The sequence below is a fragment of the Phyllobates terribilis genome, unplaced genomic scaffold (genome assembly GCF_046119375.1).
Source record: "Phyllobates terribilis strain yellow unplaced genomic scaffold, ASM4611937v1 Scaffold_10__3_contigs__length_209671492, whole genome shotgun sequence".
Taxonomy (NCBI): Eukaryota; Metazoa; Chordata; class Amphibia; order Anura; family Dendrobatidae; genus Phyllobates; species Phyllobates terribilis.
The window spans coordinates 160,671,148-160,743,236 of record NW_027362770.1 but is presented as its reverse complement, the minus strand read 5'-3'; the positions used below and the strand labels follow the sequence as shown (position 1 = coordinate 160,743,236).

At 44.7% G+C, this 72,089-nt stretch overlaps 2 protein-coding genes across 3 annotated transcripts in view; one reads left to right on the top strand and one right to left on the bottom strand.

The window, feature by feature from the left end:
• SULT4A1 (sulfotransferase family 4A member 1) overlaps positions 1 to 9,658 on the bottom strand; it is a 17,445-nt gene extending 7,787 nt beyond the window's left edge. For both annotated transcript variants that reach the window (XR_012250870.1, XM_073649330.1), the window contains exons 1-3: positions 9,352 to 9,658; positions 2,556 to 2,686; positions 1 to 18 (exon numbers count right to left, since the gene is read on the bottom strand). The exon at positions 1 to 18 is cut by the window's left edge and continues 63 nt beyond it. Coding sequence is in view for 1 of the 2 variants with exons in the window: in XM_073649330.1 (XP_073505431.1) it covers positions 1 to 18; positions 2,556 to 2,686; positions 9,352 to 9,520 (318 nt within the window). In the remaining variant the exon portion in view is untranslated. The remainder of the gene's footprint in view (positions 19 to 2,555; positions 2,687 to 9,351) is intronic.
• Positions 9,659 to 40,184: 30,526 nt separating this feature from the next.
• On the top strand, positions 40,185 to 60,413 carry LOC141164593 (patatin-like phospholipase domain-containing protein 2). The gene is made up of 9 exons (XM_073650007.1): positions 40,185 to 40,469; positions 49,296 to 49,528; positions 49,763 to 49,828; positions 52,940 to 53,149; positions 55,931 to 55,991; positions 57,193 to 57,402; positions 57,544 to 57,676; positions 57,770 to 57,883; positions 58,912 to 60,413. Exons 1-9 carry the CDS (start codon positions 40,283 to 40,285, stop codon positions 59,171 to 59,173), a joined length of 1,476 nt encoding a protein of 491 aa, XP_073506108.1. The 5' UTR covers positions 40,185 to 40,282; the 3' UTR covers positions 59,174 to 60,413.
• The last annotated feature ends 11,676 nt before the right edge of the window (positions 60,414 to 72,089 follow it).

Genomic DNA, 72,089 nt, shown 5'->3' with positions numbered 1-72,089 from the left:
TCTAGGAGATGTTAATTCCTGGACCAAAGGAAATATACATCAAATATTATGAACATAGAGAACAGCGTTACAAAGATTTAAAGAGATATTATGGGATTAGAAAAACATATGTTAGAAACAGCGCCACTCTTGGCCACAGGCTGATTTTGGTATTGCAATATTTTACAAAGCTAAAGGGTGGAACAGCTTAGGAAAATGTTTTACTAATGTCAGACTCGGCAATAGGGACCAACCATTAAGCCAAGGTGGGAATATCATGATCATTGCTGCTAAAGTTTAGAAATTATTCAATCCAGGTGATATAATCTTAAAGAGTTTGTTCATTTTCACTGTATTAAAAAATAAAATAAATAATCTTGCAATTTTCACACTGTCCACTAGGCTTAATATTAGACTTCTAATAACTCTTGGGCACAAAGAACTGATTAGTTTCTATAGAAGCGTTCTCTGAGCATGCTCTAATCTACTATACATAGAGGTGTCATCAGTCATACAGGAGGAGGAGGTGAGCTGTGACATCACTTATTGTAAATGGTGGATCCTGTGTTATCTACTGTATATAGAGGTGTTATTAGTCATTGTACAGGAGGAGGAGGAGGTGAGCTGTGATATCACCTATTTAGATTGGTGGATCCTGTGTTATCTACTGTATATAGAGGTGTTATCAGTCATTGTACAGAAAAAGGAGGAGGTGAGATGTGACATTACATATTGTGAATGGTGGATCCTATGTTATCTACTGTATATAGAAGTGATATCAGTCATTATACAGGAGGGGGGGTGAGCTGTGATATCACCTATTGTGAATGGTGGATCATGTGTTATCTACTGTATATAGAGGTGATATCAGTCATTATACAGGAGGGGGGGTGAGCTGTGCTATCACCTATTGTAAATGGTGGATCCTGTGTTATCTACTATATATAGAGGTGTTATCAGTCATTGTACAGGAGGAGGAGGTGAGCTGTGATATCACCTATTGAGATTGGTGGATCCTGTGTTATCTACTGTATATAGAGGTGTTATCAGTCATTGTACAGGAGGAGGTGAGCTGGGATATCACCTATTGTGAATGGTGGACCCTGTGTTATCTATTGTATATAGAGGTGTTATCAGTCATTGTACAGGAGGAGGAGGTGAGCTGTGATATCACCTATTGTGAATGGTGGATCCTGTGTTATCTACCGTATACAGAGGTGTTATCAGTCATTGTACAGGAGGAGGTGAGCTGTGACATCACCTGTTATGAATGGTGGAGCCTGTGTTATCTAATGTATATAGAGGTGTTATCAGTCATTGTACAGGAGGAGGTGAGCTGTGACATCACCTATTGTGAATGGCGGATCCTGTGTTATCTACCGTATATAGAGGTGTTATCAGTCATTGTACAGGAGGGGGAGGAGGTGAGCTGTGACATCACCTATTGTGAATGGTGGATCCTGTGTTATCTACCGTATATAGAGGTGTTATCAATCATTATACAGGAGGAGGAGGTGAGCTGTGACATCATCTATTGTGAATGGTGGACCCTGTGTTATCTACTGTATATAGAGGTGTTATCAGTCATTGTACAGGAGGAGGTGAGCTGTAACATCACCTATTGTGAATGGCGGATCCTGTGTTATCTACTGTATATAGAGGTGTTATCAGTCATTGTACAGGAGGAGGAGGTGAGCTGTGACATCACCTATTGTGAATGGTGGATCCTGTGTTATCTACTGTATATAGAGGTGTTATCAATCATTGTACAGGAGGTGGAGGTGAGCTGTGACATCAGCTATTGTGAATGGTGGATCCTGTGTTATCTACTGTATATAGAGGTGTAATCAATCATTGTACAGGAGGAGGAGGTGAGCTGTGACATCACCTATTGTGAATGGTGGATCCTGTGTTATCTACTGTATATAGAGGTGTTATCAGTCATTGTACAGGAGGAGGAGGTGAGCTGTGACATCACCTATTGTGAATGGTGGATCCTGTGTTATCTACTGTATATAGAGGTGTTATCAATCATTGTACAGGAGGTGGAGGTGAGCTGTGACATCAGCTATTGTGAATGGTGGATCCTGTGTTATCTACTGTATATAGAGGTGTAATCAATCATTGTACAGGAGGAGGAGGTGAGCTGTGACATCACCTATTGTGAATGGTGGATCCTGTGTTATCTACTGTATATAGAGGTGTTATCAGTCATTGTACAGGAGGAGGAGGTGAGCTGTGATATCAACTATTGTGAATGGCGGATTCTGTGTTATCTACCGTATATAGAGGTGTTATCAGTCTAGTGAAAGTATTGTAATGGCAGGTTATCTGTGATGATTATGAAACAACTGAAGAGTATTCTTTTCAAAACAGGATGTATGAGTCTAGTAAAATTGCAAGATTTCTGATCACAATCTGGAAGATTTTATTTATTTTTTTTTACTAAAAGTTAAAAAATATATATATTTAACATAAAACTCTAATTTTGTGATGACACGTTCCCTTTCTTGTCTGAATGGTCAGGGGACATAAATTCCTCTGTATATTCTCTTAGACCCCTGAGAAGACCTTACCTTGATTATATCCAGTCCGGGCTGCGGATACTCGAGGACGGGCAGCTGCTCATCAATGTTCATCAGTCCGATCTCATCGGGGTCGGCTCCCTGACTCACTAAGTAGACGATTTCCTGCAGCAAGCTCGTCCCTGCAGGAGGACAGACAAAACATAGAAAAGTGATTGACTCATTACCACCTTTGTTTTGGGGTCTGTTCTCAGATGTTGACTCTGAATACTGATGAAATCCCCTACAATCAGTTGATTTTACTCAAGGAATAATGCACTGCCCCCACAGGTGGAATGTAGTATTACACTTCACTGAAACTAATGTTGGTGGCGCTACAATCTATGATGTTGGTGGCGAGGCTCATTGCGTGGAGGACATCTTCTAGATTGGGTCCTAAAGTCATGGGTTGTCCTGATGGCACAATCCCTTTAATTTTTAAGGGCCATCAAATAGATGGCACTTTAAAGAGGATCCGTCACTTCCCCTAACACGGCTGTTTTAGTATTTTGTTGTATTCCGCATAATGTAATTATTCTTAGAGATTTGCATTGTTTCTTCCTCCCTCTGTTACACCTCCTGGAAATGTAGAAATAAGCAGCAGGGTAGGTGTTACCCCCTAGGGGGCGTGTCCCTACACGCTCAAACACTTGTCCAATCAGTGCAGACTTTGTAAGGACACACCCCTTAGAGAAGCCCTTTGGGAGGCTCATCGACTCCCTTTTGCGATTTGGGGCCAATAGGTTACCATAAAAGCTGGGGGTCTGCCGAATGCCTCTATCCCCATGACTGTCGTCTTAGTCCTCCTGTGGTCCAAGATGACCTCCCTTTGTCTTCATCAGTTCTTGGGTTCTTGAAGGAACTGAGCAGGAGGTTGTTCCAAACATCTTGGAGAACTGACCACAGATCTTCTGTGGATGACGCTTGTGCAAATCCTTCTGTCTCTTCATGTGATTCCACATCGATTGAAAAGAGACAGAAGGATTTGCACAAGCGACATCCATAGAAGATCTGTGGTCAGTTCTCCAAGATGTCTGGAACAACCTCCTGCTGAGTTCCTTCAAGAACTGAAGAACTAATGACAGCAAAGGGCGTTTTTGCTATGTAATCTGAGATCAGCATGATGTAGGGGCTGAGTCCCCAATTCCAGCGATGCGTCACTTACTGGTCTGTATGCTGTTGTTTCAATAACATCAGTGTTTAATCAGCAGGAGATTATCACTACAGGACTAGTTGTCTCATGCCTCCTAGTCCAACCACACCCCCACCACTGATTGGCTGCTTTCTGTCAATATACAGTGTTTGGGTGTGCTAATACATACACCGCTCAGCATTCGAGCTCAACATTCCGAGCTCAACATTCCAAGGTTCTTCAAAGTAGCCACCTTTTGCTTTGATGACTGCTTTGCACACGCTTGGCATTCTCTTGATGAGCTTCAAGAGGTAGTCACCGGAAATGGTCTTCCAACAATCTTGAAGGAGTTCCCAGAGATACTTAGCACTTGTTGGCCCTTTTGCCTTCACTCTGCGGTCCAGCTCACCCCAAACCATCTCGATTGGGTTCAGGTCTGGTGACTGTGGAGGCCAGGTCATCTGGCGTAGCCCCCCATCACTCTACTTCTTGGTCAAATAGCCCTTACACAGCCTGGAGATGTGTTTGGGGTCATTGTCCTGTTGAAAAATAAATGATGGTCCAACTAAACGCAAACCGGATGGAATAGCATGCCGCTGCAAGATGCTGTGGTAGCCATGCTGGTTCAGTATGCCTTCAATTTTGAATAAATCTCCAACAGTGTCACCAGCAAAGCACCCCCACACCATCACACCTCCTCCTCCATGCTTCACGGTGGAAACCACGCATGTAGAGTCCATCCGTTCACCTTTTCTGCGTCACACAAAGACACGGTGGTTGGAACCAAAGATCTCAAATTTGGACTCATCAGACCAAAGCACAGATTTCCACTGGTCTAATGTCCATTCCTTGTGTTCTTTAGCCCAAACAAGTCTCTTCTGCTTGTTGCCTGTCCTTAGCAGTGGTTTCCTAGCAGCTATTTTACCATGAAGGCCTGCTGCACAAAGTCTCCTCTTAACAGTTGTTGTAGAGATGTGCCTGCTGCTAGAACTCTGTGTGGCATTGACCTGGTCTCTAATCTGAGCTGCTGTTAACCTGCGATTTCTGAGGCTGGTGACTCGGATAAACTTATCCTCAGAAGCAGAGGTGACTCTTGGTCTTCCTTTCCTGGGGCGGTCCTCATGTGAGCCAGTTTCTTTGTAGCGCTTGATGGTTTTTGCAACTCCACTTGGGGACACTTTCAAAGTTTTCCCAATTTTTCGCACTGACTGACCTTCATTTCTTAAAGTAATGATGGCCACTTGTTTTTCTTTACTTAGTTGCTTTTTTCTTGCCATAATACAAATTCTAACAGTCTATTCAGTAGGACTATCAGCTGTGTATCCACCAGACTTCTGCACAACACAACTGATGGTCCCAACCCCATTTATAAGGCAAGAAATCCCACTTATTAAACCTGACAGGGCACACCTGTGAGGTGAAGACCATTTCCGGTGACTACCTCTTGAAGCTCATCAAGAGAATGCCAAGAGTGTGCAAAGCAGTCATCAAAGCAAAAGGTGGCTACTTTGAAGAACCTAGAATATAAGACATATTTTCAGTTGTTTCACACTTTTTTGTTAAGTATATAATTCCACATGTGTTAATTCATAGTTTTGATGCCTTCAGTGTGAATGTACAATTTTCATAGTCATGAAAATACAGAAAAATCTTTACATGAGAAGGTGTGTCCAAACTTTTGGTCTGTACTGTATATATATATATATATATATATATATATATATATATATATATATATATATATATATATATGCAAAAATATGGAGGCAGCACACAGAATAGAATAAAGGGATAAGGTTTAATAGCCCATACGGCAACGTTTCGGTCCAAAATTGTGGACCGCTTTAGAAAGCTCCACAATTTTGGACCGAAACGTTGCCGTATGGGCTATTAAACCTTATCCCTTTATTCTATTCTGTGTGCTGCCTCCATATTATTGCATGGATACTTAAAGGACCGGTATGTACCTGGGGGGATTATTTTGCACCGAAATACTTTTTGCGCTGTTTCCTATTTTTTGTTTTATATATATATTTGGAACATCCGCACCCAAAAAAAAGTCCGATGCATCAAAATGTAAAATTATTTTACCTGCACAATGAATGCAAAAAACATAGAAAAACAGATTTGTCAATTTTTCATTCGCTGTAACCCCCCTCCAAAAAAATATGCATTAAAAGGCGATCAATAAAATATCAAATGTGTCTCCAAATGGAACCAATAATAACATTAGTTTGTCTCTCACTCAACTCCAAAAAGTTCTTGGTCTCAAAAAATGGCGTCAAAATAGATTTTTTACACTTAAATTAAAAAAAACAAACAAAAAAAACGCTACAAGTTTGGTTCTGTTTTTCTCTTTTCTTCCCCATTTTACTGCCCTTTATTATTTGGTGAAGTGAACGGTGTGATTCAAAACTATTTTTTTTTATTTAGTACTAATATTTATGGCCTTTAACCAAAAGGTTGTTGCGCCCAGGATCCTCGGGGGCGTGTCTATAGGCTATTCTGCCTACCCTGGGAGCCACGCCCACTTAGTAAAGACCATAATAATTATGAATAAATAAAAAATGCCCATATCTCAGGAACCGTATGGCGGATTTAATAAGAACAAAACAAAACTGGAATACTCGTGGGACAGTGGGAACAAAATAGCAACAAAAACTGGACATTTTTCACAGGTCCTTTTTAAAGGGGTTGTCCAGGACTTTGACATTGATGGCTAATATTCTGGATAGCTCCATTTTAGTGGAGGTCGACACCCGACAACCCCACTAATCAGCTGTTAACAGCTCCCACGACAGCCAGATGTACACAACGTACAGACCCGGAACGGCACAGCGCCATACACTGTGTAGTGGCCGTTCTTGGGTACTGCAGCTTAGTTCTTATTGCAGTGATCTGGGCTGCAGTACCTAGAAATGGCCACTACACAGTGGACCTGTAAACAGCTGATTAGTGGGGATACTGGGCGTCGAACCGCCACAAAATTTCTATTTATGACCTATACTAAGCAAAATGTTGGAAAATCCCTTTAATTTCTGATGAAAATACTTCTCTGTGTGCAATTATTTTTCATGTTGAGCAGAGCGTCCGCTCCATGGCGTTCGGCAGCTTCATCTCTCATCATTTATTCATATCCACTTACATAAGTGCCTCCGGGGTGCATACTAATTACACAGATTAAAGGGGTAGTCCAGGATTAAAAAAGAAAAACACGACTGCCATCTTCCAGAACCAGCACTTATGGGGTGTATTCTAGTAAAGCAGCTCAGCTCCTTTGAAGCAAATTGGGATGCAATACCGTACATGACCTGTTGGCAGGTGGGGGCGTTGTTTTTAGAGGAGTTTTTCTAATCATGTCCCAAACCTTTCTGCAGGAGAGGGGATAGATGTGTGATCACTCAGACCCCCACTAATTATGAGAATATCTTACTGATATGGCTACGAGAAGCTACAGCTGGCGAGACATTTACCCTGCAGTGGCCACTAGTGGTGAAATATAGTATTAAAAACTGGCTTTTCAGTTGAATGGGATGAACGAGAGCAGCTTTAATTATTATTTTGGGGATGCCAGCAAAAATGAGAATAAATAAAAGGAAAATCATTCCTACCGCTGGCTTAATGCTGAGGGCCACGGGAGGTACCGCAGGGATGTGCCCCCAGACTGGCATCTTTGGTTGCACACTGTTAACCCATGCCCTGCTGGCTGGAATCCTCATTTTCCCCTTTATTCCTAGCTTCTTAGGTCAATATTTGGGTCCTGAGCGAATATTTAAAACATTTTTTTAAAAAATGGGGCGTGGCTTGCAGGATCCTCTGGGGCGTGTCTTTAGATGCTCTGCATAATTAACCTGTGAGCCACGCCCACGAGGTAAAGACCATGAAAAAATAGCGTTTTTTTGAAAAAAAAACTGAATACTCAGGGAAGAAGCGGGAATAAAACAAGAGCAAGAATTTGACACATTTGACCTGGTGACAGATTCTCTTTAAAGGCTGCAATGATGGAAATTTAAAGTGGTTTCTTAGGATCCTATCCGTTTCTTATGCTTTGGGGCCTTGGTACATTAATAAACGTCTTTAACGCAGCGATCGGTGCCACTTTCAATTTTATGTTGGCCAATTCAAACAAATCTATCCCAAAAAATTTTTTGGAAGATTCGCTCAGGGCTCAAATCTGGGAAGATTCACTCAGGACCCAATCTTGGGAAGATTCGCTCTGGGCCCAATAATTTTGGGAAGATTCACTCAGGGTCCAATCTTGGGAATATTCGTTCAGGGCTCAAATCTGGGAAGATTCGTTCATGGCCCAATTTTAGGAAGATTCACTCAGGGCTCAAATTTGGGAAGATTCGCTCTAGGCCCAATCTTGGAAAGATTCACTCAGGACCCAATCTTGGGAAGATTCACTCAGGACCCAATCTTGGGAAGATTTGCTCTGGGCCCAATAATTTTGGGAAGATTCACTCAGGGTCCAATCTTGGGAATATTCGTTCAGGGCTCAAATCTGGGAAGATTCGTTCATGGCCCAATTTTGGGAAGATTCACTCAGGGCTCAAATTTGGGAAGATTCGCTCTGGGCCCAATCTTGGGAAGATTCGCTCTGGGCCCAATCTTGGGAAGATTCACTCAGGACCCAATCTTGGGAAGATTCACTCAGGACCCAATCTTGGGAAGATTCACTCAGGACCCAATCTTGGGAAGATTCGCTCTGGGCCCAATAATTTTGGGAACATTCACTCAGGGTCCAATCTTGGGAATATTCGTTTAAGGCCCAATTTTGGGAAGATTCACTCAAGGCTCAAATTTGGGAAGATTCTCTCAGGTCCCCATCTTGGGAAGATTCACTCAGGGCCCAATCTTGGAAAGATTCGCTCAGGGCTCAAATTTGGGAAGATTCATTCAGGGCCCAAATTTGGGAAGATTCGCTCAGGGCCCAATCTTGGGAAGATTCGCTCAGGGCCCAATCTTGGGAAGATTCACTCAGGACCCAATCTTGGGAAGATTCGTTCAGGGCCCAAATTTGGGAAGATACACTCAGGGCCCATTCTTGGGAAGATTCGCTCAGGGCTCAAATTTGGGAAGATTCTCTCAGGGCTCAAATTTGGGAAGATTCGCTCAGGGCCCAATTTTGGGAAGATTCTCTCAGGGCCCAAATTTGGGAGGATTCGCTCAGGGCCCAAATTTGGGAAGATTCGTTCAGGGCTCAAATTTGGGAAGATTCGCTCAGGGCCTAAATTTGGGAAGATTCGCTCATTGCCCAATCCTGGGAAGATTCGCTCCGGGCCCAATTTTGGGAAGATTAGCTCAGAGCCCAAATTTGGGAAGATTCTCTCAGGGCCCAATCTTGGGAAGATTCGCTCAGGGTCCAATCTTAGGAAGATTCGCTCAGGACCCAATTATTGACCCTAAGAAACCGGGGAGTAAACAGGAAGAAGAGGAATACCAGTGGGCAGCCCAGGATGTCAGTCGTGGGGGGCACATTCCTGCGACGACCCTTATGGATGGACCCAGGTGTCATCACATCACATACAATGAAAGTTACCTGTCTCCCTCTGCAGACAGACGCCCTCCTCACCAGCTGACTCATGCCAGCCTCACCCCCTCCTGTGCCCACCCATTGCAGACCATGCACATGAATATTAACCCCTCAGAGGCTTTTCTTGTTCTTGCATTTACCTGATTTGGGATAGGTAACAATCCAGATGTCATTCTCTCTTACAGGGAAGTCTGCAATCTCCTCCATCTTCCCTCTGCAGAATGGGGGTAACCTGATGCCATTGTATTCAAAGTACTTGCTCTCAAACTCCACCGGAGTGCTGGGGGTGTCTGCCTCACTCTCGGCCATGCTCGGGGCTGCAGCAGGTGATGGGGGGCCAGTGTGGATGCGGGGGATGCAGGATGCTCGGAGGAGCGATGATGTAATGCTGAGGCTGCAGCAATCCACCTCTCCGGCTCCATCTGGTGGCCACTAGGCGCCAGTGCAGGAAATGAGAACTCAGGCGCATGCGCAGCACTCCCTGCTCAATTATAAGGATCTTTAGGGAATTGTCAGAGGCTGATGCTGAATGGAGGAAACACAACAAGCTCTAGAAGTGTGAGATTACAGCAGTGTGTGAGCTCAGGGCAATATATATACTGTATATACCTGCCCATAACAGGATGCAATACCACTGGGGGGCGCCATTCCTTATAAGATGAGGTTCTGCAAGATCTATCCATCTGTAATGAGGAAGAAATGATCAAAAATGGTCAATGTCTGCAGTCATCACATTCACCAATGATGTTCTGCAGCAGCTGAGGTGTATTATGAGGTTCTGCAGCAGCTGAAGTGTATAATGATGTTCTGCAGCAGCTGAGGTGTATTATGAGGTTCTGCAGCAGCTGAGGTGTATTATGAGGTTCTGCAGCAGCTGAGGCGTAGTATGATGTTCTGCAGCAGCTGAGGTGTATTTTGCTGTTCTGCAGCAGCTGAGGTGTATTATGAGGTTCTGCAGCTGAGGTGTATAATGATGTTCTGCAGCAGCTGAGGTGTATTATGAGGTTCTGCAGCAGCTGTGGTGTATTATGAGGTTCTGCAGCAGCTGAGGTGTATTGTGAGGTTCTGCAGCAGCTGAGGTGTGTTATGAGGTTCTGCAGCAGCTGAGGTTTATTTTGCTGTTCTGCAGCAGCTGAGGTGTATTATGAGGTTCTGCAGCAGCTGAGGTGTATTATGAGGTTCTGCAGCAGCTGAAGTGTATAATGATGTTCTGCAGCAGCTGAGGTGTATTATGAGGTTCTGCAGCAGCTGAGGCGCAGTATGATGTTCTGCAGCAGCTGAGGTGTATTTTGCTGTTCTGCAGCAGCTGAGGTGTATTATGAGGTTCTGCAGCAGCTGAAGTGTATAATGATGTTCTGCAGCAGCTGAGGTGTATTATGAGGTTCTGCAGCAGCTGAGGTGTATTATGAGGTTCTGCAGCAGCTGAAGTGTATAATGATGTTCTGCAGCAGCTGAGGTGTATTATGAGGTTCTGCAGCAGCTGAGGCGTAGTATGATGTTCTGCAGCAGCTGAGGTGTATTTTGCTGTTCTGCAGCAGCTGAGGTGTATTATGAGGTTCTGCAGCAGCTGAGGTGCATTGTGAGGTTCTGCAGCAGCTGAGGTGTGTTATGAGGTTCTGCAGCAGCTGAGGTGTATTATGATGTTCTGCAGCAGCTGAGGTGTATTATGAGGTTCTGCAGCAGCTGAGGTGTATTATGAGGTTCTGCAGCAGCTGAGGTGCATTGTGAGGTTCTGCAGCAGCTGAGGTGTGTTATGAGGTTCTGCAGCAGCTGAGGTGTATTTTGCTGTTCTGCAGCAGCTGAGGTGTATTATGAGGTTCTGCAGCAGCTGAGGTGTATTATGAGGTTCTGCAGCAGCTGAAGTGTATAATGATGTTCTGCAGCAGCTGAGGTGTATTATGAGGTTCTGCAGCAGCTGAGGTGTATTTTGCTGTTCTGCAGCAGCTGAGATGTATTATGAGGTTCTGCAGCAGCTGAGGTGTATTATGAGGTTCTGCAGCAGCTGAAGTGTATAATGATGTTCTGCAGCAGCTGAGGTGTATTATGAGGTTCTGCAGCAGCTGAGGCGTAGTATGATGTTCTGCAGCAGCTGAGGTGTATTTTGCTGTTCTGCAGCAGCTGAGGTGTATTATGAGGTTCTGCAGCAGCTGAGGTGTGTTATGAGGTTCTGCAGCAGCTGAGGTGTATTATGAGGTTCTGCAGCCGCTGAGGTGTATTATGAGGTTCTGCAGCCGCTGAGGTGTATAATGATGTTCTGCAGCAGCTGAGGTGTATTATGAGGTTCTGCAGCAGCTGAGGCGTATTATGAGGTTCTGCAGCAGCTGAGGTGTATTATGAGGTTCTGCAGCAGCTGAGGTGTATTATGAGGTTCTGCAGCAGCTGAGGTGTATTATGAGGTTCTGCAGCCGCTGAGGTGTATAATGATGTTCTGCAGCAGCTGAGGTGTATTATGAGGTTCTGCATCAGCTGAGGTGTGTTATGATGTTCTGCAGCAGCTGAGGTGTATTATGAGATTCTGCAGCAACTGAGGTGTGTTATGATGTTCTGCAGCAGCTGAGGTGTATTATGAGGTTCTGCAGCAGCTGAGGCGTATTATGAGGTTCTGCAGCAGCTGAGGCGTATTATGATGTTCTGCAGCAGCTGAGGTGTATTTTGCTGTTCTGCAGCAGCTGAGGTGTATTATGAGGTTCTGCAGCAGCTGAAGTGTATAATGATGTTCTGCAGCAGCTGAGGTGTATTATGAGGTTCTGCAGCAGCTGAGGTGTATAATGATGTTCTGCAGCAGCTGAGGTGTATTATGAGGTTCTGCAGCAGCTGAGGCGTAGTATGATGTTCTGCAGCAGCTGAGGTGTATTTTGCTGTTCTGCAGCAGCTGAGGTGTATTATGAGGTTCTGCAGCAGCTGAGGTGCATTGTGAGGTTCTGCAGCAGCTGAGGTGTGTTATGAGGTTCTGCAGCAGCTGAGGTGTATTATGATGTTCTGCAGCAGCTGAGGTGTATTATGAGGTTCTGCAGCAGCTGAGGTGTATTATGAGGTTCTGCAGCAGCTGAGGTGCATTGTGAGGTTCTGCAGCAGCTGAGGTGTGTTATGATGTTTTGCAGCAGCTGAGGTGTATTATGAGGTTCTGCAGCAGCTGAGGTGTATTATGAGGTTCTGCAGCAGCTGAGGTGTATTATGAGGTTCTGCAGCTGCTGAGGTGTATTATGAGGTTCTGCAGCCGCTGAGGTGTATTATGAGGTTCTGCAGCAGCTGAGGCGTATTATGAGGTTCTGTAGCAGCTGAGGTGTGTTATGATGTTCTGCAGCAGCTGAGGTGTATTATGAGATTCTGCAGCAACTGAGGTGTGTTATGATGTTCTGCAGCAGCTGAGGTGTATTATGAGGTTCTGCAGCAGCTGAGGCGTATTATGAGGTTCTGCAGCAGCTGAGGCGTATTATGATGTTCTGCAGCAGCTGAGGTGTATTTTGCTGTTCTGCAGCAGCTGAGGTGTATTATGAGGTTCTGCAGCAGCTGAGGTGTATTATGAGGTTCTGCAGCAGCTGAAGTGTATAATGATGTTCTGCAGCAGCTGAGGTGTATTATGAGGTTCTGCAGCAGCTGAGGTGTAGTATGATGTTCTGCAGCAGCTGAGGTGTATTTTGCTGTTCTGCAGCAGCTGAGGTGTATTATGAGGTTCTGCAGCAGCTGAGGTGCATTGTGAGGTTCTGCAGCAGCTGAGGTGTGTTATGAGGTTCTGCAGCAGCTGAGGTGTATTATGAGGTTCTGCAGCTGCTGAGGTGTATTATGAGGTTCTGCAGCCGCTGAGGTGTATAATGATGTTCTGCAGCAGCTGAGGTGTATTATGAGGTTCTGCAGCAGCTGAGGCGTATTATGAGGTTCTGCAGCAGCTGAGGTGTGTTATGATGTTCTGCAGCAGCTGAGGTGTATTATGAGATTCTGCAGCAACTGAGGTGTGTTATGATGTTCTGCAGCAGCTGAGGTGTATTATGAGGTTCTGCAGCAGCTGAGGCGTATTATGAGGTTCTGCAGCAGCTGAGGCGTATTATGATGTTCTGCAGCAGCTGAGGTGTATTTTGCTGTTCTGCAGCAGCTGAGGTGTATTATGAGGTTCTGCAGCAGCTGAAGTGTATAATGAGGTTCTGCAGCAGCTGAGGTGTATTATGAGGTTCTGCCGCAGCTGAGGTGTATAATGATGTTCTGCAGCAGCTGAGGTGTATTATGAGGTTCTGCAGCAGCTGAGGCGTAGTATGATGTTCTGCAGCAGCTGAGGTGTATTTTGCTGTTCTGCAGCAGCTGAGGTGTATTATGAGGTTCTGCAGCAGCTGAGGTGCATTGTGAGGTTCTGCAGCAGCTGAGGTGTGTTATGAGGTTCTGCAGCAGCTGAGGTGTATTATGATGTTCTGCAGCAGCTGAGGTGTATTATGAGGTTCTGCAGCAGCTGAGGTGTATTATGAGGTTCTGCAGCAGCTGAGGTGCATTGTGAGGTTCTGCAGCAGCTGAGGTGTGTTATGAGGTTCTGCAGCAGCTGAGGTGTATTATGAGGTTCTGCAGCAGCTGAGGCGTATTATGAGGTTCTGCAGCAGCTGAAGTGTGTTATGATGTTCTGCAGCAACTGAGGTGTGTTATGATGTTCTGCAGCAGCTGAGGTGTATTATGAGGTTCTGCAGCAGCTGAGGCGTATTATGAGGTTCTGCAGCAGCTGAGGCGTATTATGATGTTCTGCAGCAGCTGAGGTGTATTTTGCTGTTCTGCAGCAGCTGAGGTGTATTATGAGGTTCTGCAGCAGCTGAGGTGTATTATGAGGTTCTGCAGCAGCTGAGGTGTATTTTGCTGTTCTGCAGCAGCTGAGGTGTATTATGAGGTTCTGCAGCAGCTGAGGTGTATTACAATGTTCTGCAGCAGCTGAGGTGTATTATGAGGTTCTGCAGCTGCTGAGGTGTATTATGAGGTTCTGCAGCAGCTGAGGCGTATTATGATGTTCTGCAGCCGCTGAGGTGTATTATGAGGTTCTGCAGCAGCTGAGGTGTATTATGAGGTTCTGCAGCAGCTGAGATGTATTATGAGGTTCTGCAGCAGCTGAGGCGTAGTATGATGTTCTGCAGCAGCTGAGGTGTATTTTGCTGTTCTGCAGCAGCCGAGGTGTATTATGAGGTTCTGCAGCAGCTGAGGTGCATTGTGAGGTTCTGCAGCAGCTGAGGTGTGTTATGATGTTTTGCAGCAGCTGAGGTGTATTATGAGGTTCTGCAGCAGCTGAGGTGTATTATGATGTTCTGCAGCAGCTGAGGTGTATTATGAGGTTCTGCAGCTGCTGAGGTGTATTATGATGTTCTGCAGCAGCTGAGGTGTATTATGAGGTTCTGCAGCAGCTGAGGTGTATTATGATGTTCTGCAGCAGCTGAGGTGTATTATGAGGTTCTGCAGCAGCTGAGGTGTTATTATGAGGTTCTGCAGCCGCTGAGGTGTATTATGAGGTTCTGCAGCAGCTGAGGTGTATTATGAGGTTCTGCAGCAGCTGAGGCGTATTATGAGGTTCTGCAGCAGCTGAGGTGTGTTATGATGTTCTACAGCAACTGAGGTGTGTTATGATGTTCTGCAGCAGCTGAGGTGTATTATGAGGTTCTGCAGCAGCTGAGGCGTATTATGAGGTTCTGCAGCAGCTGAGGCGTATTATGATGTTCTGCAGCAGCTGAGGTGTATTTTGCTGTTCTGCAGCAGCTGAGGTGTATTATGAGGTTCTGCAGCAGCTGAGGTGTATTATGATGTTCTGCAGCAGCTGAGGTGTATTATGAGGTTCTGCAGCTGCTGAGGTGTATTATGAGGTTCTGCAGCAGCTGAGGCGTATTATGATGTTCTGCAGCAGCTGAGGTGTATTATGATGTTCTGCAGCAGCAGCTCAGGAGTATTATGAGGTTCTGCAGCAGCTCAGGTGTATTATGAGGTTCTGCAGCAGCTGAGGCGTATTATGAGGTTCTGCAGCAGCTCAGGTGTATTATGAGGTTCTGCAGCAGCTGAGGTGTATTATGATGTTCTGCAGCAGCTGAGGTGTATTAGGAGGTTCTGCAGCAGCTGAGGTGTATTATGATGTTCTGCAGCAGCTGAGGTGTATTATGAGGTTCTGCAGCAGCTGAGGTGTATTATGAGGTTCTGCAGCAGCTGAGGTGTATTAGGCGGTTCTGCAGCAGCTGAGGTGTATTATGAGGTTCTGCAGCAGCTGTGGTGTATTATGAAGTTCTGGAGCAGCTGAGGTGTATCGTGAGGTTCTGCAGCAGCTGAGGTGTATTAGGCGGTTCCGCAGCAGATGAGGTGTATTATGAAGTTCTGCAGCAGCTGAGGTGTATTAGGCGGTTCTGCAGCAGCTGAGGTGTATTATGAGGTTCTGCAGCAGCTGAGGTGTATTATGAAGTTCTGCAGCAGCTGAGGTGTATCGTGAGGTTCTGCAGCAGCTGAGGTGTATTAGGCGGTTCTGCAGCAGCTGAGGTGTATTATGAGGTTCTGCAGCAGCTGAGGTGTATTATGAAGTTCTGCAGCAGCTGAGGTGTATCGTGAGGTTCTGCAGCAGCTGAGGTGTATCGTGAGGTTCTGCGGCAGCTGAGGTGTATACTGAGGTTCTGAAGCAGCTGAGGTGTATTATGATGTTCTGCAGCAGCTGAGGTGTATACTGAGGTTCTGCAGTAGCTGAGGTGTATTATGATGTTCTGCGGCAGCTGAGGTGTATTATGATGTTCTGCGGCAGCTGAGGTGTATTATGATGTTCTGCAGCAGCTGAGGTGTATGATGAGGTGCTGCAGCAGCTGAGGTGTATACTGAGGTTCTGAAGCAGCTGAGGTGTATACTGAGGTTCTGAAGCAGCTGAGGTGTATCGTGAAGTTCTGCAGCAGCTGAGGTGTATACTGAGGTTCTGCAGCAGCTGAGGTGTATTATGAGGTTCTGCAGCAGCTGAGGTGTATTATGAGGTTCTGCAGCAGCTGAGGTGTATTGTGATGTTTTGCAAGAGAATTTGACATTACGCAGTCCTGAAAGACGCGCAGCATGTCAGTTTCCGTGGGTGATCTGCTGGTGCCCAGAGACGCATAGTGGACATGGGATTTCTAGAGATCCCATCCACTATGCTGTAACATCTGTCCGCTGCGGGTTTGACGCTGCACAAACACACAGCTTCAAACCCGCAGCGGCTCCTGACCGTGTGCACATACCCTTATGAGGTTCTGCAGCAGCTGAACTGCAGAACTGTATAATATACACTGAAGCTGCTAAAGAACATCTTCTCAAAGAAAACGATAGATGCATAGATGATAGATATAGAAATGACATCACTCTGGATAATCCTCCCTTACGATCTTCTCTGACTTCCTCTTGTATAATCTCGCAGACTCTCGCTCTCCTGACCTGACTGTGGATGACTGTGCCAGGATATGGCGGATTATGGGATTTTCTAGGATCTAGGATCAGGCCGGGATTACACCGTCCTTAGTTGTTGGCTTTTTATTTCATCTTTTGGTTATAACCACAGACGTGACGTCACAAAATTGAAAATTGTGAATTTCTGAGCCAAAGTCCTAAATGTGCGTCAATTTATGTTCCCATATATAAATATCCATTACTTTTCCAACGAATTCTTCGCTGTTCCACTGTTTCAACTCTGATTTTAGACCTCCATCATTCACATGACCCCTGCAGCCAATCACTTCTTTAGTTATGACATTATCATGAACAGCTTGAGGCCATTGATTGGTTGCAGTGGTCACATGAAGGATGGACTGCAGGGATTGGTGGGGACCACTGTAGTGCTGGCACTGTAGTCCCAAGGGGTTCCATTGGCAAGTAATTGATATTTCCTTATTCTATAACATTCCCTACTCTTTGGTAAGCGTTTCTGGGATCTAAGGGGTAACGTTTCTCCTTGTGGAGAGTGACAAGCCAGACCTGGCATGTCAGAGTGAGGAGACTTATAAGCCATGCATGCTCTTTTTGAAATTTAAATATGCAAAATGTCTTTTCAGAGAGGAAGAGGACTAGAACTCTAGCACCACCTGTTAGTATAGGTGGTGCTAGAGTTCTAGTCCTCTTCCTCTCTGAAGAGACAATTTGCATAGTAAGTTTTTCTAAAATTCCAAAAAATCTCTAAATTATTATTTTTTGTGTGGATAACTCTTGGATGCCATAAAGGAGGGGGGGTGTTCTCATTTTAGGGCATGTACCAAGATTAGAAGTTACCCCCTATCCATAGACTAGGGGATAACTTCCCGATTGCTGGTGGTCCAACTGCTGGTGGTTGGTCACACTCACCTCCAATCCATTCATTGTCAGTAGCTGGTCTTAGACACTCCGATGAGGAATGAATTGAGGGGAGACGCGCATGCTTAACCTCCGCATCCTTGGGATCGGTGGAGGTCCCAGCAGTCGGACCTCAATTGATTAGGAAGTTATGGATAGAGAATAACTTCCAAACTTGGTGCAACCCTTTGAAGGACCACTTTTATTAACTAGTACATGCAGCATCTTCTTCCTTTGGCATCAGCTGTGCATTGGGAATGGTATAACGGACGTTGGGAGGATCAGACTACAAAGATTTTGCATGTGGTCTGTAACCATGGAGACGCATTGGTCTGCATTAGAGATGCGGACTAAAAATGGAATTCACAAAGAAAATAGTGCCAAAGTGGAGAAATCCTTTAAATAAAGGACAGCTAAAGTGCTGAAGATGCCTGCACCAGTCTTTAAAGCTATACCTGGCCATCTGGTGACATCTGTCTGCCCTGACTGCAGCGTCTGCCGATCCACTTAGGCAGCTTAATGCTGTCCCTCTACCTTATCCATCCGGGGTATGTATTGATGATGCTGCGCTTTTTGCCTTCGTTATCTTTCAATATACATTTCCCTTTTACCAGGACGCGCCATTGATTTCCTGTTAGTGATGTGGTGGATTTGCTTCCCTTGGTGGATTCTCCAGTCCAGGAGAATTTGTAGTGAGTGTGCAGGATGGTAATATGGTGCCTTACAGGCATTGGGGCAGGTGTAGACAGACTTACAGTTCCTTGAAAAAGTATTCATACCTCGTGAACTTTTCCACATTTTTTCACATTAACATTTGCAGCCTCTAACAGGTTTTCCTCGAAGATTGCTGTGTATTTAGCTCCCTCTATCTTCCCATCAACTCTGACCAGCTTCCCTGCCCCTGCTGAAGAAAAGTATCCCCACAGCATGACCATGTGTGACGGTGGGGATGTTGTTTTCAGGGTGATGTGCAGTGTTAGTTTTCCACCACACATAACGTTTTGCATTTAACCCAAAGTTCTGGCCAGAGAACCTTCTTCCACATGCTTGCTGTGTCCTTAACATGGGACTTCTTATGGCTTTCAAAAATGGCTGTTTTCTTGCCTCTCTTCCATAAAGGCCAGATTTGTGGAGTATACAACTAATAGTTGTGCTGTGGACAGATTCTCCCACCTGAGCTGTGGATCTCTGCAGCTCTTCCAGAGTGACCATGGGCCTGTTGGCTGCTCCTCTAATTAGTCCTCTTCTTGCTTGGGATGTCAGTTTAGGTGGACGCTCATGTCTTGGTAGGTTTGCAGTTGGGTCATACACTTTCCATTTTTGGATGATGGATTGAACAGTGCTCCTTGAGTTGTTCAGAGCTTGGGATATTTTTTTTAGAACCTAACCCTGCTTTACTCTTCTCTACAACTTTATCCCTGACCTGTCTGGTGTGTTCCTTGGTTTTCATGATGCTGTTTGATCCCTGATGTTCTCAAACCTCTGAGGCCTCCACAGAACAGCTGTAGTTATACTGAGAATAAATTACACACAGGTGGACTCCATCGACTAATTATGTGACTTCTGGAGGCAATTTGTCGCTCAGGATTTTATTTAGGGGTTTCAGACAATAGGGGCTGAATACAAATGCACGTCACAATTTTTAGATTTATATTTTTAAAATAATTATAAAACCATGTATCATCTACTTAATACTTCACAAAAACTTGTTAGTTAGTGTTGGTATCATATAAAATCCAAATAAAATACATTTAAGTTTATGGGTGTAACTTGGAAAAAATGTGGAAAGTTCCCAGGCTCTGTATGTGCGATTCCTCAGTGTTTGCATGTACCAGCCCTTTAAGAAATATTCCCTTACTGTGATCTCATTCAGATTCTGCATAATCAGACTATTATATAATCAGATTGTCGGAGACTTTGCACCTCGGGGAGGTAATTATACATTTATATAACTGATAAACCTGTAACAAAATATTCTAGGTCAAAGTTTCAATGACATCACGTGTCAGAAAGTGAAAGCTTCACCCAGGGAGGGATATAGGTGAGGAGCCAGGCTGTCACAAGGTGCCCATAGGGCTTCATCATTGGCACCCAGGGCCCCACCTCGTGGAAGTCCGACCTCAGGGACCCTACCGCCCCACACCTTGGAGGTCCAACCTCAGGGACCACCAATGATTATAATACAGAAGAGAACACAGCTCAGTTTATCTCTGCAGAGCAGCGCTCCCACCCACTCATCTATATCGCAGCCCCATCTATATCGCAGCCCCATTTAAAAGGGTTGTCCTCCTTTGGGGAGGGGGATTTATTTTATTCTTCCCTTAATGTATGTAAGTTTTGATTTTCATTAAGAAAAAAATTCACCATTTGCCTTTTATAGCCTCTGTGCTGTACTGTCTATTGTTAGGTGGCTGCAGAATAAGTTGACTGAGAATCTGTCAGTGAGATCGTTCTGACTGTCCAGTGGGAGAGTTTCTAATTCTCTTATCCTTCACTTGATATATGACCACAGACCAAATCAAAGGTGAATGTGCTGGAAAACAAAGATCTTGTATTGCCAAACCATGTCAAATTTTTAATGAAACTATATAGCAAAAATTATTTTTACCCCCAAAAGACATGCATTTATGCAAAAATAATAAAACATTGTCTTTAGAGGTGGGCAACCCCTTTAAAGAGGACCTGTCACTTGCTATAAATATGTAGATTATTTTACCTGGTGTAAATGCCGCTGTTCTCCTGAATCCGGTGTAGTTTTTGTTTTGTTCCTGCGCCTCTCCGTTCCTGAGATATGACCCTCTTTATATAGATATAGTCTTGTAAGCCAACTGGGCGTGTTCATCAACTTTTCTCTGTGGGCGTTTTTATGACCATGCATAGTTGGCTAAAAATACTAGATTTATATACATGGAAGAAAGGGCCATATCTCAGGAATGGAGAGGAGCAGGAACAAAAGAAAAATATCGCCGGATTCAGGAGAACAGCGGCATTTACACCAGGTAAAAAAAATTACATATTTATGCCAAATGACCGGTCCCCTTTAAGTGAAGAAGGCCAGCCATGGTTTTCTACCAGGAGTGGGGTCCCAGAAGTTGGACCTTCTCTGATCATAAAGCGATGGCATATACTAGCGATATGACTTTACTTTATCAAGTGGGAATGTTTCTTTACCGAAGTGGTCTGCTTGGACCGTTCATGGTTCTTAGAAGGGTCCATCAATTATGAATGAATGTTCTACTGAAAAAATTTTCTGCAGCACCAACCATAGGGGAAATTTGTCATTACGAGGTTCTCATTGAAATCAACCGGCTGACCATATAATAGATGGACATACAGGTTCCTCCAGTGCAAGAGATGGTCTTTACAGCAGCTCTTAGTTACAGATGAAGGCCATGAATAATCCCCCCCAATAACTCATAATGAGAAACAAAAATAAAAGTTCCAATATTATCTCTCTAACCCCCACCATGAACATTCTACATTCATTGTATATTGACTTTTAAAGTCATTGTGCAAGATTAGAAAAACATGGCTGCTTTCTTCCTTTACAAGCGCCAAACCCATCCATGGCTTAGTTCTGCTCTATAGAAGTAAATAGCGCTGAGCTGTAGTACCAAATACATCCTGTAGACAGGTGTGGCACTATTTTTTTTAAATATATATATTTTTTTTAAACAGGATTGAAATACCACCATTGTTTTTATTTTCATGTTTAGGGAACTTTTGAGTCCCCATGGCGGTACCCTGAAACCAAATTTTAGAAACACTGTATTAGTGACATGCATTAAGTTTTTAGAAGCACTAAGAAAAGAGAAGACAGGGTAGCAAGAAGCTTGTTCAGAAATTTACAATCAAAAGGTCAAAGGTCCAGTAGTCAGAATGAAATCTAATTGGTAACAAAGTCCTGTCAATGATGCTTCCTTAGTGTCATAGCCACTTTTAAATCAGCAGTAACCTGTTAGGATGAAATTATGGTGTGGTGATCATTCGCTAAAAGAGTTGTGTCCTTGGCTGGCCTACAGAGTAACTTTGGCTTGTTGTGAGGTAAGTTCTTTGTATTCTATCTTAGCTGTTTCATGTCTGTTATTATTTTCTCCTCCTGCTCATAAATCTATTCAGTTATCACTGCACTTTGCACTACTGTATTACAGTAAGAGCGATAACTCATATCTCACTGAACTGCTTTCGCTTAGTTACATCATTAAAATCTGTTATAAAGTACGACTATCATTTTTAGATTACAGCTAGCTTTAATGCTATCTCTGTTTCTTCTGGCTAATTGATGATTCCGCTTAGCATCCAGAAATAGAAAAAAAAAGTTGCAGAGGACGCCTCATTACCTGGAGACCTGAGGTTTGGTGTGGGTTGTTCAGTGATGTGAGACATGCTGAATGGAGTTGCCTCCAGAAAGGGGATTGTTATGGACTCTAGAGAAGAAGAGTCTGGGTAAAGTGGACAGTGCTCTTGAAGATCTGGGTCTAGTAAGTGAAGAGCACAACTTTTGAGAACAAAGTCTGGGTTAAAAGGGTTTTCTTAGATTCGTAAATGATTAAAATTGCAAAATCTGTAAGATGGCATTCTCCCAATTGAGGTCTTGAACCTCAACACCAGTGATAAATGTATTGAGATGTCAGCTCCTACCTAAGTTCATCCTACCTATATGGCTTCCTTGGGCCACCTGAAGAGTGTTGTCATGAAGGTTGCAAACAATGAAGCAGGAGAGGCCATTATAGTTAGGAACATTATTACTGGAAGGGGACGGGATGGGACCATATTACTGGAAGTTGCCCAGGATGGAGGAGATTATTATAGGAAGGAACCCAGAATAGGAGACATTATCAAATAAAGGGCTCACGACAGGGGACATTATACCATGATGGGCAACATTATACTAAGAAGGGGAAGGGGTCCAGGATGGGGCACATTATCAAAAAAAGGGCCAAGGGCAGGGGACATTATAGCATGATGGGCAACATTATACCCGGAAGGGGAAGGAGCCCAGGATGGGGGACATTATTCCTGAAATGGGCCCAGGATGGGTGAGATTATTACAGGAAGGGGCCAGTATGAGGGAGATTATTACAGGAAGGAGCCAGGATGGGGACATTATTACATGGGGGTGAACACATGTTTTTATTGGATCTAGAAGGCTATGAGGCCCCATACATCCTACCAACATGCAGATGGGGGCCAAGGTCCAAATTTTGCACTCGGACCCACCGGACTCTTGTTATGCCACTGGGTACCCATACGTCACTCCTTGACTTTTCCAGCAATCTGACTACAGCAGCTAATTTCCCAGATGTTCCCATGAGGCAAAATTTAAAATTATTTCTCTAAACTTCCATGCTAGACTGGCAACCAACAGTCCACCACTGTTACAGGGCAACACTGTGGCCTACAGAAGTCTCAGGACTCCACCGATGGTCCTTCTAATGCTTCACTTGGGGCTTTTCTTATGCCCCAGCTTCCATTTTTTTCTGAATCTTCCAAGGGGCATTGATATTGTCTTTTTATTCCACTGCGACCTCCACGACTCTTCCAAGGGGCATTAAAACCGTCTTGTTAAGCTACTGTGACCTCCACGTCTCTTCCATGGGGCATTGATATTGTCTTTTTATTCCACTGCGACCTCCACCACTCTTCCAAGGGGCATTAAAACCGTCTTGTTAAGCTGCTGTGACCTCCACCACTCTTCCAAGGGGCATAGATATTGTCTTTTTATTCCACTGCGACCTCCATCACTCTTCCAAGGGGCATTGATATTGTCTTTTTATTCCACTGCGACCTCCACCACTCTTCCAAGGGACATTGATATTGTCTTTTTATTCCACTGCGACCTCCACCACTCTTCCAAGGGACATTGATATTGTCTTTTTATTCCACTGCGACTTCCACCACTCTTCCAAGGGGCATTGATATTGTCTTTTTATTCCACTGCGACCTCCACCACTCTTCCAAGGGGCATTGATATTGTCTTTTTATTCCACTGCGACCTCCACCACTCTTCCAAGGGGCATTGATATTGTCTTTTTATTCCACTGCGACCTCCACCACTCTTCCAAGGGACATTGATATTGTCTTTTTATTCCACTGCGACTTCCACCACTCTTCCAAGGGGCATTAAAACCGTCTTGTTAAACCACTCTGAACTCCACAGCTCTTCCAAGGGGCATTGAAATGTTGTTTTTAATTACCTCTAACCTCCACGACTCTTGCAACGGGCATTGCATTTCCTCTAATTTTAGTCAGCTTTTGCTTTTCAATGCATAGGCGAACACTAAGGGAGACCTACTCCCCAATAATGGGTAGAAGGTTTTTAGTACGCTGTAATCCACGTCTGTTTCAAGGGGCATTGCAGTTCCTCATAATTTTTGGACAGCCTTCCATTCACTGCTTAGGCCAACAGTGTACAGGAGACCCAGTTGCTATAAATGGAAAAAACAGTTTAGTTAAGGCCCTCTGACCTCCATGTCACTTCCAAGGGGCATTGGAGTGCCTCGAAATTTTTGGTAGGCATTGCACTTACTGTATGCCCTATAACTGTGTAGCCGAACCGCTCCTTTTGGTACAGAAACATATCCTACAAGACATGTGTGGTTGACTGGCCTGATATTGATGTGAATGGTCCCTGTTCCTCCTGCTCTTTCTCCTTTGCCACCACCTCATCCATCATTCATCACCTGAGGCTTTGTTTTAGCGGGAGTCATAGAACTGGGATAGTAGCAGGAAAACATCCAGCAATCCTCGGAGGAGGTAGGATATGCACCAAAACGCTGACCACCTCAGGCCTAGCTGCTACTACATACATGCGCTTGCATTCCAAGGAACAGAAAGCTAAGGAGGTGGATGGCCTCATGATCATGAATAATTTACTCGTTGTGTAGGAGGCCGACCACTGCTGCTGTCTACCTTCTGAACTTTGTGTTGAAGCCTGATTGACCCAGGACCCGCAATCCTCTATGTCTGGAGGACGTGTTGCATCCCAGTGTCCAACTGTGTCCCGGCTTCCACAATATTAACCCAGTGTGAAGGCGTCAGTGAGATGGACCATCCCTGGCCACATTCACTTGTCCACGTGTTTGTGGTTAGGCTGTCCTTCCCACTAAATGCACTGGGGAGGGCACGGGTAATGTTTTGGTATGCGCGCTTGTGTATAAGGCGCACCGGGACAAATAGTGGCGGCTGGGGACCGTTTATGGACACCTTTTAAATCAGCAGTAACCTGATAGGATGAAATTATTGTGTGGTGATCATTCGCTAAAAGAGTGGTGTCCTTGGCTGGCCTACAGAATAACTTTGGCTTGTTGTGAGGTAAGTTCTTTGTATTCTATCTTAGCTGTTTCATGTCTGTTATTATTTTCTCCTCCTGCTCATAAATCTATCCGGTTATCACTGCACTTTGCACTACTGTATTACAGTAAGAGCGATAACTCATATCTCACTGAACTGCTTTCGCTTAGTTACATCATTAAAATCTGTTATAAAGTACGACTATCATTTTTAGATTACAGCTAGCTTTAATGCTATCTCTGTTTCTTCTGGCTAATTGATGATTCCGCTTAGCATCCAGAAATAGAAAAAAAAAGTTGCAGAGGACGCCTCATTACCTGGAGACCTGAGGTTTGGTGTGGGTTGTTCAGTGATGTGAGACATGCTGAATGGAGTTGCCTCCAGAAAGGGGATTGTTATGGACTCTAGAGAAGAAGAGTCTGGGTAAAGTGGACAGTGCTCTTGAAGATCTGGGTCTAGTAAGTGAAGAGCACAACTTTTGAGAACAAAGTCTGGGTTAAAAGGGTTTTCTTAGATTCGTAAATGATTAAAATTGCAAAATCTGTAAGATGGCATTCTCCCAATTGAGGTCTTGAACCTCAACACCAGTGATAAATGTATTGAGATGTCAGCTCCTACCTAAGTTCATCCTACCTATATGGCTTCCTTGGGCCACCTGAAGAGTGTTGTCATGAAGGTTGCAAACAATGAAGCAGGAGAGGCCATTATAGTTAGGAACATTATTACTGGAAGGGGACGGGATGGGACCATATTACTGGAAGTTGCCCAGGATGGAGGAGATTATTATAGGAAGGAACCCAGAATAGGAGACATTATCAAATAAAGGGCTCACGACAGGGGACATTATACCATGATGGGCAACATTATACTAAGAAGGGGAAGGGGTCCAGGATGGGGCACATTATCAAAAAAAGGGCCAAGGGCAGGGGACATTATAGCATGATGGGCAACATTATACCCGGAAGGGGAAGGAGCCCAGGATGGGGGACATTATTCCTGAAATGGGCCCAGGATGGGTGAGATTATTACAGGAAGGGGCCAGTATGAGGGAGATTATTACAGGAAGGAGCCAGGATGGGGACATTATTACATGGGGGTGAACACATGTTTTTATTGGATCTAGAAGGCTATGAGGCCCCATACATCCTACCAACATGCAGATGGGGGCCAAGGTCCAAATTTTGCACTCGGACCCACCGGACTCTTGTTATGCCACTGGGTACCCATACGTCACTCCTTGACTTTTCCAGCAATCTGACTACAGCAGCTAATTTCCCAGATGTTCCCATGAGGCAAAATTTAAAATTATTTCTCTAAACTTCCATGCTAGACTGGCAACCAACAGTCCACCACTGTTACAGGGCAACACTGTGGCCTACAGAAGTCTCAGGACTCCACCGATGGTCCTTCTAATGCTTCACTTGGGGCTTTTCTTATGCCCCAGCTTCCATTTTTTTCTGAATCTTCCAAGGGGCATTGATATTGTCTTTTTATTCCACTGCGACCTCCACGACTCTTCCAAGGGGCATTAAAACCGTCTTGTTAAGCTACTGTGACCTCCACGTCTCTTCCATGGGGCATTGATATTGTCTTTTTATTCCACTGCGACCTCCACCACTCTTCCAAGGGGCATTAAAACCGTCTTGTTAAGCTGCTGTGACCTCCACCACTCTTCCAAGGGGCATAGATATTGTCTTTTTATTCCACTGCGACCTCCATCACTCTTCCAAGGGGCATTGATATTGTCTTTTTATTCCACTGCGACCTCCACCACTCTTCCAAGGGACATTGATATTGTCTTTTTATTCCACTGCGACCTCCACCACTCTTCCAAGGGACATTGATATTGTCTTTTTATTCCACTGCGACTTCCACCACTCTTCCAAGGGGCATTGATATTGTCTTTTTATTCCACTGCGACCTCCACCACTCTTCCAAGGGGCATTGATATTGTCTTTTTATTCCACTGCGACCTCCACCACTCTTCCAAGGGGCATTGATATTGTCTTTTTATTCCACTGCGACCTCCACCACTCTTCCAAGGGGCATTGATATTGTCTTTTTATTCCACTGCGACCTCCACCACTCTTCCAAGTGACATTGATATTGTCTTTTTATTCCACTGCGACTTCCACCACTCTTCCAAGGGGCATTAAAACCGTCTTGTTAAACCACTCTGAACTCCACAGCTCTTCCAAGGGGCATTGAAATGTTGTTTTTAATTACCTCTAACCTCCACGACTCTTGCAACGGGCATTGCATTTCCTCTAATTTTAGTCAGCTTTTGCTTTTCAATGCATAGGCGAACACTAAGGGAGACCTACTCCCCAATAATGGGTAGAAGGTTTTTAGTACGCTGTAATCCACGTCTGTTTCAAGGGGCATTGCAGTTCCTCATAATTTTTGGACAGCCTTCCATTCACTGCTTAGGCCAACAGTGTACAGGAGACCCAGTTGCTATAAATGGAAAAAACAGTTTAGTTAAGGCCCTCTGACCTCCATGTCACTTCCAAGGGGCATTGGAGTGCCTCGAAATTTTTGGTAGGCATTGCACTTACTGTATGCCCTATAACTGTGTAGCCGAACCGCTCCTTTTGGTACAGAAACATATCCTACAAGACATGTGTGGTTGACTGGCCTGATATTGATGTGAATGGTCCCTGTTCCTCCTGCTCTTTCTCCTTTGCCACCACCTCATCCATCATTCATCACCTGAGGCTTTGTTTTAGCGGGAGTCATAGAACTGGGATAGTAGCAGGAAAACATCCAGCAATCCTCGGAGGAGGTAGGATATGCACCAAAACGCTGACCACCTCAGGCCTAGCTGCTACTACATACATGCGCTTGCATTCCAAGGAACAGAAAGCTAAGGAGGTGGATGGCCTCATGATCATGAATAATTTACTCGTTGTGTAGGAGGCCGACCACTGCTGCTGTCTACCTTCTGAACTTTGTGTTGAAGCCTGATTGACCCAGGACCCGCAATCCTCTATGTCTGGAGGACGTGTTGCATCCCAGTGTCCAACTGTGTCCCGGCTTCCACAATATTAACCCAGTGTGAAGGCGTCAGTGAGATGGACCATCCCTGGCCACATTCACTTGTCCACGTGTTTGTGGTTAGGCTGTCCTTCCCACTAAATGCACTGGGGAGGGCACGGGTAATGTTTTGGTATGCGCGCTTGTGTATAAGGCGCACCGGGACAAATAGTGGCGGCTGGGGACCGTTTATGGACACCTTTTAAATCAGCAGTAACCTGATAGGATGAAATTATTGTGTGGTGATCATTCGCTAAAAGAGTGGTGTCCTTGGCTGGCCTACAGAGTAACTTTGGCTTGTTGTGAGGTAAGTTCTTTGTATTCTATCTTAGCTGTTTCATGTCTGTTATTATTTTCTCCTCCTGCTCATAAATCTATCCGGTTATCACTGCACTTTGCACTACTGTATTACAGTAAGAGCGATAACTCATATCTCACTGAACTGCTTTCGCTTAGTTACATCATTAAAATCTGTTATAAAGTACGACTATCATTTTTAGATTACAGATAGCTTTAATGCTATCTCTGTTTTTTAGAGAAGAAGAGTCTAGGTAAAGTGGACAGTGCTCTTGAAGATCTGGGTCTAGTAAGTGAAGAGCACAACTTTTGAGAACAAAGTCTGGGTTAAAAGGGTTTTCTTAGATTCATAAATGATTAAAATTGCAAAATCTGTAAGATGGCATTCTCCCAATTGAGGTCTTGAACCTCAACACCAGCGATAAACGTATTGAGATGTCAGCTCCTACCTAAGTTCATCCTACCTATATGGCTTCCTTGGGCCACCTGAAGAGTGTTGTCATGAAGGTTGCAAACAATGAAGGGGGAGAGGCCATAATAGTTAGAAACATTATTACTGGAAGGGGACGGGATGGGACAATATTACTGGAAGTTGCCCAGGATGGAGGAGATTATTATAGGAAGGAACCCAGAATAGGAGACATTATCAAATAAAGGGCTCACGACAGGGGACATTATACCATGATGGGCAACATTATACTAGGAAGGGGAAGGGGTCCAGGATGGGGCACATTATCAAAAAAAGGGCCAAGGGCAGGGGACATTATAGCATGATGGGAAACATTATACCCGGAAGGGGAAGGAGCCCAGGATGGGGGACATTATTCCTGAAATGGGCCCAGGATGGGTGAGATTATTACAGGAAGGGGCCAGTATGAGGGAGATTATTACAGAAAGGAGCCAGGATGGGGACATTATTACATGGGGGGTGAACACATGTTTTTATTGGATCTAGAAGGCTATGAGGCCCCATACATCTGACCAACATGCAGATGGGGGCCAAGGTCCAAATTTTGCACTCGGACCCACCGGACTCTTGTTACGCCACTGGTCACCCAAACGTCACTCCTTGACTTTTCCAGCAATCTGACTCCAGCAGCTAATTTCCTAGATGTTCCCATGAGGCAAAATTTAAAATGATTTCTCTAAACTTCCATGCTAGACTGGCAACCAACAGTCCACCACTGTTACAGGGCAACACTGTGGCCTACAGAAATCTCAGGACTTAACCCGTTGGTCCTTCTAATGCTTCACTTGGGGCTTCTCTTATGCCCCAGCTTCCACTTTTTTCTGAATCTTGTCTTCTGCCACTCTGAATCTCACCGTTTTCTGCTGGACTTTCTATCACTAATCCTTCACTGAACTTCATCTACTGGCACTCTTGCTCCACAGACCTCTACAATCCTTTATATAACCTAGTCCACTCCCTGACCCGAAAGATTCTGCATCTCATGTCTGAACTTTCTCCTAGCTGCAGGGTCTGCTGTAAAGACCTCTATACAGATATGATATCGAAGGGTTCGGCCGACAGTCTCAGGGCGCCTCCAGAAGATGTCGGGGGAAATAAGGATATGGCATGTCGGATGTCTAAGAGATAAGCTGCCACCAGACATGTCTGCCAATGGTTCTCTTTTAGAGTGCGAGGAGCATTCGACAAAAGCGCTCCTGTGTATGGGTGAGTTGGAAGAGATGGCTGCCAACTGACCTATCGTTTAGCTATAAGTACCAACACCTATATGAGGCTAAGGGTGCTTTCACATTGCGTTCCCACTCCCGTTCGATGGCCCCATCGGGGCTTAAATCCAACCCACCACAAAACGGGATTCGGACGTATGTGCCGACGGGGCTATGGACTATAATGGTGCTGGCAGAGCGAACGTGCTCTCTGCCGTGCATCATTTTCGAGCGTATATACCTACTGGAGGCGGACACTAAGACATAGTAGACTGGAGAAAATATACATGTTTTGCAAAAAGTTGGGGTTAAGACCCTCCATAAAACCAACGTGTTCGAATTCTATAGCGTTCTTAGTTCTGGTGCATGGACTTTTTGCAAATTACGTATCCCGTCTCCTTATTTTAATGGATTACAAATAAAGATCTGATATTTTACCATACTGGATCGCATCGTTTTCCTAAATCTTTCATTTGAAACTGATCCATGAGCAAAAAAACTGATGGAAGAAGAAAGCCGAATTTAACTATTAACTATTTAGCAGATCTGTTTTCCATAGATATTAATGTAAAAAAAAACTAAAAAAAAAACGGATCCGGTTGCAATCATTTTTTTTTTTTTTTTAGCCGGACAAAAAAAAACTTGTTTTTGCACAATAACTGATCCGTTTCAATGGATGACTAATTTGTTTAACTCTTCCTTGACTACAATGTCTCTACCCTTCTCCCCAATGTTATCACATTCTAAGAATAGCACATAATAGAACAATTGCATTTGCCATAAAATCACAGTAATTGCATCAGTGTAAAAGATAAGGCCCTTAGTGCAATACAATAAACAGTTGTATCAGGCACAAACAATGTAGATAATGCATTAAGCCATAATAGAAAAGTCTTCAAGGAGGTGCCGGCCATCTTCCACTCTTTTACAAGCTCTGTTAGGATTCATAGAGTGACTGCAGACTTGGACAATCCCTTTAAGACAACCCCTTTAAGGAAGAGATTGAGGCTGGTTTGTAGACACAAGGTTCTGAATAAGAGCTCTTTCACACGTCCTCAGTATCTCCGGTACGAGTGGTGACAGATTCCACACGTACCGGAGACACTGACACACCCAGACTCATTCACATCTATGGGTCTGTGCACATCTCAGTGTGTTTTCACTGTCCGTGTGTCTGTGTGCTCCACACGGAGACAAGTCCGTTTTTTTGCGGATACACGGTCCACAAAACGTACTGTACATGTGCTGGACCCTGGGAATCAGTGTACAGTTAGCGCTGTTCCCAAGCGCCGGTGCTGGACGCTGCCCTCATCATGGTTCCCTGCCGGCGCTGTGATCAGCACCAGCAGGGACAGTGATGAGAGTAGTAGTGGCTGCTCCCGATCAGGGGTGGATTAAGAGTAGCAAGGGCCCCGGGCAGTTTAGAAGGCGCGGCCCCCCCACACACACACACCTGATTTATCACGTGACATGTCACATGATCCCCTGTGATAGATCATGTGATAGTTCACAGGAAATTAATTTGGCACAATATTAATTGTGCTGCCTCATCTGAGAGCAGCACAATATTGGGGCAGATACCCTGATTCCAGCAATGTGTCACTTTTTCAGCTGCTTGTCGTCATTTTGAGAAAATCACAGTTTTATCTGCTGCAGATCTAGCAGCTCTCTAAATGCTGCGCTCTGTATAGCCCCGCCCACACCACTGATTGGCAGCTTTCTGCCCATGCTCAGTGTACACAGAAATCTACTGATCAGTGATGGGGGTGGGGTCCTACAGAACTTACTAGTCATCTAGTGATAATTACCTTCTGACAAATCAATGATTTTATCAAAACAACACCAAGCAGCCCAGTAAGTGACACATTACTGGAATCAGTGCCTCTAACCCTACATTATGCTGCTCTCAGATTAGGTGGCAAAAACCTGATGACCGATTCCCTTTAAAGGAGCTGTAAAGACAAAAAAGTTTGTATTAAAAAAAATACAAGCAATTTGTGAAATTAACTTTTTTTCATTGTTAATTCACATTAGACTGTATCTTCAACACTTTGTCAGCAGGTCTTATTACAGACTCTGAATAGGGCAGCTCTCTCCCTCTCCCTCAGCAGAAAGTCACAGCATGGTTAAAAAACGGGATCTTTTATGATTTTCTCATAATAAATAAAAAAGGACATGCAAGTCCTCCAAACTATTTTCCGTTTCTGTATAGGGGAGGTCCTAAATCTTTTTTGTTCTTTAGTTGATCACATGTCAAAAAGGCAAAGCATTTACTATGAACTCGCCTAAAAATATATACACTTGGAGAGTAATATCAACATCTGCATGTAAATATTCCTTGACTCTAAGGGCTCGCTCACACTGTCGTATAACACGGCCGAATGCTATGTGATGTTTTATCGGATAGGACTCGGCCCTATGTTATACTATGGGACAGTGCAGATCTGCGATTATTGGCATGAGAAAATAATCTCATTCGATATTCGGACCATGTGCACCCATACAAGTCTATGGGTGCACGTAAAACATTGGACTGCACTCGGATGTCATCCAAGTGCAGTCCGATGAACACTCACAGAGACTATGGAGAAGATGGAGAAATTAAGTTCTCCATCTTCTCCATATCTGTGCTGCGAGAGAATCAGATCACACTCAGTTGAAGCTCTGACAGAGTTTGAGCCGAGTGTCATTAGCATAATTGGCCCTATTCTCTTGCATGAGAGAATATATGGCTTAGTGAGTGGACCCTAAAACTGAATAGTAGTGACGGACAGGCACCTCACAAGCGGGATCCATGTAGCTCTCAGATGTCATGTAGGTAGGGCTTCATTCCATGGGGTAGGGCTTAATTTCAAGGTATATAAAAAAAAATGGACTTCAAATAAAAATTAAATGAACACAAAAAGCACTAATTGAATTATTTTTTTCGTATTTATGTTTGCAGCCCCTTTAAAAACCCTTTGAGGACCAAGGCACATATATGTCCCATAGTTTTAAACTGGAAAAAAATTTGATTGAATAAAATTTAAGGTCATAAATTCATATGAATACTTGCTCATACAATTGCACATGCCAAAAGATGAAGAAGAACAGAATCAAAAATATGACATTAAGTGGTGCACTTACAGGTATTCAAGGTGAAAGAGACCAGCAAAGGCATGGTCTCGAATGACAGTAAATGAGTTAGAATTCAGCAAGCTGACAATGAAGACAGCAGGTTAGAAGCGAACCAGACTTTATGGTGCTCAGAATTAGTCAAGCGGAATTTATTGACTGCTCTTGCAAAGCACTGAGACTCCCGCTGTGTATAGATGGCGCTGTGCGGACTCCTGCTGTGTATAGATGGCGCCGTGCGGCCTCCCGCTGTGTATAGATGGCGCCGTGCGGCCTCCCGCTGTGTATAGATGGCGCCGTGCGGCCTCCCGCTGTGTATAGATGGCTACGTGCGGCCTCCCGCTGTGTATAGATGGCTACGTGCGGCCTCCCGCTGTGTATAGATGGCGCTGTGCGGCCTCCCGCTGTGTATAGATGGCGCTGTGCGGCCTCCCGCTGTGTATAGATGGCTACGTGCGGCCTCCTGCTGAGTATAGATGCCGCACGGCGCCCCCCCCAGAGACAGCAGGAGGCTGCACGGCGCCAACTATACTCAGCAGGGGGCCGCATGCAGTCACGCACACACACAAACATATACAGTACAGACCAAAAGTTTGGACACACCTTCTCATTTAAAGTTTTTTCTGTATTTTCATTACTATGAAAATTGTACATTCACACTGAAGGCATCAAAACTATGAATTAACACATGTGGAATTATATACTTAACAAAAAAGTGTGAAACAACTGAAAATATGTCTTATATTCTAGGTTCTTCAAAGTAGCCACCTTTTGCATTGATGACTGCTTTGCACACTCTTGGCATTCTCTTGATGAGCTTCAAGAGGTAGTCACCGGAAATGGTTTTCACTTCACAGGTGTGCCCTGTCAGGTTTAATAAGTGGGATTTTTTGCCTTATAAATGGGGTTGGGACCATCAGTTGTGTTGTGCAGAAGTCTGGTGGATACACAGCTGATAGTCCTACTGAATAGACTGTTAGAATTTGTATTATGGCAAGAAAAAAGCAGCTAAGTAAAGAAAAACGAGTGGCCATCATTACTTTAAGAAATGAAGGTCAGTCAGTGCGAAAAATTGGGAAAACTTTGAGTCCCCAAGTGCAGTTGCAAAAACCATCAAGCGCTATAAAGAAACTGGCTCACATGAGGACCGCCCCAGGAAAGGAAGACCAAGAGTCACCTCTGCTTCTGAGGATAAGTTTATCCGAGTCACCAGCCTCAGAAATCGCAGGTTAACAGCAGCTCAGATTAGAGACCAGGTCAATGCCACACAGAGTTCTAGCAGCAGACAACATCTCTACAACAACTGTTAAGAGGAGACTTTGTGCAGCAGGCCTTCATGGTAAAATAGCTGCTAGGAAACCACTGCTAAGGACAGGCAACAAGCAGAAGAGACTTGTTTGGGCTAAAGAACACAAAGAATGGACATTAGACCAGTGGAAATCTGTGCTTTGGTCTGATGAGTCCAAATTTGAGATCTTTGGTTCCAACCACCGTGTCTTTGTGCGACGCAGAAAAGGTGAACGGATGGACTCTACATGCGTGGTTCCCACCGTGAAGCATGGAGGAGGAGGTGTGATGGTGTGGGGGTGCTTTGCTGGTGACACTGTTACGGATTTATTCAAAATTGAAGGCATACTGAACCAGCATGGCTACCACAGCATCTTGCAGCGGCATGCTATTTCATCCGGTTTGCGTTTAGTTGGACCATCATTTATTTTTCAACAGGACAATGACCCCAAACACACCTCCAGGCTGTGTAAGGGCTGTTTGACCAAGAAGGAGAGTGATGGGGTGCTACGCCAGATGACCTGGCCTCCACAGTCACCAGACCTGAACCCAATCGAGATGGTTTGGGGTGAGCTGGACCGCAGAGTGAAGGCAAAAGGGCCAACAAGTGCTAAGCATATCTGGGAACTCCTTCAAGATTGTTGGAAGACCATTTCCGGTGACTACCTCTTGAAGCTCATCAAGAGAATGCCAAGAGTGTGCAAAGCAGTCATCAAAGCAAAAGGTGGCTACTTTGAAGAACCTAGAATATAAGACATATTTTCAGTTGTTTCACACTTGTTTGTTAAGTATATAATTCCACATGTGTTAATTCATAGTTTTGATGCCTTCAGTGTGAATGTACAATTTTAATAGTCAAGAAAATACAGAAAAATCTTTAAATGAGAAGGTGTGTCCAAACTTTTGGTCTGTACTGTACAGACATGCATAAACACATTTGAAACACAAAAATACATACAAACAGACATCACACAATGACATCTGCCCACACACACACACACATCTGCCCACACACACACACACACATCTTCCCACACACACACACATCTGCCCACACACACATCTGCCCACACACACATCGGTACACACACACACCTGCCCACACACACACACACATCTGCCCACACACACACACCTGCCTGCCCACACACACACACACCTGCCCACACACACACACACCTGCCCACACACATACACCTGCCCACACACACACACCTGCCCACTCACATACACCTGCCCACACACACACACACCTGCCCACACACACACCTGCCCACACACATATACACACACACACCTGCCCACACACACACCTGCCCACACAGACACCTGCCCACACACACATACACACACACATACACCTGCAAACACACACATGCACCTGACCACACACACACACATGCCCACACACACACACATGCCCACCCACACACACACACACACACACATGCCCACACACCTGCCCACACACACACACACACCTGCCCACACACACACATATACACACACATCTGCCCACACACACACACACCCCTGCCCACACACACATGCCCCCCCACACACACACGCCCACACACACACACACATGCCCACACACACACATCTGCCCACATACACACATACCTGCCCACACACACACACACCTGCCCAGACACACACATGCCCACACACACACACATGCCCACACACACACACACACACACACATGCCCACACACCTGCCCCCCCACACACACACACCTGCCCACACACACACATATACACACACATCTGCCCACACACACACACACCTGCCCACACACACACACACACCTGCCCACACACACACACACCCCTGCCCACACACACACACACACGCCCACACACACACATGCCCACACACACACATCTGCCCACATACACACATACCTGCCCACACACACACACACACACCTGCCCACACACACACATCTGCCCACACACACACACACACACACACACACACACACACACACACGCATGCATACATACACACTCACCATCCCCCGGCTCCATTCCTCCTGCCTGCTCTGACTTCTCCGTTGCAGCACTGCAGGCCGGGGCGCACTGCGTGACGTCACAGCTAGGAGACACGGCCGCGCATAGGGCCATGTCTCCTAGCAGTGACGCGGCCGGGCCAGCACAGGGAAGTTAACTGCTGCAGTGCTGGCCCGGCCGATGAAGAATTAGCGGCGGCCGCTGCTGGGGGAGCGGTCCGGGGCCCCCCCTCCCACCACTGCTACCGGTATGTGCTGCGGCGGCCTGCACATATAATGAGGGCAATCCGGCATTAGACACCCCGCCCGGAGCCGCGGGCCCCCTGCAGGCTTGGGGCCCCGGGCGGTAGCCCGAATTGCCCTCATTTTAATCCGCCTATGCTCCCGATGTCCCCACCTGTAAAAATAAGAATAAAATAATAAAATCCATGTACTCACCTCTCCTAGTTGTCCCCCGCTGTAATCCCAGGAGCGGGGGAGAATGAGAGGCTCCGGAGCTGCAGCTCAGTGAGTGACAGGACACAGCTCCTGAGCTGCAGCTCCAGAGCTGCTCATTCCCCCCGGCTCCTCAGCAGCAGCGATCAGATAGATTACAGCGGGGGACACCTAGGAGAGGTGAGTACATGGATTTTATTCTTATTTTTACAGGTGGGGACACCAGAGCAGACACTACTACCCTCATCATGGCCCCTGCTGGTGCTGATCACAGCTCTGGCAGGGAACCATGATGAGGGCAGCGTTCAGCACTCAGCGCTTAGGAACAGCGCTAACTGTATACTGATTCCCAGGCACTGTCCATGTGATCCTGACGCGGAACACTGGCCGCACACGGATGCAACACGTAAAACACACGGGACACGGATATCTTCGGTACCGGAAATATCTGGACTTGTGAAACCGGCCTGTGTCTGGTCTAGGAGGAATATCGACCTAGAATTGGACAGAGGGGATTGTTACCGGAGTCCTGTTTGGAGTAACACAGCACATTATAGCCTCTGCCAGAGAATCACCAATAGGCCATGTTCACACGGTCAGTATTTTACATCAGTATTTGTAAGCCAAAACCAGCAGTGGGGTGAAAAATGCAGAAGTGGTGACTTGTTTCTATTATACTTTTCCTCATTTTGACTTACAAATACTGATGTAAAATACTGAACGTGTGAATGTGGTCTTATACAGAAGTGTCACAGTGCATTAGTGTACTAGCGGACACAGACCAAGAAGGGCCCCTGTGCAAGACTAGTATATGGGCCCTCTACACTCCAATGGGTCATCATAATGCACAATTGCACCTGCTCAGGAGGTGGTTGTGGCCCCCTGACCTCTTGGGCCCCAGGTTGCACCAATGGTAAGTCGGCCCCTGCATTAGTGAACAAGAGCCGGAGCCATTGCATCTTCAAATCCTCTATAGGAATTGCTGTTGTTTTTTTTTTTCAATTCCTGTTCACAAATTATTTTTTTCTGTTATGTTATAGCTCAATTATAAACAACAACTCGGTCCACAAACTCCCCCCTCGAAAAAAATAATACGAAAAAAATAATAATAAAAATAATAAATATATATAATCTTCAACATTCAAATTGCAAAACCAGGATTGAAAAGTTGTGGAGTTTACATAGATATCAGATCTGTAAATGATCAAAAAATTAGGAAAAAAATATCTAGATTTATTGAGTATGGAGTATGAGAAATCCCGGCACTTCCAGCCCTGGCTGCCATCACTGCAGTTATTAATGGTCGTCTGAGGAACCTTCTGCCGCTGAATGCACTTGTGCAAATTATCAAGATCCGCTGCTGGCAGCTCCTGTGTAATCACCGACCGGTGACGTCCCAGATGTGCTCGATGGGAGACAAGTCTGGAGACGCTGCAGACCATGGTGGCACATTCAGGCCACGCAGGCGGCTCACAGTAACACGAGCAACATGTGTCCTGGTGGAAAACGGCTCCTGGGACCCTCAGGAGAGATGTCCACACTACCGGCTCTAACTGAGGTGTTAGTGGGGTCCGGCCAGGGTCAGCATCAACACCCGGTGCACCCAGGCAAGTGCCGGGGCCCTGAGCAGGCGGGGGGGCCCACTCGCCGTCGGGCACCCCGCTGCACTATGGGACCCGTGAGCGGAGGAGAGCGTTGTCAGCGCCCACTCCCCCCCCCCCTGCTTGCTCAGGTCCCCAGCAGCTGGCACAATACTTACCTCTCCCCGTGCCTCCGCAGCAGCTCTGGTCTCTTCCGCCTGCTCTGACTGTGACATGTCAGGTCAGAGGGCGCAGCGACGTCTTTACACCGCCCCCTCTCCTGAGCCGACACAGCGCAGAGCAGGAAGACGCCGGCGACGCTGAGGAGTCCGGAGCAGCGGCAGCAGGTGAGAAGTGAGGTATTTGATTTTTTTTTTTAATGTATGGAGGCATGGGGCATTATATAGGGGGGGGGGTGACATCCTGCATGGGGCATTATATGGGAGGGGGTGACATCCTGCATGGGGCATTATAAGGGGGGGTGACATCCTGCATGGGACATTATATGGGGCGGGGAGCGTGACATTCTGCATGGGGCATTATATGGGGGGGAAGTGACATCCTGCATGGGGCATTATATAGGGGGGAGGTGACATCCTGCATGGGGCATTATATGTAGGGGGGGTGACATCCTGCATGGGGCATTATATAGGGGGGGGTGAAATCCTGCATGGGACATTATATGGGGGGGGTGACATATCTGCATGGGGCATTATATGGGGGGAAGTGACATCCTGCATGGGGCATTATATAGGGGGGGTGACATCCTGCATGGGCATTATATGGGGGGGTGACATCCTGCATGGGGCATTATATGGGGCGGGGGGGAATGACATCCTGCATGGGGCATTATAAAGGGGGGGGGGAGTGACATCCTGTTTGGGGCATTATAAGGGGGGAAGTGAGATCCGGCATGGGGCATTATAGGGTGGGGGTGACATTCTGCATGGGGCATTATAAGGGGTGTGACATAATGCATGGGACATTATAAGGGGGGTGACATAATGCATGGGGCATTTTAAGGGGGGAAAGTGACATCCTGCATGGGGCATTATAAGGGGGGAAAGTGACATCCTGCATGGGGCATTATATGGGGGGAACAGCCTGCATGAGGCATTATGAGGGGGGAACAACCTGCATGGAGCGTTATATGGGGGCCAGTATCCTCTATGGAGCATTTTATGGGGGCCAGTATCCTGTATGGAGGACTATGTGGGGCCCATTATACTGTATGGAGGACTATGTGGGGCCCATTATACTGTATGGAGGACTATGCGGGGCCCATTATACTGTATGGAGGACTATGCAGGGCCCATTATACTGTATGGAGGACTATGTGGGGCCCATTATTCTGTATGGAGGACTATGCGGGCCCATTATACTGTATGGAGGACTAGGTGGGGCCCATTATACTGTATGGAGGACTATACTGTCCGGTCTGCACTGTGCCCTGCGAGGAGTCTGAGCTATTGTGGAATTTACAATAGATATCACTCATGTAATGTAAGAAGTGAAATCTTTGCATTGTACTATATATATATATATATATATATATATATATATATATATATATATTTCTCTGCGGTATCTCTGCATCATGAATCGTGGTATGTGTTAAAGGGGCCACTGAGACTCTTTCGCCCAGGGACCACAAAGACCTGGAGCCGGCCCTGAGTCCGGCTACTGTACATTATGTCCTCCCACACCATAATCCCAGGAGTAGGTAATTAGTAATGCTCTCTAGAATATTTTCATTCATTATTTCTTGGGTCCACAAACACCAGAGACCGCACACTCCACGTGGTGTCATAGAGACCATCTGACTGACAGCAGAACCCTCATCACGTGATCTTTCAGTCTAGTCCCCGTGACGTCACCAGCAGGGAATCCCATGTGCGCAGGGCAGAGGCCAGTCTCGCTCCTCACGCTCTGATTGGCTTAGGCAGCCATGAGTGGGCGGGGTTATCGTGTCCTTTAAATGATTAGTACTGAGGTTCCCCGGCGCTCGCGTCATTGCTGCGCTCGGCTCCAGCGGCTTCTCCGGCTCCGTCTTTCCACACTGCTGCTATGTTTGACCGGGAGCGGGGCTGGAACCTGTCCTTCGCCGGCTGCGGTTTTCTCGGCGTCTATCATGTCGGGGTGTCCAGCTGTCTTCAGGAGAAAGCGCCGCATCTGATCACCGAGGCCACCAAGATCTACGGAGCGTCTGCCGGAGCCCTGAACGCCGCGGCGCTGGTGTGTGGCTGCTGCCTGGGTGAGTCCTTGTCATCAGACCCCCAATACAAAGAGAGCCCCCCCCCCCCCCATATCTGTAACTGGGCATGGAACCCCCCAAATGTCTAATGGAGACCCCCACCACACACAGGTGTGTGTGTATAACCAAGCCCCCCATATATACAGTAGAGCTGTCCCCAACATATACATATCACAAAGGACCCCCTTCTTCCGCCCCCTCCTGTGTAAGGTGAAGGACCGCCCCCCTTCTTCTTCCGCCCCCTCCTCTATGGATGGCGGAGGACCCTGACCGCTCCCCTCTATGGATGAGGGAGGACCCCCCTACTTCTTCTGACCCCCTCTATGGATGAGGGAGGTCCTCTCCCTCCCCTACTTCTTCTGCCCCCATCTATGGATGAGGGAGGACCCCCCCCTACTCCTTCGGCCCCCCCCCCCCCCCCCCCGGTCTATGGATGAGGGAGGACCCCCCTACTTCTTCTGCCCCCCTCTATGGATGGAGGACCCCCTCCCTGCTTCTTCTGCCCCCCCCCTCTATGGATGAGGGAGGACCCCTCCCCCCCATTACTTCTTCTGCCCCCTCTATGGATGCGGGGGGACCCCTCCCCCCCATTACTTCTTCTGCCCCCTCTATGGATGAGGGAGGACCCCTCCTCCCCCCCCCTTACTACTTCTGCCCCCTCTATGGATGAGGGAGGACCCCCCCATTACTTCTTCTGCCCCCTCTATGGATGCGGGGGACCCCTCCCCCCCCATTACTTCTTCTGCCCCCTCTATGGATGAGGGAGGACCCCTCCTCCCCCCCCTTACTACTTCTGCCCCCTCTATGGATGAGGGAGGACCCCCCCATTACTTCTTCTGCCCCTCTATGCATGCGGGGGACCCCTCCCCCCCATTACTTCTTCTCCCCCCTCTATGGATGAGGGAGGACCCCTCCCCCCATTACATCCATTTCCAGTGGAACAGCGATAAGAACAGAGTCCATGTATAATTTTTTTTTAATTATCATAACTAAATTCCTATAGAATTTGCTCCATGTAACATTTTGCATATCTCAGTAATAATATATAATGTTCAAAACATGTGTATCTATGTGTATGTGATTAATATAATATTAAGATAGTATTTTTTTTTTTATAGGATGTAGGGGAGGTTTAAGAAGTTCTGCGGAATCTGTTTTTTAATATAAATAAGTTTAATAAAAAAAGAATTATATAGTAGTAATTTTTTTCATTCTACAATATTTTTTTAAATAAAAAATTATAATAAAATCATGATAAAACAATAAATTATTTAAAAAAATATTTTAATAATAAATTGTATAATACTTAAATTGTGTAGTGACTATTTATATATATTTTTTTTACATTTATTGTTCCATGATTAATTTGTTATCCACGTTTTTAAGAAAATAAAAAAACTATTGTTAGAATAAAAAATAGAATATATTTTAATAATTGAACAATACATACCATATATCATTAGCAAAATCAAACCCAAAAACATTATTGCTGGAGGCAAGTCAGTGCCCATGGAAATCCACAAGCACACACGTGTCAAACCAGCAACATAGCTCCAGAACACATGAACAACAGAAGACAGGAATGGAGCTTTACAAAATGCAAATAGAAAAGGAATTTTATTATTGGTATAAATACATTAAAAGATACATGTAGGATCCATAAGAGGGAATATGAATCATGATGTGTGCAAAAAGAGCAGAAACCCCCCAACAACAGGCCTCAGGTAGGCATCATTAAAGTGCAAAACATGATGTGCAGCAAGTAATAAACACTAAGCACGCCCAACCACTCAAGACATGAACAGGGGAGCAAAGAATATTGCTACAGTACCCCATAATCTATACAAAATCTGAAAGCAATAATGGGCAAAAGGCAATGCAAGTGGATACACACAAAGCTGAATAGTAAAACATCAAAAAAGTAGTCAAGGCACTAACCCAAGGGCTGAAAGCTCCCCGAATGGGGAAGGGAAGAGTACAAAAGATGCAAAAAAACACCTACCCTACCCTATTCTATCTACAAAAGCGTGGCACGGCCATGGGTGCGGCCTGTGCCCCCTCGTATGCCAATCTCTTCCTGGGTTTTTGGGAGAGACAGATTTTTGGCGGCGAGGGGTCATGGGCCGCTGACCATGTGCTGTGCTGGTATAGATATATTGATGATATTTTATTTTTGTGGAGGGGCACGGCGCAGCAGCTTGAGATATTCATGGACAGACTGAACAATAACAATTCCAACATCCGGTTGACTTATAAATATGATTCAACCAAAATAGATTTTTTAGACGTCAGCCTTGCGGTCGACTCTCAGTCGTCCGTTCAGACTGACGTCTTCAGGAAAACGACAGCAGTCAATGCGCTCATACATGCTTCGTCTGCCCATGACCCTGCCACTTTGAGGGCCGTCCCGGTCGGACAGTTCCTCAGGGTGAGGCGGATCTGTTCCTCCAACCATCTGTTTGAGGCACAGGCAAGAGATCTTCAATTAAGATTTTTACAACGAGGTTATAGTCGGCGTTCCATTAAGAGAGGCTATGTGAGGGCTAAAACAACTCCAAGGTCTAAATTACTATACCAACCTAAAAGAGAGGACACGGGAAACAATAAGATCCGGTTCATCTCTACCTTTAATAGTGAGTGGGGCAGCATGTGAGCAATCTTGGCGAAACATTGGCCTATCCTTGGTGCAGAATCTTCACTAACTCAGGTCCTAGGTGATAGGCCATCCATGACCCCAAGGAGGGCTCGGAATTTGAGTGACATCATTGTTAGAAGTCACTATGTCCCTCCTAACAATACATTTCTGTCATCTTTTGAACCCACATTGGGCTGTTATCCCTGTGGGCACTGCCTTGCCTGCTCGAACGTTCTTCGATGCAAAACCTTTGACTCCGCTGGGGGTGATCGGCAATTTAAGATTCTACAATGGATCTCTTGTGGTAGTAGGAATGCCAAGAGTGTGCAAAGCAGTCATCAAAGCAAAAGGTGGCTACTTTGAAGAACCTAGAATATAACACATATTTTCAGTTGTTTCACACTTTTTTGTTAAGTATATAATTCCACATGTGTTAATTCATAGTTTTGATGCCTTCAGTGTGAATGTACAATTTTCATAGTCATGAAAATACAGAAAAATCTTTAAATGAGAAGGTGTGTCCAAACGTTTGGTCTGTACTGTGTATGTGTATGTGTATTTTAACCATACATTGGGTAACTAGTGATTTCTAAAGAATTTGAGTCTCTTCCTCAGGACTGGCTGATCTTCTGACCTCCAGGAATGTGTAGTGTGTTGGGACCAGGTTGTGATTGGCTGGTGGCAGTGAGCTGACTAATGGGCGGCCGCTCGCCCTGCCCCCTCTGTGAGAGGGGTTACTTCTGGTCAGCTCCCAGCACCATCCTGAATCTATGGCAATAATGCATTAGTTAGAGCAAAGGTTTCAGGGTGACTCCAGTTCATGCAGCTATAAGCTATATACATACAGACTGATGATATTTACCTGCTCAGGTCACCTGGGTGCAGAGGTCACATCTAGATTATATGGACTTTGTGAGAAATATTTAAATCTTACACTTTATGAAATTTTTTTTTCTTTTTTATTTTGAATCTTCCATTTTTAATGTTCTAAAATATGTAAAAATAACTACATGAAAGATATATATTTTTTACATGAAGTAAAAACTGGAAAAATCTTTTAAAAAAACCATATATATATATATATATATATATATATATATATATATATATATATATATATATATATATATATATATATATTTTACTTTACATGGTTCACTTGGATTACGTTGCCGCTGTTAATGGACTAGAGATGTAATACGCAGCCACTGTCCTTCTTTATTAATGGCAAAAACCTGTGATCGCCATTATTTAACCCTATGTATACTGTAATAGATGCTGATGTTGGAATACACAGGGTGGGCAACAGGGGGTGTGGGTAAGGAGTGATGGAATATATACATATTTACAGTATGTATAGAAAAATTTAATATATCATATAATTTTTTTAATTAAAATTATATTTGTGTATAACACAAAATACCGCTCCACCATACCGCTGCACGACCAGCTCTACCCTCACCTACTGTATCCTCACCCATCCCTCGTAGATTGTGAGCCCTCGCGGGCAGGGTCCTCGCTCCGCCTGTACCAGTCGCTGTCACATTGTGTTCAAGATTATTGAAATTGTTCTTGTATTATACCCCCTTTTTCACATGTAAAGCGCCATGGAATAAATGGCGCTATAATAATAAATAATAATAATAACATATATATTTTAATTAAAATGATATATTGTATAAATTTATATATCTGTCTGTCTGTCTGTCTATCTGTCTATCTGTCTATCTGTCTATCTGTCTATCTGTCTATCTGTCTATCTGTCTATCTGTCTATCTGTCTATCTGTCTATCTGTCTATCTGTCTATCTGTCTGTCTGTCTGTCTGTCTGTCTGTCTGTCTGTCTGTCTGTCTGTCTGTCTGTCTGTCTGTCTGTCTGTCTGTCTGTCTGTCTGTCTGTCTGTCTGTCTGTCTGTCTGTGAAATCCCGCGTCGCTCATTGGTCCGGCAGCGGCCAATCAACGCCTCGGGATTTCTGAAAAAAGATGGCGGCCGTTAGCGGCTCATCTGCGGGACGGAGATGCCCGGCGCGAGGTGCTCATCTCCTGGCCGGTAGCAGCAGAAGGACCCTGACCGCCGGCGCCGCTGACCTCCATGCGGAAGGGAGGACCGGGGAGCGCTGCTGCGAGCAGTCGCTCATCTCCCGGCTTCTCGCAGCGGAAGTAGCCGCACAGGCAGCGACGCTCCCCGGTCCTCAGCAATACGATTCGCTGATTTGTCGCGCTCTCCGCCCACGACCAATCAGTGATCTTGGCGCTAAAGTTAAACACCGCTCTGCAGATTGGTCGCGGCCGCTGCCCGCGACCAATCACCGATTTGGGCGCCACATTTAAATAGCGGCCACGACCAATCACCGATTTTTGGCGCCGCATTTAAACACTGCTGTGCTGATTGGTTGCGGCTGGCGTCCGCGCCTAATCAGCGAGATTGGCGCCAAATTTAAACACCGCGCCAATAATGCTGATTAGTCGCGGCCGGCAACCGCGACCAATCAGCAGAACGTTGTTTACATTTGGCGCCAATCTCGCTGATTGGTTGCGGCCGCCAGCCGACCGTGACCAATCAGCATTATTGGCGCCAAATTTAAACCCCGCTCTGCTGATTAGTCGCGACCGCTGGCTGTGACCAATCTGCGATATAGCCGCCAAATTTTAACACCGCTTTGGTGATTGGTCGCGGTTGCCGGCCTTGACCAATCAGCGATTTTGACGCCAAATTTAAACACCGCTCTGCTGATTGCGCCCTGTCGGCCGCATACCTATTCTAGAATACCCGATGCATTAGAATCGGGCCACCATCTAGTAATATTATAATCTCTATCCTTATGTAGTTGAAAAGCCTAGGGTCCATTTAAAGGACTTCAGACAATAAAAAAAGGAAAGATTAAAGAAAATTAAAAATAAGAGACGAAAAAAATCCCGTAAGTGCAATTTTTTATTTTTTTCCATTAAAAAAAATATATATATATATACACCTACCTCCTTGGATGTCCCTTCAACCTATACTATACCTGTGTAACATTGATAACTTCTTTAAAAAAAAAACAGCACTTCAGAAGAAATTCGTCCTTCAAAAATATAAATTGCAGTCAACTATCTTATATAATATTTTTATTTTTATTTTTTTTTCCTTTTGCAACAGCGCCACTCTTATCTATTGGTGGTACCTGGTATTGCAATTCATTCTCTTAATTGAACGTGGAAAAGCTTCAATAGCAGATGGAGGGATGAGTGGCACTCTTTGTAAATAATAGAATAAAATTAAAATTCCTTTTTTTTTTATTTTTTTTTTTTATTTGATTTCCCCCTCCTTTCCTAATCTGTGCAGAACCCCTTTAAAATGAAAAAAATAAAATAAAAAACTAATAGATTTAAAAATAAAAGTCCTTATGAGACCCCCCATGTCATCCGGTGGGTGTCGTGGCTGGCAGGATCTGACAACCTGGCTTGTGAATTAATGATCACATATTGCTGTTGATATTCTGCAATCTGAGTCTGACCTCTGACCTTTCACTAAATTTATTGCCCATCTGAGACATGGCAGTGACTCCATCTTGTGTTACAGGGAAGTAAGTAAATACCCTCTAAATCCCCCGGTGACTGGAGTCTGGAGTTTGGCCCCCTGCTGTTTGAGCGGTTTCTGATCTTTGCCCCTAGATAATGCCGGTTACGTAAGTGGGATAATAACGTTTCGCCTGTTTACTTGGCATTTTGTACAGATTTCCAAATCTGAACTTGGTTTCAGAGATCATCCAACATGTCGCCATCGCTGGGAGGGAGCGCCGGTGAAATAAGGACAGTGGCCTGATATGAGGACAAATGGGACACATGTCACTGTCTGGTGACCAGAAGTGTCTCGCTCTGGAGGACCCGGCATGTCTGTACTGTAAAAAGAATCAGCATGTTTTTTCTATGTAATCTGAGAGCAGCATGATGTAAGGGCTGAAACCCTGATTCCAGCGATGTATCACTTACTGGGCTGTTTAAATAAAATTAGTGTTTTATCAGCAGGAGATCATCACTACAGGACTAGGTGTCTGGCTCCTCCTAATCCAGCCACACCCACACCACCGATTGGCTGCTTTCTATGAAAGTAGCCAATCAGTGGCGGGGGTGTGGTTATATAGAGCTCAGCATTCTAAGATCTGCTGCAAAGAAAACTGTGACTGTATCAAAATGACAGCAAGCTGACACATCGCTGGAATCAGGATCTCAGCCCCTACATGTTGCTGCTCTCAGATTACATAGAGAAAAGTTTTGTGACAGATTCCCTTTAAATACGTAGACCTGATAGGAATTTATGGACTGTAATACTTAATTTCACCTATGGTGGCGCTGCAGGAAAAGTAAAGTAGATTGCTGTTGATCACTTGAGGTCCCAAGAGTGAAACACCCCCTTAGGGTCAGGGGACTAAAGGGATTGTTCATAGTGTGCACATTTATAGGATAGGACCTAGGACTGTGCGGGATACGGTTATGTCTCGCTGCTCATGTTTGGCCCCAAGGCTTACAATCTATGAGCCGACCTCAGGTTCACTAACTGAGGTTACTGCAGGTAACAAACATGCGTGAGCCGAGTGGATAATCTCTGAGCAGCTCGGGGCTTAGTCCGAGATCCGGGAGTCAGGGCCGAGTTCTGTCGGTTTTTCAATAATAGAACATGTACCCCGTATAGTCGCTGTTCACATGTCTGTAGGTTTCTTCTCGTGGAGACATGTCTGTTTTGGATGTGTGTTGTGACACAATGGGTCTATGAAGAGGGGGAAAAAACAAACAAACCAGGCAACATATGGGTGTCATCCCTGGAAAACAAACAAAACAATAAAAAAACACAAAAAAAGGACCACAGACAAATGGGGCCGTGCAGATGAGCGTCCCCCCCCCCCCCTTTCCCTATGGCCTGAATCTGAGTGTGATAAAAAATAAAAAGATGACCCCCCCCCCCCTACATTCAAGTCCATGGGAGCCTAAAAGCAAAATGCCATATGGAGCCACAGTACAGCATCTGTTTTCTGTACAGATACATTATAATTCTGTAAGATCCTAAAGTGTAAATGGTCCTGTACACTAGTAGCTGCTGCAAAAAAACCCATTGCATATGGATGACCAGCGAGGAAAAATCACCTCTTCTATATGAAAATTATTATTGTTTTATATATAATGTATCATTATTATGAACATTATTTAGAATGTCACATATATCTGTACTAATATATATGTACTTTTGTTCATAATTTTTTTTATTTTATTGTAAAGTATTTTTTTTTCGTTTTTTTTTCTGGGATGTGGTGGGGGTAGGGTGGTAAGTGTAAAGTCCTGCAAATGTTTTTAAATTTTATATTCTAAAAAAAAATGTATTAAAATATATTTTTTTTTATTTTAATAAAATGTCAACCATGAATGATTTAATAAATCATATATTTTATTGTATCATCTCATTGTGACTGTTGTGATATGGAAGGTAAAGTTCACCTTGCGACAGATATTATCTTGTCAACGTGCCGATTATTAGCTAATATTCTGTGTTTTTTTTTTTTTTTTTACCCTCTCCATCTTTACATAAACTTGTTACAGAGATAAACATGTAATATTCCTGGTGCACTATGGTGTACTATTATGGTGCTATTATTGATATCCATTATACGTGATGATTTATTGGTACACAGATAAAGGATTAGAGCTTGTTCACACCAGGAGTTTTAGCTGCAATTTTTATTTTTTTTTTGTTATGCAGCGTATTTAGTGAGTAAACTACAGAGCACTTTACAGTATCGGCATAATAAATTAGATTTCTGAAACCTCATGCAAATTCTGTTTTTTATATATATATAATATAATATATATATATATATATATAACTCTTCTTAACCCCTCAAATGAATGGGTTAAAAACTGAACAACAATTCACACATAAGCAGTGTTTTTCCTGCCACCACTCATTTAGGGTCCAGAAATAAAATGGCACATGTCGGTGGGAAGGTGCTGCTAAAATTACAATTTTTGGTTCTTGGACCTCCTAGTTTTGTCCGAACTTCAAAGGGAAATGGCGCCTAAGATTACTACTATTGTGGATTGCATTGAAAACTGTTTAAAAAAAAAAAAAAATTCTCACTGGTGGTGATTCCTGTATGATAAAAAGGAGAGATTTCTTTCTTTTTTTTTAAATTCGATGATTATTTTAATGTCTTTGTAGCTGACTGTTGTTCAGATGTAATGGAAGTGGCAAAGGAAGCCAGGAAGAGGAATTTGGGACCGCTACATCCTTCTTTTAACTTGGTCAAGATCCTAAAGAACGGACTGTACAGAAACTTCCCTGAAAATGCACACGAGCGGGCGTCGGGGAAACTCTGCATATCGCTTACTCGGGTCTCGGATGGGGAAAACGTGCTGGTGTCTGATTTCGGCTCTAAAGAGGAGCTTATTCAGGTATGGATAACAACATGGAGACTGAATTCTTTCTGGACTCTTCAGGCTGATGGCTAAGAAGGCGTGGGGGAGAAAGAACTTACCGTAATTCATACATCTACCTCCATCTTTTAAGAGATTGAAACCCTATTGATCTTTTATCTAATCTCTGGTGTTTGTGTACGTGATCTTGAGCGTCATATTTGATTTCCTTTATCACTTTATCCACCTGACTTCATTACCCTTTTCCCACAGGCCTTAGTATGCAGCGCTTTTGTCCCTATTTACTGTGGGATCATCCCGCCAACATTCAGAGGCGTGGTAAGTGTTCTTATCTAAGAAGGATTCACCTAAATTAGGTATAATAAACCCTTAACGGAATAAAGCCAAATATTTTACGGAAAGCAGATTTATAGATTTAAAGCCCTGGTTAAACAATCCTGGAAATTACCGTCAAGAACCATGACCCCCGGCCAACCTCAAAATAAAGACTCGCCTTCCTATGGCAGAGAACATGAATGACCGGTCATGTGTTTGTGACTTGCATGATCATCAGTGATCACTTGGATGGGACTTTGATAAGTGCCACAATTTAAAAAATAAATTAAAAAAATTTGTGCTTTTGTTTACCAAATTATATATAAAATTATATGTATATTCTAAAATGTAGTTAAAAATGTATAAAAAAAATAATTTTAATGAAAATATTTACATAAAATTTTAATTTAAAATGTTATATACTTAATTAAAAAGCAAAATCTATATATAGTAAAATAAAAAATTATATATATATATATATATAATCTCTAATCTCTATCCGGCAGCGGCCAATCAGCGACGCGGGATTTCAGAAAAAAGATGGCGGCCGTTAGCGGCTCATCTGCGGGACGGAGCTTAGCGGCGATGCAGCCGGGAGATGACCGGCGCGAGGCGCTCATCTCCCAGCCGCTAGCAGCAGAAGGACCCCGACCGCCGGCGCCGCTGACCTCCATGCGGCTAGGGTGTGAAGGGAGGACCGGGGAGCGGCGTTGCGGGTCGGGATACTTCTGCTGCGAGAAGCCGCTCATCTCCCGGCTTCTCGCAGCGGAAGTAGCCGCACAGGCAGCGGCGCTCCCCGGTCCTCACCAATACGATTCGCTGATTGGTCGCGGTCTCCGCACGCAACCAATGAGTGATCTTGGCGCCACATTTAAACACTGCTGTGCTGATTGGTCGCGGACGCGACCAATCAGCGAGATTGACGGCAAATTTAAATACCGCTCTGCTGATTGGTCGTGACCGCTGGCCGCAACCCATCAGCATTATTGGCGCCAAATTTAAACCCCGCTCTGCTGATTGGTCACGGCCAGCGGTCGCGACCAATCTGCGGTATAGGCGCCAAATTTTAACAACGCTTTGCTGATTGGTCACGGTTGCCGGCCTCAACCAATTAGCGATTTTGGCACCAAATTTAAACACCGCTCTGCTGATTGCACCCGGTTGGCCGCATACATCTAGAATACCCGATGCGTTAGAATCGGGCCACCATCTAGTGTATGTATGTATATATATATGTGTATATATATATATATATATATATATATATATATATATATATATATATATATATATATATATATATATATATATATATATATATATATATATATATATATATATATATATATATATATATATATATATATTATTAGTACAGACCAAAAGTTTGGACACACCTTCTCATTTAAAGATTTTTCTGTATTTTCAGGACTATGAAAATTGTACATTCACACTGAAGGCATCAAAACTATGAATTAACACATGTGGAATTATATCCTTAACAAAAAAGTGTGAAACAACTGAAAATATGTCTTATATTCTAGGTTCTTCAAAGTAGCCACCTTTTGCTTTGATAACTGCTTTGCACACTCTTGGCATTCTCTTGATGAGCTTCAAGAGGTAGACACCAGAAATGGTCTTCCAACAATCTTGAAGGAGTTCCCAGAGATGCTTAACACTTGTTGGCCCTTTTGCCTTCAATCTACGGTCCAGCTCACCCCAAACCATCTCGATTGGGTTCAGGTCTGGTGACTGTGGAGGCCAGGTCATCTGGCGTAGCACCCCATCACTCTCCTTCTTGGTCAAATAGCCCTTACTCAGCCTGGAGGTGTGTTTGGGGTCATTGTCCTGTTGAAAAATAAATGATGGTCCAACTAAACGCAAACCGGATGGAATAGCATGCCGCTGCAAGATGCTGTGGTAGCTATGCTGGTTCAGTATGCCTTCAATTTTGAATAAATCCCCAACAGCGTCACCAGCAAAGCACCCCCACACCATCACACCTCCTCCTCCATGCTTCACGGTGGGAACCAGGCATGTAGAGTCCATCCGTTCACCTTTTCTGCGTCGCATAAAGACACGGTGGTTGGAACCAAAGATCTCAAATTTGGACTCATCAGACCAAAGCACAGATTTCCACTGGTCTAATGTCCATTCTTTGTGTTCTTTAGCCCAAACAAGTCTCTTCTGCTTGTTGCCTGTCCTTAGCAGTGGTTTCCTAGCAGCTATTTTACCATGAAGGCCTGCTGCACAAAGTCTCCTCTTAACAGTTGTTGTAGAGATGTGTCTGCTGCTAGAACTCTGCGTGGCATTGACCTGGTCTCTAATCTGAGCTGCTGTTAACCTGCGATTTCTGAGGCTGGTGACTCGGATAAACTTATCCTCAGAAGCAGAGGTGACTCTTGGTCTTCCTTTCCTGGGGCAGTCCTCATATGAGCCAGTTTCTTTGTAGCGCTTGATGGTTTTTGCAACTGCACTTGGGGACACTTTCAAAGTTTGCCCAATTTTTCGGACTGACTGACCTTCATTTCTTAAAGTAATGATGGCCACTCATTTTTCTTTACTAAGCTGCTTTTTTCTTGCCATAATACAAAATCTAACAGTCTATTCAGTAGGACTATCAGCTGTGTATCCAACAGACTTCTGCACAACACAACTAATGGACCCAACGCCGTTTATAAGGCAAGAAATCCCACTTAATAAACCTGACAGGGCACACCTGTGAAGTGAAAACCATTTCCGGTGACTACCTCTTGAAGCTCATCAAGAGAATGCCAAGAGTGTGCAAAGCAGTCATCAAAGCAAAAGGTGGCTACTTTGAAGGACCTAGAATATAAGACATATTTTCAGTTGTTTCACACTATTTTGTTAAGTATATAATTCCACATGTGTTAATTCATAGTTTTGATGCCTTCAGTGTGAATGTAGAATTTTCATAGTCATGAAAATACAGAAAAATCTTTAAATGAGAAGGTGTCCAAACTTTTGGTCTGTACTGTATATTAGATAAATATAGATAGATATATAGAGAGAGAGATTTCTTTTTAATAAAAAAAAAAAAATTACAGGAAAATTCAAATCTCTTTTTTTTCTTGATTTCCATTTTCTCTGCAGCGTTATGTCGATGGTGGAATTAGCAATAATTTGCCTGAATATGAGTTGAAGAACACAATCACAGTCTCTCCATTCTCTGGGGAATCCGATATTTGCCCGAGAGACAACTCAACCAATTTCCATGAGCTGCGAGTAACCAACACCAGCATTCAGTTCAGCCTGGAGAATCTTTACCGATTGACTCGCGCCCTCTTTCCACCAGAACCTAAAGTAAGAAACAACATTGTCTTGTCTTACTCAGTTTCTATTTACCTCAAAGGCTAACATTGATGTAGCCACTAAGTGCGTCTCATTAGAATCTGTGACATCATTTTTTTTAATTTATTTATTTATTTTTTATTTATTTTATAAAGGAATGTGTCATGAGAAAAGGACCTACTTTTTAAATCTGGTTATATTCCTTATTTATTTAAAAAATAAATAAACAAACTTTTGCACTGGTCATTCGGGCAATTCTCGACTCCTATGTCTTCTTACAGGGAATGCACTTGCACATTAGCAGCAATGAACAGACTCCTCCCCCTATCATTTGTGTTAAGCATCTAATGAGCATGTGTAAAGGTGATTGTGAAAACAGGAAGAATAGGGGGGGCTGCGGCATTGTCAATTGTGACTTTTGGATCTTGTGTTATCAGCTGTGTAAACCTGCCTCTGATAATGGGATTTCTGGAAAGACTTCTGTAAAAAAAACAGGAAGTATCAGTGTAAAATGGCCCCAGTGACCAGTCTCAAAATTAATGGAGATTGTGATGGTGGTGAGGGGGGGGGGGGGTGTCAAAATGAATGGAGATTGTGATGTGGGGATGTGATAATTGTTGTGCTAATTGTTGTGCTAATTGTTGTGATAATTGTCAACGTAAAAAAAAACAAAAAAAAACAGTACATCTAACACAAAAACCTGATTTTAACCAATAGGTTATTTTCTACTTTCATTCCCTTTTTAAGGTGGCCATACACACTAGTCATTTTGGCTGAACATGCTTTTTTTTTATTTATTTATTTTTTTTGCAGCCAGTTAAACATCTAATGGGGCTTTTCTATTTTTCCCACGATTGCAGATGTTGTAGAAAGGATGATTGGGCAGGTAGATTTCGATATGCCTGATCCTTTTTGTTTTTGTTGAAGATGAATCTCCTCCAGAGATGTTTGGCAGCAGTTTATTTTTCTCTCCTCAGTCAGCTGAGTGAGCGGAGCAGGGATGGTTATGACTCGCCCCCTGGGCCGTGGGGTACCCAAGACCGGGCTTCTGTTCGATGCTGGGAGTAGTAGTGGCGACCCGATCCCGTGGCTCAGGGTGGTCAGACCAAATTGTGGCAGTCTATCAGTGTTTTGGAATGTCTGACTACGCCACCCGTGGATTGCGGTCAGGGATGACTGCCGCTGCAAGGCAGACCGCTGAGGCTGGTGTTGGTGTGCAGCACAGGGATAGGATAACTCCCCACGGGAAGAGTGTAGCCTCAGGGCAATGTAGGTGGATGCTGGGGGTGATGGTGCAGGCGCAGCATAAATCACACAGAGTCCAATGGTGCAGTTCAGGCCTTTTACTCACAGTTGATATCCAAGTCACTTCTGTCAGCAAGGACTGCCTGAGCCGTGCTGCGCTCACCAGGTGAGGGGCTCGGTCAACCCCCAGGCAGTTCAGGAGTATGGCACAGGACCCCCTTCTATCCTTTCTCTGGCCTCTCGTGCCCCACCAGTGACCAAACTTCTGTCTGGCTGCCTCGGGCCTTCTCTGGTAAAACTTGGCGCCAGTTTCCCTGACCCTATGTGGTGCCTTCCTAGCGGGTGTAGCAAGGGGTCACACCAATAAATGATCACGACCTCTGGTTCTTGGCTGAGGGATGATTTACCTCCACCAACTTGGGAATCCGGTACCCTTCTGTGGCCTGACCCTTCACCCGATATAACGCGGGTTTGCAAAGGTTGCTGTCCATTCTGCTCTCTTAGGATCCCTTCTGCCTCCTTGTTTCTGGAGCCTTTCTACTCCTGTCTCTCCTCTTTCCTCCCTTCTCCTCCTTCTCTCTTCCCTCAGGCTCCGGCCTCTGTGCTAGGCCTGCCCATGCAGCAGCTCTGCTCCCTGCCTTCTCCTCTCACAGAACTTCTCACTGACTAAGATGGCTCCCACCTTTTTATCTGCTTCACTGTGTCTGAGCCCAGGTGACCTGCACCCAATGAGCTCCTTCCTGTGCTCCAGAAACTGTCCCCTTCTGCTCCTACATCACTGGGTTTTCCTCCCCCCTCCCCACTCCAGCCAGGGACATGGTCAGTTGTGCCTGCAATTATATGGGAGCACCGTTGAGCTGTCCCCCGGAAATGGGGTGTGTGTGATGCATGCAGCTAACTGAGCCCTGGTCCATACTCCATTCTTACCCGGGAGTGGAATATCACACCTCTGGTTGAGGTGCAATACCTCTGTGGCAACCGGACCCTCGGGGCGCTACAGTTATGGGGGAGATGAGAGGAATAGTTTGACAGTCTGGAGTGTATGGCCTGCTTTACAGGTTTCTAATGACTAATCTAATTTTCCTGAGTATTGGTTCAGCCTCCTCTACATGGTTTGGTGACATTAATAACTCATTCTGGATTGGCCCAGAACTTAAAATTGGGCCAAAAGGGGCACACTGGGCCCAATTCACAAACTCATTTGCACCCTTCCTGTCTAGTTTTTGGTGTGCTTTTTTTTTTTTTTGGCACCATGCGAAAAACTTGTGGTTTCCCAACCGTTTTTGTCTGATTCATCAATTGTCACTTTCTAAAGTCACAATTTTTGGACAAATATATAATCCAATCCTTGTAATACTGCACTTCTCCTTTGGGGGCACTGTCTCATTTAGTGTGATGTGCAGAAGTGATTCAATGTTCAGGTGATCAGTTTTAAGATCTAGTACTCCTTAGCCATGACTTGACAATTACTTTTTTTTTTAATGTCTAGTTGAGCGTTCCGCCATGTTTGTTCACTGTTTTTCATGGTCCTGATATTTGTCTTCACAGGTTCTGTTAGAGATGTGTCAACAGGGCTACAATGACGCGCTTAGATTCCTAAAAGACAACAGTACGTCTTATTACTTTATTTTTTTTTGAATGTCCTCTTCCTGACTCCGCTGCTTTGTGTCTTTCGATGTAAAGTTCTTCGATGCAACACTGTAATATACGTATTCATATTGCAATACATTTGTTACAACTGGCGCTATATATGCATCTTTGATCTGTACCCTCCTCGCTGCTGGAGGGGGCGCCACTGGGGTCAGTGTGACTGTTAATTAATAATCATTCTACAGCTGTATTAGTTACACATTGTAATGCTGCTGTTTGGTCTCTGTATGTTGGTATTATATCTGTGCACTATGTGGCAGTATTAAGCATTTTCTTACACCTTACCACAGTGAATGGTGATACTTTATAGGATCACTATAATAGTCCTGTTTAGTCTCCGTGGGACAGATTTATTAAAAACAATCAGAGCTCATACTCAGTGGGTGCCATCATTTATATTCTATTATGTCACCTTCCTCGACTAGGATAAGCTCCAATCACTGCTGTTTAACTCCTTTTAATGCCGCTGTCAATTACTGGCAGTGGCATTCAAATGGCGCAGTCACCAGTAGCTGATGGGTTGCAATGGCAGCAGGGGGCCTGTTGAAGGGACGACCATTGTCACAATCTTTGTAAACCTATGAAAGCTATCCACTATTTAATATATATATTATGCACATGAACATTAGCTGCAATGAACAGACTCCTCCCCCATCTTTTGTGTTACGCATCTAATGCGTGTGTGAATTTTAATTAAAATAAGTAAATGTGTTAATTAATCACACACACCCTTTTTTTCCCATCTGAAATAAAATTAAAAAAAACAATATATTTGCCAGATCTGTCCAATTTTTAAAAATGTAAAACAAACTGAAATTGCAAAAAAAATATATATTTTTTTTATCTGCACACTTCTTCCCCAAAAATGCAATGTAAATGTTCAAAATGTCATATTTACCCCAAAATGGCATCAGTAAAGACATCTTACAAAAAAAATACAAACTCTCATACAGCCAAAAAAAAAAAAAAATGGCAGCACGAAAAAATATTGAATAACGTGCGGCACACCAGCTGATACAAAACTACTAATCAACATGCTAGGAGTTGTAGTTTATGAGCACCTGGGGATCTACCAAGTAGAGTTCTCTGCCCTATAGTATACCTAATAAACTCAGAAGAAAAAATCATATAATCTAATTTTTTTTTTTGCATTTTTTTAGATCTTTTGAAATTGCCATCGCCCTATTTGGATGTTCAACAAAAACAAAAAGGTTTGGGGTCTGTCTGCAGCAGCCCAGAGTGTATTGCAGCCCCCCGCCCTAAGAAGGAGGCGAAGAAGGAAAGTGACGAGACCACAGTGGTGAAGAGAGCACGCTGGCCACTAGACAGGAGGAGGATAATGGAAAAACTGCCACCTACACTGTACAAAGGTAATGGCGCCCCTATAATAACTTTTTCAAATTCTCCCCATTTTGTTGTTTTTGTTTTTTTTTTAAAAGATTTCCATCAATTAAATTCTTTATCCACCAGATTATACAATCATTACTTCTTGTTAATTTTATTTACGGTAGCTTTACAAGAAGCCTGCAAGGAGAAGGAAGGCCTCTACAATCAGATCACCAGCCTCTTGCCCGTGCGGGTGGCCTCCTATATGGCTCTGCCTTGTACTCTGCCTCTGGAATCTGCCTATTCTATGGCACTAAGGTGAGAACTAGGGGGCGCCATACTCAGAGTATAAAGACCCAATCATGGTGATCACACTGACTTTGCTTCTATACATTGTACCTGTGTGTGTAGATTAGTAGACTGGTTCCCTGATATCCCGGATGATGTTCGTTGGATGCAGGAGACTGTGCGTTCTGTGGCTGGAACGGTCTACCACCAAGCGAGGAAGAGGCTGCTACCGGCAAGGTAGGTGGACGCGGCCTGATTCTTCATGAGCTAAGAGGGGACGTCTAGATTAGTGAAAAACTTTTGCTTAGTAGCCTCTCCAACAACTGGCCAATTTTGGGCTTGAGTTAAATTTTTTGGTCCCCTAGTCAGCTGATAATGGGAGGAAGTAGTCAATGAAACCATTGACAGTCCAGGTCCTTCAAAGCGTGCTGCTCTTTAAGGGTTGAAGGAGGCCTAGAACAAGGGACCACACACTATGGATTCAAGATGTCCTCATAGGTCATATGTCTGGTTAGATGCCCCCTCATCAGAAAACATATGAGGACACCTTGAATCCATAATGTGTGGTCCCCTGTTCTATGCCTAATTTCAACCACCCACTATAGATTCAAGATGTCCTCATAAATCATGTCTCGTTAGATGACCCCCTTATCAGAAGACCTATGAGGACATCTTGAATCCATAGTGGATGGTCCTTTTTCTTAGTCTAAAATGTCCCCATAGGCCTCCTGATAAGGGGTCCTCTAACCAGACATATGACCAATGATGACATCTTGAGTCCATAGAGGTTAGTCCCCTACTAACTAAAAATGTTCTGTGTTTTCAGATGTCCTTTTAAGAATATTTTTGAGTCTTTAGAGGGTGGTCTTCCATTATAGACCCCTATTATGATCTGGTAGAACAGTGTGCAAGGTTCCTTTTGTGTGACTCCTGCAGACAGGAGTGGTGCAGAAAGCATCCATGGTTTTCTTATCTCACACAACCCCTTTTTAATCCTTGCCTGCACCATGACTATACATGATATGTTGGTTGTGGGCATATGGAGGAGGCACAGGATCTGAGACTGCACAATACAGGATGGGTGCCAGCTGTGTTATACAGCCAGCAACTGGAGCTAGCCACAATAGTTGATGTTCAACCATTTAGATGCTGCTGTCAATTGCTGAAGCTTTCTGAAACCTTCCGCCGCCATCTTGGTATTAGAAAATGACGACACAAACCCAAATTCTTGTTATATTTTTAATTTTTTTTCTTCTGTCCTACAGACCACCGATTCGCAGCACCTTAAGGAAGTGTCTGAGCCTCCCGGTTCCATTCCACCAGACGTCGTCCTATGTGTTCCCGAATAACTACTGTTCCATGGATCTTGAGAGCTGGGTGTTTGATTTCTCCAGCCCTATGAATTCGGAGGACTCTGCCTTCCACATGGCAAAACGTGGCTATCCTTCCTTCAGTCCTGATGACTCTGGAGTGGAGATGAGCTTCTCCATTGAAGATGTAGATACTTCTTCAGAACTCAGTTTCTAGGTTTTACTGGAATGAAGATTTATCTTGTGTGGTGCTGGGATATCCAGTGAGAAAAGGAGCCTTCTACCCATGTCTAGGAAGGAGGACGCTCTCTGGTCACTGACCTGTGATCCATCTACTGTGGTGCAAGACCCCATCCTGTGTTCTGAACTGCACTTGGTGACTTCACGTTAAAAGGGCTAATTACTATTAAACTGTGCTAGGTTATGTTCGGTATTGAAGCATGTGTAACGGAGTTGCAATACCAGACACAACCTGCAGACAGGGGTGGTGCTGTCTTGGTAGAAAGCAGTCAGTGTTTTCTAAACTTGGCCTTTCCTTGGCCATACAGCCTTATGCAATGCTTCCTATCAAGCCCGCTCAATAAGTTGTGAATATTTCTAGTCTTTACTGGACCCTGAAGAAGGCACATTATCTATAGTTGTCACCCTTGCATTTGCATTGATCAGCTATGGATGTGCTTTGTCCGGGATCAGAAACTGCGGCACACATGTGCATGGGTTGTCTGGATTTGCAGCCCCACTGCTGTGAATAGAACTGGGCTGCAATACCACACACAACCTAAGGACAAGGGTGGTGCTATTTTTTGTAGAAAAAATATATATATTTTTCTACTCTTAAGGCAATATCTTGAACATTTTTGGAGGAAAAAAAAAAGGGGGAGAAGTTTACATAGGAGTTGTTTTTGGGAACATATTGATAGATTCTGTACACTTTCACATGCTGCCTCTCCTCTGTGTAATAATGGTGAAGTTTGGTGTTAAAAATAAGCTGAATTTCTGTATTTTAATGATCAAAGACAAAAAAAAGTTTGCCTTTTTATTGTACTTTATATTTTAGCACTTTTATATGTCCAGAACGCTGGACACTTGGTGTGGCCTCCAGCGTTCCTGCAATGTGCATCTTGTGGAGGGTATTAATTATGGGGAAAAAAGTCAATGGAGAACCTGTAGCATCTCTGTTTTAAAGGGGTTATCCGAGAATTGAAAAAGTCATGAATATATTAAATTAGTATCACGCTTGTTTAGACTAGAGGTGATGACCATAGCAAACTACAATGACTGCCGTCGTGTTAAACCGATAGAAACCTGTCCTAGAATATTAATTGCATGGATACCTGTGAGCCCGTGTAGTGGCGCTTCCTACTGTGAGCATATCTAGCGGAGCTTCCTACTGTGAGCATATCTAGCGGAGCTTCCTACTGTGAGCATATCTAGCGGAGCTTCCTACTGTGAGCATATCTAGCGGAGCTTCCTACTGTGAGCATATCTAGCGGAGCTTCCTACTGTGAGCATATCTAGCGGAGCTTCCTACTGCGCATGTTCACAAGCACCCATCCTATTAATATCCTACGGCTGGTTTAGTTACTATGTGATTACGTGATTTTTTCAATTAAAAGTATTACATTTATTTATAATGCCATTATCAATTTTTTTTTCCCCCCAGAAGACCCCTTTAAAAAACAAAATAAAACTGTGAACCTCATGTTCTAAAATGGACATTAGCTTGGGTAGCCCATGGATTTAAAGGGGTTGTCTGGTGAAAACTTCTTGATCGGTGGGGGTCCGACCCCTGAGACCAGTGCTAATCAGCAGAACAGAACACTTTGGAAGGGAGTGGCAGTGCGCATGATGGACCACTGATCTATTCATTGCCTATGGGGCTGCCGAGAGCTGCTCTCCGCGCCCCATAGAGAATGAATGGAGCGTTGGTCTGGGGTTTGACCTGTTGCTCCATTTTAGTGAGGATGAAGGTGTCCTGTTGGGGATAAATTTGGCAGGACGCAGCTGTCGGATCCCCATCGATTAACCCCATTTTAAAATGCTGTAAGTGGTATTATATCTCCACCCTACTCTAATTGTACGGAGCTGCAATACCCGGTACCACCTACAGACAGGTGTGGCAGTATTTCTAGTAGAAAGCTGACATTTTTAGTCAGGCTTGTTTCACATGGACCATGCTTGTATGGGAATTCCTAGCCTGACCACCGCTGGATCTCCTGACCCAAGCTAGCTGCCTTTAGGCCGACATGAGGCCGTGAGGAATTTTGGTGGTGGTCAGGGTGGATAATCCCAAACGAGTAAAAATGTGAAAGCGGCCTAACGCATGATGAACTAGAAGCCCATGGTAATGCTAACAGTAAGACTGTCCTTGTTGCCCATTGCAACCAATCACAGTGCAGCTTTCATTTGAAAAGATGAAAGCTTTGCTGTGATTGGTTGTTATAGGTAAACAAAGACAGATTTACTGTTAGCATCTCCATGGGCAAACTTTAAGACTGTCTTTGTTGCTAATAGAAACCAATCCGTTAATTTATTTTTCAAAGCTGCTTTAGAAATGATGGCTATTGGCAACAGGGAGAGTCTTATGGTCTCTAGTCTTGATAAATCTGTCCCATAATGGGTTGTAAATGTGAAAAAAGAAAAAAAAATTAAAGGGGCGGGGAACAGACATCATGGGAAGTTTGGGCTTTGACACGGAGTGGACCTAAAACTTTTAGGCACACCCTTTCTAAGGTCTAAGATGCCTCATATTTGTCAAACTGGCAAATATGAAATGGCCACCTACCAGTCGCACGCAGAGGTGGTCGCCATATTGTGTGGCGGTGATGTTCTCTAGTTCGGCGCTTTCATTTGGGCACTGTGTGCCTCCATTTTGACTTTTTAATGAAGGCCTTGGCTGCCTCATAAGTCGCTTTGTGTATTGGGCCTGGTTAAAGGCATTGTATGACCACAAAAAAAAAAAAACATGGCTGCCTTTATGTAGTAATGGCACCACTCTCCTCCATGCGAAATGTCTGGTACTGCAGCTAAGCATCATTTTGAGGCTGAGTTTAAGTACCACACATGGCCCACTGGTGTTGATTCTGGAAAAAGTCAGCCATGTTTTTGTTTGAAAAAAAAACCCCTTTAAGGTGTGTAATTTTTTATTAATTACTGCTGCTTTAAATCTGATCTGACGGGTGCTGAACGCTTACCTTAAGCACACCACTTGCCAGCGTTTTGCGGGCAACCTTCCAGTTTGCAATGTACCGGTGACCTCGGATATACACCAAGTACCATGATGGTGGGGAAGTTTCTGGTACATTTTCCCGTTCTACACATTTTATCATTCTGGATTACTGGACTTGTGTATAACAACACTTATATGGGTATTCTTATCTCCAAGATACTATCCCAATATGTAGTAGATGTAATAATATTAGCAAATGCCTTAAATTAGAAATGTATAGTTCTTCTGATTCGCTATGTCACTTACCCCATGTGCAGGGCATTGCAGTAGCTTAGATATCCATGGTTGCAACAACTCAGAGTGACAATTAGCTTTAAGTGGTTGTAACCATGGATACCTAACTGTCACTATGAGTTGTTGCAACCATGGATATCTAAGCTACTGCAATGCCCTACACATGGGGTAAGTGACATAGTGAATCAGAAGAACTATACTAAATTTCTGATTGAAGGTATTTGCTAATATATTTATTACCCCTACTACTAGTATTATTTATACCTCTGTTTATTAGGACTTGTTTTAAACCTGCACAATTTTGCTGGCATGGTCTGTGCCATCTCCTATAGTTTATTTCCTTTGGTTAATGTGTTTTTTAGTTTCCATGTTGTGTTTTGTATTAATTGTCAAATGGTGGATATTTATATGTGTATTTTTTTTTTTTTTTTTAATGACCGCTATGATTAAAAATAAAATAAATATCACAGTACAAATGAGTGTGTGGTGTTTTCTCCCATCTTGAAGGACTCAAGGTATACAATGTGAATTTGCCAGGGACAGGGTCACGGCCACAAGTTGCAGTTTGGTTTGCAGCTGAAGTTGCGCTAACCTGTTTTGGGCCATTGACTACACAATGGTGGCGTTTCGGCTAATTCTGTCGTGTGCTCTCACCCTATAAGTCTCAGCTAGCTCTACCTAAAAGATGAACTTGCTACTATATAGCGGGCTTGCAATTAAAGGGTGATTTTCTAACGACGTACAAAAATGAAATACCCTTAAAAATTAAAACTTTATTTCAAAATCTTGAAATCCTTTCCCACAAACAAGACCAGGAAATTATTTGTGATACAGGGTACGAATGTTAAATATGTTGTATAGTCAAAATTAATATCCGCATTTTTAAGATGATTATTATGCCCTATAGTGATATAGTACAGATATGCCCCCCACGAAGTAACTTCATGTATGCCTGAAATTTTTGCAAAATGTTAAACTTTTTTTTTTACTTTAGCGCAAATAAAGTTGTATGTTTTCATATTTTGTATGTATAGAGAGAGATTGATTAATTATGGGATGCAATAGGTCCTTAACGACCGCCACTTCATGAGATGTGGTGCCACAGGATAGTTCTTAGCGTCCCCATGAATACACTGGACACCCACCACCTTCCCAGGAACCAGTCGATGATGGAGTGTTGCCCTTATCAGGGTCACCAAACTTCCGGAGTCCAATAGTCCAGAGACTTGTACCCCGTTTACTGACACTGAGCATGCCTGAGGGCCCTCGCCATGTTGAGGAACCGCGCTGCATGAGGCAAAATTTGAGCAAAGCCGGCCCATGTTGCAGTCCATCAGCTCAGAGTTTATGGGACACCAATCGGCAATATGGCCAGGGGTATGACATCTCCAACACTATATTATGGGGTGGGACCTTGGGACCCCTTCTGAACTCTAGGACGCCTCCCAGGTGTGGCTCTAGCTCCCTTCTTTTGGGTGTCCGCCGCCTTTTGGTAACCCCAGTATTGAGCAGCTACGATCCCTTGTTTTCCCAATGGACTCTCAACCACCTGGTATCTTTCCACCAACTCCACCAAGTCATCGGCATTATGGGGATCTCCCTGTGCAACTCAGGATTTCACTGACTTCAGGGGAGTGTATAAACCTGTCTATAATGACCTTCTCCACCATCTGTGCTGGGGAGGAAGATTCAGGTTGCAACCACTTTTGGACCAGGTGTAGGAGGTCGAACATCTGGGACCGGGGAGGTTTGTCACTGCAATAGGCCTAGTGGTGCACCCATTGCGCCCTGACTGCTCTTTCAGCTGCTTGTAAAACCCGGCCCTGTAATCCGGGCCCATTAAATTCCTCTTGGCACTGTGTGTGCTGGAGCCTGCTTCTCCGGGTCCTACATCACTGGTCTCTAATCTGAGCTGCTGTTAACCTGCGATTTCTGAGGCTGTGTAAGGGCTATTTGACCAAGAAGGAGAGTGATGGGGTGCTACGCCAGATGACCTGGCCTCCAGTCACCAGACCTGAACCCAATCGAGATGGTTTGTGGTGAGCTGGACCGCAGAGTGAAGGCAAAAGGGCCAACAAGTGCTAAGCATCTCTGGGAACTCCTTCAAGATTGTTGGAAGACCATTTCCGGTGACTACCTCTTGAAGCTCATCAAGAGAATGCCAAGAGTGTGCAAAGCAGTCATCAAAGCAAAAGGTGGCTACTTTGAAGAACCTAGAATATAAGACATATTTTCAGCTGTTTCACACTTTTTTGTTAAGTATATGATTCCACATGTGTTAATTCATAGTTTTGATGCCTTCAGTGTGAATGTACAATTTTCATAGTCATGAAAATACAGAAAAATCTTTAAATGAGCTGTGTCCAAACTTTTGGTCTGTACTGTACATTAGCAGCAATGAACAGAATCTGATCTTTTATATGTTGCATCTAATGAGCGTGTGCAAAGGTCATTGTTGTGTGTCACCCAGGGGGAATGTAGGGGACTCGGTACCCGGGCCTTTTACCTTGTTTAGGAGGTCACGGCAGTCGGCTCCCGGGCCCGTACTCTGGGTCTCTCTTTAAAAAGGGGTTTTAGTGTACAGTTTGTCTCGTGACGCCACCTGTGGTTTCCGGTAATGGTTACCGGCACTGCTGCAGACCTCCGGGGGTGATGGGATGGCAGCTGGGATGTTTCTGCTCCCCACAGGCGGAGCGGGGCCCCGGGGCAGTGTAGGTGCAAATGGTGGTGATGCTGGGGCTTGCAGTGCAGGAGAGATGGCGCAGCAGGAGTGACTGACAGAGACAGGGGATTCGCTTCAGTACCTTTACTGGTGCAGATGTCAGGTACGGTCCAGGGTACTCGGTAGGAAGGGCGCACATCAGGACTCTCCCCAGTGAGCGGGTATAAGGCCTCCTGGTCCGTGTCTCCCTCTCTATGCTCCTGGCCAGCCTGCAACTGGGCCTAGCTTCTGTGTCGTGCTTTTCCTTCACCTGTCGCTTGGTAGTAGGACCTGTTTCTGGCAACCACTATCCCTGGATGCCAGGGCCTTCGTGGTTTCTAGTCCTGTCAAGGGTTTAGCTTCAGGTCGACCATGGACTTGTAGTCCTCCTGGTATGCCGGTGATCCCTACTGGGTATAAAGGACCCTGTAGGCGCGGACCCGGTGTCCGGTTCATGTCTTGGGGTGAGCCTTTGATGCTCCTCTGCCCCCTCAACTCCTCTCCTCTCTCCTCTCCTCCTTGCCTCCGGCCACACTCGGGGCCCTCAATACAGCAGCAGACGTGCTGTGTCTTCACTGCTCTCAGTGGCAGCACACTCTCTGAACAACTCACTCTCCGACTGACTGCCTAACTCCACCCTCCATATATATATCCCTAACTGGCTCCCTCTGGTGGTATGAGGTGAAAGGGTGGAGGTGTTTGTTTGTAACGAGGGCCTCTTGTGAAGAAGTCCGTCCATGCACCCTTCTGGGTCCTGTGGTACCTGTGAACAGCAGGGTGCCACAGTTGGATCCTGTGTAATCATCTGTGTATAGAGGGGTTACCGGACACTAATTCTGGCTCTGATGATAAGGAAATGCTGAAAACTCTTCCGGGGGAAAAAAAAAAAAAAAAAAAAGTATAAGGAAGTAGCCACTAAGAAAATTGTAAAATTGCTATTTTTTTTTTTTTATTAATAGTGTTTATGTAAATCTCCAGAATAGAAAGCGGGTCTCACGATTTCACCATCGTTCCTTGCAAACTACAGACTCTAGCAACAGAGAATTGTTGCGAACGCGCAGCTTTCTCCAGTCATGTGCATGGGAGTTCCAAAACCGGCCAAGATAAGATGTCTGCCTGTAGCAGGAAGCCGAAGTAGGTCAGACTGTCTCGATTGAGTTGCGACTAGCCTCTATTCCTTGCGCAATGAAGAAAAACCTGCTCACCCCTCATGTTGTGTCCTGAAATATCTTCAGTGCCCAGAAAAATGAAGGCTATGGCTACTGGACTATGGGCTTGAAACGCGTTTAGTACTGCTATCGTATAGGTGTTTTTAATGTATTGGAATACATTTTTGACTTTTTAGCCTCTTTCTTGTGGTTCTGTAATACTATATGCAATGAAATCACGCCTGATTGTATCTATGGTCGGGCAGAAGAAAGCGCAGTCCCTGACTCCTGTAAATGGCAGGGGTGGAGTGATGTTTTGCTTCACTCTTAGAGTCATCTTCTGGAGCTTCCTAGGAAATGTAGCCCTTACCTATGTTGCCACCCCTTAACACTGGGTTTGTATATATGGTGTCACCAGTTCTTCTACTAAGCATGAAGAACATTGTTGAATCTGCCCCACCCCAGGATAGAGCAGACGTAATATAGGCTGCGTATTATATAGTATACAATAGATACACTATATCCTCAGGAGCAGAACTCGGGTGGTCTCCGGTAGGGTGCTCTTCTTCTTCTCCTCTTATCATGCATGTAGTGTTATGACGTATAGATATTTTCTGTGGCTTCATTCCCTGTTCCTTCCAGAGCCTCAATATTTATAACAGACGACATGCTACATAAAAATATATGAAAATGATAGATATATAAATTTGTTGTTATATTATTTTTTACATTGATAAAAAATAATGTCTTGGAGCAAAGGAGGATCTGGCACACCACCCCAAATACAATATCGCCCCTTCAATATTGTGTCAAATTTTGCCTTAATTTTTCACCACTCCCTTGAAGGTGTTGCCCACCTTTTGGGGACATTATTAATTAATTATTTTCTTCATGTAAATTTATGGATTTTGGGCTAAATATCATTTTTACAATTAGGTTTTGGTAACTTTGCGCTATTTGACTTTTACGGGCTCTTTGGTGTGATCTGTGGTCATACACTGGCGTATAGGAGCTCAGAAAAAGACTGATAAAAGGGTTACAAACTCTGTCATCCGCATGCTGCACTCAAGCTCTCAGTTGTGCAGTATTAGAGAAAAACACTGTGTGCACTATCTTTGGGCAGAGCCGTCTGTTCTGAGATTCATTCATGTCTGACAAAGTGCTGGCACTTTTATCCTGGTGGCAGGTTCCGGTTAATTCCCAGTAACACACAGGTGGCATCTTCTTCTTTCTATTCCTTCCAACCCTGACCTCTATGACAACTTCTCCAGACCACAACTTGTCTCTACAATGCCTTTAGTTCATCACTTTTGCCGAACATTCTTACTCATTAGGGCTTTTTCAGACACCCGTGGTCATCTGTTCGATTTCTGATCTCAGTGCATGGACTGGCCGCACGTTTCCCGACCCTGAGTGACGGCCTCATATATATGAGGGTGTCATGCTCCGGGTCGGGAGACACGCCGCCAGTCCGTGCATTGCAATCTGAGATCGGACCGATGATCACAGATGTCTGAAACAGTCCTTATACGAAGACAAAATACTCAGTGCCCCACACTTTGCACCCAGAGCATAATAGTGCCACACACTGTGCCTCATGAGTATTATAATGTTACATACTGTGGCATCCTTAAAGGGAACCTGCCATGTCAAAAAAATGCTATAACGCTATTAACTTGCAGGTTAATAGCATTCTAAAGCTGTGAAGCTGCTACACTGGTTGTCTCGCTTCTGGGAGAAAATAAACTTTTTTCCTCCCAGCAGCCTCTGGCTTTCAGTCAGCTATTGCCACGCCCCGGCACTGACTGACAGCTAGGTCTGTACTGATGGCCTGCTTAGCAGCTGTCAGTCATTGCCGGGGCATGATTACAGACGCTGCTCTCTATGTATTGAGCAGTGACTGAAGTCAGGCCTTTCTGACTAAAAACCGGAGGATGCTGGGGGAAAAAAGTTAATTTTCTCCTAAAGCATGAAGCTGCTACACTGATTGCCTCGCTGCCGGGAAAAAATTTACTTTATTCCTCCCTGCAGCCTCCAGCTTTCAGTCATAGAGGCGCGGCTTCAGTCACTGCTCAGTACATAGTGAGCGGCGGGTGTAACCACGCCCCGGCACTGACTGACAGCTAGGTCTGTATCAATGGACCTCTGCGCCGCTGTCAGTCTGTTCCGGGGCGTGATTACAGCCGCTGCTCACTATGTACTGAGCAGTGACTGAAGCCACGCCTCTATGACTGAAAGCCAGAGGCTGCTGGGAGGAAAAAAGTTAATTTTCTCCCAGCTTCAGAATGCTATTAACCTGCAGATTAGCCTGATATCTGCAGGTTAATAGCGTTTTCTTCACATAACAGGTTCCAGACATGGATGCCTGCAGCCTTTGTGGGAGACTACCCTAAATATCAACCAGGAGGATTCAACTTTTGCAGAAGTTTTGTGACAAGAGCTGCGGTTTAGACTCAGCCTAACCACAAGTGACTGATAGCAACACTGGACATCACGGCGGCAGCAGCACAGGAAGTTGTATAATACACATAACATGCCGCCAATGCCTATCTATGGGAAGGTAGATGCAAAGAAAACAAGTTGAGTTTAATTTTTCTAAAACAAGAGCTCCATATCCACTACACAAGACTAGTTATGATAAAAATCCTCCTGCCTTCAAACGCCACTAGAGGGAGCTCACTGAGTGCAATGTATACTCCGTACATGCTAAGCTCCCCCTAGTGGTCACTACATGCATCAAGAATCAGCTATATGGTAAAAATCCTCCTGCCTTCAACCGCCACTAGAGGGAGCTCACTGAGTGCAATGTATACTCCGTACATGCTAAGCTCCCCCTAGTGGTCACTACATGCATCAAGAATCAGTTATATGGTAAAAATCCTCCTGCCTTCAACCGCCACTAGAGGGAGCTCACTGAGTGCAATGTATATTCCGTACATGCTAAGCTCCCCCTAGTGGTCACTACGGGCAGCTAGAATGTTTTTTTTTTCTTTTTAGTCTACTGTGGATTAGCCCCGTTGTAATTTGACGGAGCCTGAAAATGTAATTCTGGTCCAAATGGATAATTTCAAGAAATGGGGAGGATAGATGGAAGGTAGAAACAAATCATGATTTTTTGCATTTTTTTTTATTGGATGCAAGTAATAAAAAATAAAATAAAATAAAAAATGCTTGCGAAAGTATACACACCCAATAAAACTGAAATTTACCTTTCTTTTTTCGTGTTTTTCCCATTTCGATATTTACCTGGAAAAAGAAAAATGTGGATCCAAATTACTTTAGTGTTAGAAATTTAATATCAATAGGGTATTGTGTAAAATAAATATATACCAGAGGTTCTGCAATTGCTTCTACAAACCCCTCGACCCTAAATCTGTGTCAGGGGAAAGCAATGACGGAATGATGTACATAGCTGGAGGTTTCCTTTAAGGGGTTATACGAGAAAAGAAAAAAAAATGGCTGCTTCATTATAGAAACAGTGCCACCTCTGCCCAATGGCTGCTCCTGGTATTACAGCTCCATTTACTTTAAAATACTATATGAAGATTCACAGCTTAATGAGTCATATTTTCTGACCAGGCATTCCTATATGAAGTCCCTATATTATCCGTACATATGTATATGATGACTCCCATCAGAGTGACGAGGAAAATTGCTCCCGAAACGCCCGCAATCGCAGAAGTGCTGACCGATGAGGGTTTTTCTGTTGCTGTAGGCACCTAGAAACCAATAAAACGTAAAGATAAAAGCAAATATAGATCTTCTCGGACTCCTACACAAATTTCCTTTGTGGAAGTCTGGTCTGATTAATTTAGGGGTTGGCCGTTCCATCTGTCAATGGGTCTGGCTTGAGGTCTGAGTTTTAGGGTCTGGCCTGGGGTGATGTATGAGAAACAAATAATATTAAGAAATCCGATATCCAATGGTTTGTTACATTATGCTTAACATTATTCTTTATCGGTCGACCATGACAGCACCACGAGAGAGGGGATCCGCCCACCAAGGACAGGAAACCTACAGGCTTAAAAGGGGCGGCCCTCTCTCTCGCCTCAGTTTGGTTTCCTGTCCTTGATGGAGGGAACCTATAGCAGGCTCATGGAAGATCTTCGTATGAAACTGGATGGCGACAGCTGTCGAGCAGCGCCCCTATCTGGGATCGGCAGCTCCAGCGTCAGCTATGCGGGTGCACCCCTATCTGGGGCATGCACAGCATCCTTGCACCGGATAGCAGTGGGAGCTGCACCCCTATCTGGGGTGGCAGCCCTAACATCATCTGCTACAGCCAGGTCTGCGCCCCTATCTGAGGGGGGGCTGCCCCTGGACTGCTCCAGACTGCAGTGGGACTGTGCCCCTATCTGAGGTGGGAAGCCCACCAACGCCCTGAAAATGATGGCGGGTTGCATGGAGTGCCATTCCCATCGACAACCGGTGGAGGATGGCGCTCTGGATATTCTGGGGGGCAGCGTTCCGGTCAGGGGTAGCAGCTCCGTCGGTTCAGCGGTGGCTGCGACCTGGGAAAACAGGCCGATCATCCCCCTGGAGCTTACCTGGAGCGGCGGCGGCTGGAACATCCCGGCGTCCTCGGGCTTGTGCAGGCGCGTGCTACCGGCCTCCACCTGTGAGTCGAGGCTCGATGACGTCACCGTGTCACATGACGGGGAACCGGAAGTCCGGTCATGTGCATCTCAATTGTAAGTGCGGTACTAACCGCGGCGGCGTCCCTTGTTAAAAATATATATATATATATATATATATATATATATATATATATATATATAAATACAGTGCCTACAAGTAGTATTCAACCCCCTGCAGGTTTAGCTGGTTGACACATGCGGAATTAACTTGGCATTGTGACATTTGTACTGTAGATCAGCCTGGAAGTGGGAAATGCACTGCAGCAAATTTTGTTTTTTTTTTTATTTTTATTTTTTAAAACGTTAAAAGTTAATTCAGAGTGTCATTTATTATTCAACCCCTCAAACCACAAGAATTCTGTTTGGTCCCCCAAAAGTATTAAGAAGTAGTTCAGGCACCAAGAATAATGAGCTTCACATGTGTGGATTAAAGATCTCTTTTGTCAGCCTTTTCTGACTATTTAAGACCCTCCCCAAACTTGTGAACAGCACTCAGACATGGTCAACATGGGAAAGACAAAGGAGCATTCCAAGGCCATCAGAGACAAGATCGTGGAGGGTCACAAGGCTGGCAAGGGGTACAAAACCCTTTCCAAGGAGTTGGGCCTACCTGTCTCCACTGTTGGGAGCATCATCCGTAAGTGGAAGGCTTATGGAACTACTGTTAGCCTTCCACGGCCAGGACAGCCTTTGAAAGTGTCCTCCCGTGCCGAGGCCAGGTTTGTCCGAAGAGTCAAGGCTAACCCAAGGACAACAAGGAAGGAGCTCCGGGAAGATCTCATGGCAGTGGGGACATTGGTTTCAGTCAATACCATAAGTAACGTACTCCACCGCAATGGTCTCCGTTCCAGACGAGCCCGTAAGGTACCTTTACTTTCAAAGCGTCATGTCAAGGCTCGTCTACAGTTTGCTCATGATCACTTGGAGGACTCTGAGACAGACTGGTTCAAGGTTCTATGGTCTGATGAGACCAAGATCGAGATCTTTGGTGCCAACCACACAGGTGACGTTTGGAGACTGGATGGCACTGCATACGACCCCAAGAATACCATCCCTACAGTCAAGCATGGTGGTGGCAGCATCATGCTGTGGGGCTGTTTCTCTGCCAAGGGGCCTGGCCATCTGGTCCGCATCCATGGGAAGATGGATAGCACGGCCTACCTGGAGATTTTGGCCAAGAATCT

What these genes read in the sequence shown, in the direction of transcription:
- LOC141164593 (XM_073650007.1), top strand. Translation starts at nt 40,283, where the DNA reads ATGTTTGACCGGGAGCGGGGCTGGAACCTGTCCTTCGCCGGCTGCGGT. An exon ending in CGCCAACATTCAGAGGCGTG is followed by an intron (nt 49,829 to 52,939) that starts GTAAGTGTTCTT and finishes TTTTCTCTGCAG; the next exon opens with CGTTATGTCGATGGTGGAAT. An exon ending in GCCTATTCTATGGCACTAAG is followed by an intron (nt 57,677 to 57,769) that starts GTGAGAACTAGG and finishes CTGTGTGTGTAG; the next exon opens with ATTAGTAGACTGGTTCCCTG.